The sequence below is a fragment of the Glycine max genome, chromosome 15, assembly GCF_000004515.6.
Source record: "Glycine max cultivar Williams 82 chromosome 15, Glycine_max_v4.0, whole genome shotgun sequence".
NCBI lineage: Eukaryota > Viridiplantae > Streptophyta > Magnoliopsida > Fabales > Fabaceae > Glycine > Glycine max.
In genome coordinates, this window is record NC_038251.2 from 49446151 (window position 1) to 49518239 (window position 72089).

The 72089-nt window shown below is 32.1% G+C and overlaps 3 protein-coding genes and 1 long non-coding RNA gene across 16 annotated transcripts; 1 reads left to right on the forward strand and 3 right to left on the reverse strand.

Annotated features, from left to right (window-relative positions):
- Nucleotides 1–2962: 2962 nt before the first annotated feature.
- Nucleotides 2963–12051, forward strand: LOC100816349 (unknown). The gene is made up of 8 exons (NM_001289360.2): nucleotides 2963–3022; nucleotides 3791–4012; nucleotides 4284–4568; nucleotides 4782–4847; nucleotides 5323–5376; nucleotides 5487–5594; nucleotides 10992–11073; nucleotides 11640–12051. Exons 2-8 carry the CDS (start codon nucleotides 3815–3817, stop codon nucleotides 11825–11827), a joined length of 981 nt encoding a protein of 326 aa, NP_001276289.2. The 5' UTR covers nucleotides 2963–3022; nucleotides 3791–3814; the 3' UTR covers nucleotides 11828–12051.
- Nucleotides 12052–13153: 1102 nt separating this feature from the next.
- On the reverse strand, nucleotides 13154–19145 carry LOC100816870 (interactor of constitutive active ROPs 4). Of its 11 annotated transcripts, none has more exons than XM_003546718.5 (5): nucleotides 18993–19145; nucleotides 18758–18840; nucleotides 16523–16604; nucleotides 15363–15442; nucleotides 13154–14510 (listed from the first exon to the last, which is right to left on the reverse strand). In XM_003546718.5, the coding sequence occupies exons 4-5, from the start codon at nucleotides 15374–15376 to the stop codon at nucleotides 13382–13384; spliced, it is 1143 nt and encodes a 380-aa protein (XP_003546766.1). In that variant the 5' UTR covers nucleotides 15377–15442; nucleotides 16523–16604; nucleotides 18758–18840; nucleotides 18993–19145; the 3' UTR covers nucleotides 13154–13381. The 11 variants fall into 11 exon arrangements, with proteins under 11 accessions (XP_003546766.1, XP_040865444.1, XP_006598165.1 ...); XM_041009510.1 differs by having other exon boundaries at nucleotides 15363–15445; XM_006598102.4 differs by having other exon boundaries at nucleotides 15363–15445; nucleotides 18758–18871; nucleotides 18993–19124.
- Nucleotides 19146–28115: 8970 nt separating this feature from the next.
- Nucleotides 28116–38195, reverse strand: LOC100817758 (E3 ubiquitin-protein ligase DA2L). Of its 3 annotated transcripts, XM_006598105.4 has the most exons (10): nucleotides 37977–38195; nucleotides 37836–37850; nucleotides 36950–37403; nucleotides 36577–36628; nucleotides 36451–36496; nucleotides 36245–36326; nucleotides 36002–36146; nucleotides 35804–35909; nucleotides 29871–29937; nucleotides 28116–29088 (listed from the first exon to the last, which is right to left on the reverse strand). In XM_006598105.4, exons 3-10 carry the CDS (start codon nucleotides 37139–37141, stop codon nucleotides 28492–28494), a joined length of 1287 nt encoding a protein of 428 aa, XP_006598168.1. In that variant the 5' UTR covers nucleotides 37142–37403; nucleotides 37836–37850; nucleotides 37977–38195; the 3' UTR covers nucleotides 28116–28491. The 3 variants fall into 3 exon arrangements, with proteins under 3 accessions (XP_006598168.1, XP_006598167.1, XP_003546768.1); XM_006598104.4 differs by lacking the exon at nucleotides 37836–37850; XM_003546720.4 differs by having other exon boundaries at nucleotides 37836–38195.
- Nucleotides 29990–32685, reverse strand: LOC121173514 (uncharacterized). The gene is made up of 2 exons (XR_005888561.1): nucleotides 30641–32685; nucleotides 29990–30451 (listed from the first exon to the last, which is right to left on the reverse strand). It is a non-coding gene; the product is annotated as an uncharacterized lncRNA (long non-coding RNA).
- Nucleotides 38196–72089: the final 33894 nt, after the last annotated feature.

A 72089-nucleotide genomic window follows, 5' to 3' on the forward strand; every position in this document is an offset into this window, starting at 1 on the left:
TCATAAAACAGACATATAAAAGTCATGAAAAAACTAGAAAAGTCATGATAGCTAGGTTGTGATTGCATATCAATGTCATCATCACCCATATTTTCATCATTATCATTTCTCATACCAATATCATTAGGTTCGGCTCCATATATAAGGTCATGTTGATAAAAGAAACCTTGACTTCCATCATCCTTATTTCCCCATCCAGGTGACATTGTAACCACATCAGATATAAATGTATTCCAATCCATTGACCTACACAATCAATACAAAAAACTGATTATTTTAAAAAAATTATTTGTTGCATGATTTGTAGCTCAATGGAATGTAACAAGTTTTGTTACTCAACAGAATCATGATTCCATTGTGCTACAAGAGCGAATTTACAACACAAAGGAATTGTGATTCCGTTGTGCAAAAAAAAAACCCGCAGCACAATGAAATCTTGATTCCGTTATATTACCAAAAACTTTCAACAAATGAAATCGTGATTTCATTGTGTAACACTACGGAAAATCATGATTTCATTATGTTTATAAACATGAAAAAAAAAACCTTTGACAATAGAGACCTGTGTGAGTGAAGAGAGGGAAAGAGGAAAGGAATAATGAATGAAGAATGGGAAAGAGAAATGGTAAAAGGAATGAAGAACATGAAGGAGAAAAGAGTGATAGGATGGGGAATGGTGGTGTTAAATATTACAAAGGATATTTTAGTCTTTTCTCTTTGCTTGTAGGGACCTAGAACAATTTTGCATGGACAACAATAGTTGACTCTTGTTATTTACATCCCAAGTACACCCTTGTACCGCTTTCTACCTCTCAATTATCTATTGTACCCTTTTTCTTAAGAAGTACACTGCTCTTGTTTTATGGAAATATTTTTCCGAAATTAAATATACCTATTTCGAAAATGTACCTCTAGAATAAGTATATATTTTTTTAATAAAATATCACTTAAGAATTAAGATAGTTGACTAAAAAAAAAATGATAACCACTTATCTTTAACTTTTTCTAACATGAGTATTAGTGTTCTTTAAATCCTATATAAAATTTTATTTTTATCTTATCCTAATTATTTTTTAAACCCTAGTTTTAAACTATCTTCACAATATATTCATTATATAATACTTCATTTTCATCATCATTATACAATATTTTGTGTTTTCCTTCATATGGTATATGTAATTCTGGAAAGACATTTCTAGAAAGTAAAAGGGGTGTACTTCTTTAAGAAAAAGGGTATAATGGGTAATTGAGAGGTAGAAAGTAGGGGTAGAAATGAGCCAAGCCAAGCTTTATTAGGCTTGAGCTCGGCTTGAGTTGAATACGTAAGGCTTGAGCTTGACTCATTACCTGTCATAGGCTTTTTTTTAAGGCTTGGCTTGGCTTAGATAAAAGCCTGGCTTGGGCCACGAGCCTATTTAAAAGTTTGCTTAAAACGTCTTTGATTAATTAATTATTTTAAAATCTTGTGAAATATTAACTAAAAAAAGAAACTTATAAAATTTCGTATAAGTAATGTACAAATCCAAAAATAATTGATAAATAAAATCATATTGAATTCAAGTTGTTAAAGCACAAATTATATCAAAAGAAAATAAAATAAAAACATAATATTAAAAAATGTATGGATTAGAGATGATTTACACTAATATAGTCAAACAAAAATTATTATTAGTTAAATTAACAATTTTTAATCTAATTTTTGAATATATAATTATATTTAATATTTTTTAAAAATATATATCTACAAGAATTTCATCTTAGTCTACTCAAGCCATATCTTATATACCATTGATCAAAACCGTACTCGAATCAAATAAACATTAAAAATGCAGTATCTAGAAAGTGATCCTAGGTCGTCTCCCAACTAGCAATGGTCAACCAAACGTTCATAACAGATAGTAATAGAACAGTAACGAATTGGGGGGTTGTTTGTTTTTGTAAATTAAACAGCAAGCAAATTTGAATTAGAAAATAACAGAATTAAAACATGTTTCCGCTTGATTCACAAGCACGTCTCTTATCCTAGGTTACGAGAATTTATCCTTAATCAGTTCAACCACTTAATCCAACCCTAAATTAAATTACTAAGCGAAAATTAACATAAGGCTGTCATTATGTGATTAAATAACACATAAATCAATTAATCATGAACGAAACTAATCATTAAGCATGAACGTAAATTAAGCGCAGAGACAATTAATCAAGCACTAAGCATGCATGGATTAATAGCAACAAATACAAAGTAATTGGTAAAGAGGAAAAACTAATCAATATAGTAATAACAAAACCTCAAAGAGAGTTGTGCTTGATCCTCGAGAGAAAACAATGCCAGAGACTTAACCTTCCATTAATAAGTAGAAACGAAACTTTAGATTGAAGCCGAAACAAAATTGCAGAAAACGAATTTTATTCTACGTGAACAGTGTGCATGAACAGTAATAAAACCGGAATTCTAAAATCCTAGAATTATTCTCCTCTCCGAAAAAAAATCCCTAAACTAAAACCTTGGTGCTGTTATATAGGTCCTCAGCCCCAAAGCTCACAAATCTATTTTAAGTCCAAACCCATAAACGAAATAAAATAAAATTTGGAAAGGATAAGATAAGATTGGATGAAATAAAATCTGGACGAAATAAAATCTAGATGGAATAAAATCTGGATAAGATAAGATTTGATAAAATAAAGTTATTATTATTATTATTATTAGTTAAACAAACCGGCTTGTCAAGCTTAACAAGCTTTTTTTATACTTTGAGCTTGACCTTTTTATCTAAAAAGACTTTTGAAAAAACTTGAGCTTGACTTTTTATAGTAAACAAGCAGAACCGAGCCAAAGGTCCTCGACAAGCTGCTCGGCTCATTTTCACCCCTACGGGTACGGTGGTGTACATAGTAGAAAAGGGTGTAAGTAGCAAGGGCAATAGTTCCCTATCAAGTTCCGAGTTCCCTCTCCGCTATCTGTGATCCTACACTGCACCCTCTCCGCTCCTGTTCGAACCTTGCCGCCGTCATCGACGAGAAGGTATCTGTCGATTCCTCCCCTTTTCATTCTTTTATTTTTCTTTCCCTCTCACCAATGGATTCCTCTTCTTTGCAATTGCTTCAGAACCTCTTTTAATTCGATCACTCCTTTGGAGTTGGGCTAATTAATCTCATCATTTATATTTTCCTTTTCGAAGTGATTTTTTTAGAATATGTGTTGGACCAACTCGTCTAGTTGTATTGCCTTCGTTCTGTTCAATTTTCAAGCATTGCGTGATGGAATTTTGACTCTTGTTCCTCATTGTTTTTTGGGGGATTCACGCCTGCCCATATGTAGTTCTAGGAGCTAAAATCTTCTTTTCTTGGGGAATTCATGAAAATTTGCTTCATTTTTTTAATAGGGTATGTGCATGTTTGGTTTTAAGTTGTAGAACTGATTCTATAATGAGTTTTGCTCCTAAATTTCATAATAAAAACATCCAAACACAAATCACATCACTTCAAAATTAATTTTAACCAAAATCAATTGTGCAAAATCAATTTCATTGAAAATCAATTTTGCCTATGTACATCCAAACACGCACTAAACTAATTAGAGAGATATGGTTTGTGAGTTTAGGGTTTAAGACTGAAAGAGCATTTTTTCCAACTCAAACTTAGGCTTATGCATCCACATTGTGGTCGTAGTTATTATTGCTGTTGTTGGCTTTCAGTTATCCATAATTGCTTATTTTTTATCATAGATAGAAGAAAACCAGGGGTTGTTCCTGCTGTTGAATTTAATTTACTCGGTTTTTGGTAAATGCAGGAAGAAATTTGAATTTGAAGAAAGATGGGAGAGAGGAAGGTGTTGAACAAGTATTACCCACCGGACTTTGATCCGTCGAAGCTTCCCAGAGCAAGAAGGCCAAAGAACCAGCAGATCAAGGTCCGCATGATGCTTCCAATGAGCATTCGATGCAACACTTGTGGTAATTACATCTACAAAGGAACCAAGTTCAATTCCAGAAAGGAAGATGTTATTGGCGAGGTTTGATTATTATTATAATACAATTTCAATTTCAATTTTTCGATCTTCAGTACCTGCATTTCAGTTTAATTTGTATACTTTTTTAAAGGAAATTCTAATGTTTGTCTCTTTGGAATTTTGTATTGGGTTTTTTCAATTTTATGATTGATTATACGTTTCTGTTTAAAATATTCATAGAAATTGGAGGTTCATAATTTCTTCTTGCTTTATGCGTCATTTGATTCAATTGTGACATTGAGATTGAACTTTTTGTTTGATTTATTTTGGGCAGACATATCTGGGAATTCAAATATTCAGGTTCTACTTTAAATGCACTAAGTGCTCAGCTGAGGTTACCATGAAGACTGATCCGCAGAATTCGGATTACATCGTTGAATCTGGTGCAACCAGAAATTTTGAACCTTGGCGTGCAGAAGATGAAGAAGCTGATAAAACGAAGGAGAAGAGGGATGCTGAAGAGATGGGAGATGCTATGAAATCATTGGAGAATAGAACCCTGGATTCTAAAAGGGAGATGGACATCCTTGCTGCATTGGATGAGATGAAGTCAATGAAGGTACTTACTACTGAGACTGCAATGTATTAAATTTTAAACCCGTGCATAAATGATGTATTAAATTTTAAACCTGGGCATTATAGTTGTAGAATATAGTGCATTTTTGCTGTAAAAGTATGACAAATATTTTGCATGAGTTGTTCTAATAATTGCATGTGTATGAATGTGAAGTCTGTCTATGGTAATTGCTAACACTACTCATTCATTTTCCAGTCTAGGCATGCAACTGTCACTGTTGATGAAATGCTGGAGGCTCTGCAGCGCACAGCAGCTGACAAGGTATGATAAAAGTTAGTATATAATATATTTGCTTTCTTCAAGAAATTTCCGGTTTGAAGCAAGTGTTAGTTATTGATTACAACTGGAACAGGAATATATGCAATATGAAACTTCTAAAAGTCTCTCATACTAGTATTTGTTCAACTCTGATTAATTTCTCTTTAAAACCTGTTTTGATAATCACAAAACTAGCTTTTTTGGTTTGGTGTTTGGTATTTTCTTTCAGTGCTATCTCAGTAGTGCTTTTGGAACCAAAATACTGGTTCTCTTGACAAGAAATTGGGTTGCAAACTTGAATGCACACCCTTTAATTGCTACCCCTGAACTTTTATTATTGTTAAACAACCAGTGTAAAATTTATTATCTATTATTTCTAATTTTGGGGTATGGTATAATTACAGTTTGTAATTTTGAAGCATTCTTTAATTATCAATTTCCCCCTTGATAAATGAGTTAACCTATATAATGCTTTCAGGAGAAAAGGCTGGAACAAGAAGATGAAGCTCTGATAAAATCAGTTGTCTTTCATGCAAGTATTACTATCCTGCACTTCTAGTTTTCCACGTTCTAGACTTCTATCTACTTATATTTTCAGTCTATTTCCTTTTTGAAATTAATCTATATGGTTTGTTTAAACAGAATTCAGACGGTTTTGTCAGAAGAATTCGTGATGAAGATATTGAAACAGAGGAGCAATTGGATCAGTTTTCAAATGGACATGGCGAAACATCCAGTTCTAATACTAAGGTAAGATGATGACAAGTGAATGTGTGTTGTAGTAATAGATTTTTCTTTAATGTCTTGTTGGCCTTAATAGAAACAGAGAGAAAGAGAAGAAGAGAGAGCGAGAGAGAAACTGGAATTTGTGGAATTGTAAACTCTAATTTCATTCTCAAACAGTTTCTGTTACATTGTAGCTTTTATACTATATATTGGAAAATTGCAGAACAAGCTTCTAACTGTTAATTTCCAAGCTGTCACATGACAGCTGGACTACTAACTTCCGCACTCTAACTCACATACCCCCCCGGCCCCAAACTTAAGGTGGGTGAGCTTGAGAGAGCTCCAACACCTTCAGTTTGTCCCTAATAAACTGAAACCTAGTAGGAGAGAGAGGTTTAGTGAGGAGGTCCGCCCACTGGTCCTGAGCTGGTATATGAACCACATAGAGTTTGTTGCTGAGAACTTTCTCCCTTACAAAGAAAAGATCAATCTCCATATGTTTGGTTCTTGAATGAAGAATTGGGTTGTGTGCCTGGGCCACCACTGCACTTTGATTATCACAGAAAATGAGAGGCTTTAGGAACCCCAAGTTCTTGAAGTAAGGTTTGAAGCCACAAAATGTCAACTGAAGTTTGAGCTAAGCTCCTGTACTCTGCTTCTGTACTAGAGTGAGCTACCATTTGCTGCTTTCTGGACCCCCAGGAGACCAGATTTGGTCCCAAGAAGATAGCTGCACCTGACGTGGACCTGTGGTCATCAGGGTCAGCCGCCTAGTCAGCATTGCAGTAAGCATGCAGACTTAAGGGCTGATGAAGAGAGGCTGGAACAAATTTGAGACCAAAGTGCAGAGTACCCTTAAGGTACCGGAGGATACTTTGCTTACAGAAAAACTGATCTCTGGCCTTGTAATAGTGGCATACTGAAGAGTCCTTACTACTGACCTGTACAGAGTGGGATCTTGTAAGAAACCATTACCAGCTTTGGAAAGCTTCAAGTTAATCACCATAGGAGAAGAGATTGGTTTGGCTTCAGCCATGTTATTTATGTGCAGAAGATCTCTTATATATTTGCTGAGTTAGTAAAAGAGAACCAGAAGAAGTGCGATGAACTTTACGAAGAAAGTAATCTAGTTGACCAAGTTGTTTCAGAGCAAAGGTGGAATTTAAATGACCAACAATAGTTTGCACAATAGAACTAGAGCTTCCAGTGATGATAATATCATCAACATATACTAAAAGATAAACAACATCTCTGTCCCTTTTCTAAATGAAGAGAGAGGGGTCACATTTACTGGTGTGAAACCCATATTGCAGTGAAGTACTTTGGAACCTTTCAAACCACTGCCTAGGGGCCTGTTTTAGCCCATAGAGAGCCCTGTTCATTCTGTAGACAAGAGTTTTATCCTGTGAAAAGAAACCAGGAGGTTGTTGCATGTGAATGGTTTCATGAAGAAGGCCATTGAGGAATGCATTGTTGACATCTAGTTGATGTAAACTCCAATGATGACTGAGAGCTAATACGAGAATGAGTCTAATAGTGGTAGGTTTAACCACAAGAGAAAAGGTCTCATTAAAATCAAACCCCTGCACTTGATGAAAGCCTTTTGCCACCAATCTGGCCTTGTACCTGTTAATGAAGCCATCAGGATTCTCCTTGACCTGAAATATCCATTTGCAGCCGATGGCTTGGCGACCAGGAGGGAGAGGAACAAGAGTCGAAGGCTTGTTATTAAGTAAAGCATTACACTCAGCTTGCACAGCAGTCTGCCAGTTAGGATCCTGTAATGCCTGTTTGACAGATTTAGGCTCTGTGTGTGTGAGGAATAATGAGGGATGCAGTCTGGTTTGGACAATACCAGACTTAGCCCTGATCTGCATAGGGTGAGAATTTTAAGGAACAGGAAAATGGAAGGTTGACTCAGAAGAAGAATCTGAACTGGAGACAGATGCAGTGGTAGAGGGAAGTTCTGAGACAGAATCAGTAGCCAACGGTTGAGTGACATGGTCAACTGATTGGGTGACAGGGTCAACTGGTTGAGTGACAGGTTCAGAAACTATATATATAGACTGAGAAGGAGGTGGATTGGGTGCAAAGTCTTGAGGAGGGGAAGAGGGATTAGAAACATTATTTTGTGCAGAAGTTGATGGACACTGAATGGTGGTTGAAGTATGAATGAAGGTTGCTGGATCAGCAAGGGGAATGTTTGCAGAAAATGAAGATGAGGATGATGGGGATAAAGAAGAACTTGGTTTAGAAAATAGAACAGGGTATGGAAATTTGGTCTCATTAAAAACCACATCTTTGGAAATGAAAACTTTTCCATTTGGAGACAAGCACCTATAGTCCTTATGGTTAGAGGAGTATCCTAGGAAAAGGGACTCATGAGATCGAAATTCCAATTTGAGAGTTGCAAGGTCTTAGAAAGGGAAAACAAGCACAACCAAATGCTCTAAAATGTTTATATGAAGGAGGTTGACCAAACAGAACAGTATAAGGGACTGAAAAATTTAAAGAAGCAGTAGGTAGTCTGTTTATGAGGTGGACAGCATTTGTCAGCAGTGACAAATGCCTGATCCCAAAACTCAAGAGGCATAGATGCATGAATAAGAAGAGTGAGACCTAACTCTACAATGTGACGATGTGTCCTCTCAATTACACCATTTTGGTGATGTGTGTGAGGACAAGCAAGCCTGTGAATTATCCCCAAATCTGTGAGAAATTTATTGAGAGGTCTGAGCTCTCTACCCTCCCCCCCCCCCCCCCCCCCCAATCTGTTTGTAATTAAATTGCAGCTCAACCATGTTTTAAAACTGTTTAAAGACAGTGAAAGTATCAGCTTTGGAATTTAGAAGGTATATCTAAGTGAACCATGAATGAGCATTAACAAAGGACAAATAATATCGAAAGCCACTGAAAGAAGGCATAGGGGACGGTCCCCACAAATCACTGAAAACAAGTTCTAAAGGTTTAGAATAAGTAGTAGACAAAGGAGCTTAAAATCTGTGAGATTTGCCTATAGCACAAGCAGAACAAAAGAAAGTAGTCTCTTTATTTGATATGGGTATATTACAATGATTTAATACAAGTTTGAGTGTATGATCATTGGGGTGTCCTAAGCGGACATGCCACATAAACCTATAACTAGGAGAAACAACAGTAGATACATATTTTGTTTGTGAATCAGAATTAAAGACTAAACAATTTGCTGGAAAACACAACTTGGACTGAGGCTGCAAGTGGAGGCTTGGAAACTGGTACAAGCCATCAGAATCCACTGTGCCTTGAAGCAGTATTTCTGTAGTTTCCTGAAATTTCACAAGACAATAGTCACCATGAAACTCAAAGAAAACTAAATTATCTTTATCAAAGCAACTGACACGTATCAGATTTTTGGTGATTGAGGGAACATGAAGCAAATTATGCAACGACAAAGAGACATTAGATTTGACAGGTGACTGAAAATAAGAGGATCCAGAGGAAGAAATGTGCAGACCTTGTCCATTACCAATGAAAATTTGGTCTGGACCTTCAAAAGAGCTGAGTTGGCAGATGTTATTCTGATCTGCAGTGACATGATAAGATGCTCTGGAGTCTGGGAACCAAGTGCTGCTAGTGCACCAGTTCGAACTTCCTCAATTTGCATCAGTTCGAACTTGCTTTCGATAACCGAAATCACCAAGTTGTAATCAGAAGGTAGTCCTTTTAGAATAACATCAACATGTTGCTCCGGTATGATCGGATCTCTGATTGAAGCTAGCGCATCAGCCAAAGCTTTGATGTGCAGAAGAAATTCCGAGACGGATTTGTTATCAAGAGTAGTAGATCGCAACTTTGTGCAAAGTTGATGAGCTTTTGCTCTAGTTAACTTCTGAAAATGATCGTGAATTTTCTCCCACACTTGAAACGCATGAATGGACCCTAGTACACACGATAAAATTGAGCTAGAAAGAGATGATTGAAGCCACGTGAGGAGAATTTAATCTTGTATCTCCCATGCAATGTACGCAGGATTCATGGGGCTTGAATCCTGATCAGCTTCATTTGCATATCTGAGAGGAATGTTTGGATACACTAGATATCTGTGTAATTGATGCGCTTTGATCTCTGGTTCTACGTGTTGCCTCCACAGCAAGAAGTTTGAATCAGTGAGCTTCTTAGTGATTGAGTGCACGAAAGCAAAAGATGAAGAGAAGGAAGGAGGAACAGAAGAAGGAGGATTAGATTCGGCCATTGCAGGATCTTCAAGCTCTGTATACCATAATAGAAACAGAGAGAAAGAGAAGAGAGCGAGAGAGAGAAACTAGAATTTGTGAAACTGTAAACTCTAATTTCATTCCCAAACAGTTTCTGTTGCATTGTAGCTTTTACACTAGATATTGGAAACTTGTAGAGCAAGAATTTGTGAAACTGTAAACTCTAACTTCAACACTCTAAACTCACTTAACTGAGTACAATACTCACAGGCCTAATTAATTATGGCAGCATCATGCAACTCACTCATGATCTTTTTCGTCCCATCTGAACTGCTGAAATCCAAGATCTTTAACCTTTAACCTTACATTACTCTTATATCCCCTATTTTCAGTTACCATTATCTTGAGTCATTTCTTGACTCTTTTTCTAAACCAGCTGTTCTCTGTGAATTTGATTGCACTATCCAGTATTCATTCAGAACATGTGTGGCAGGCTCTTATGAAATTTCTTGTCAACTTGTGTAAAGTTTCTGGTGTTAATATTAGGGTGTACAAAATGACCTAGAGGATTGTAAAAATGAGTAACAAAGTGGTTAGGAAAAAAAACATTTTTGATCATTAAAGAAACAAAAAGGGAGAACTTAATTATGAAGTTCAACAGTGCCCACAGCATGAAAATGGCTGCTTGAATTTTTTTTTGCTTGTCAAGTGTCAAAAAATGAAGTTGCACCTGAAAGACTTGTTAATTACACTTGTTTATTTCTGCAAAAAAACAAAACTTGATAATCTAGAACTGGCATTTCTGACTTTCAACATTCCCCAAAATTCAAATGCATATTTTCTAGCTTGTTTGCAGTGTTTTTCTATTGGTCTGTTTTTAAGGGGTTTCTTAGATCTTCAGAGAGATATTGGCATGCCATGTTGCATGTGTTCTTGATCTTTGCTTTTTGTCTCTTACCATTTAATTTGTATCTTCTTTTTTAATGGATTATTTGCTTACATTTTTTTTAAAGTAAGTTTATATTTTTTTATATGTTTACATTAAAACTTGAAATATGGGAGAAATATGGTATATATGTGAAGATCATCAAATGGTTTGACATATAGTTGAAGTTTTTCTAACTTTGCAAATTTGAGGCTGAGCATTTTTTTAGGTGTCTGATATTTTGAATTTAAGATGACAAAATCATGTACAACTGTTTGAGCTTATGTTTGTATCTGTCTGCAGAGGCAAAAGATTTCAGAAGATTGTCCAAGCAAACCAACTGACACTCTGACAAAAGCCAGTTTGGATGATTCTGGCAAACAAGGTATGTGCACTTTTTAAATGTGTTTATCAACTAGATAGATACATCAAACTTCACCAATGCATCATGTACACTGAATTTTAAGTAATGTTACTGCTCAGTGAAGTCATTTCTATTGAAAGAGGATTAACATGAGAGCAGATCAATTTGATGGACCATCTTCAATTGTGTATTATATCAACTAATCTGCTTTTACCTTACATTTGTGATCTCGCTCTCTCCGGGTGGTATTAGTCAAGGAACACAGCCCCCATGCACCCCCTCCTATTAAAAAGAAAATCTGATTCGATCGCTCTGTAATGATATATTGATTTGAGCTCTGCACTAATCTGATCTTTGTTTGCCTAATATTTGTGTAGCCTTTTTCATAACACTAGTATGATTTGCAGAAAGGGGGTGGGGGTTGATAGCTGCACACCATCCACATTAGCATTATTTCATTTTGATTCATGTGTAGTTGGCTATAGTTTGATTTATTTATGTATCTGATATTTTTCTTCCAAGAGATGTTTAATAATACTATCAACTTGGGAATGTAACACATTATGCCATATGTTGGTTATTTGCAGAAAATTCACGCAGTGGTGGAAAGCTTAATTCTTTAGTGAGGATTTCTGTCATTAAGAAACCAGTGACCTCTGACGTTAAAAGTCCTGCAGAACCAGAACAAAAGAAACAAGAGAAAGATAATGAAACAAATACTGCTAGTGGACTATTATCTTTGTGTCAAAATTACGGAAGTGATGATGAGGACTAGTAGTCATAAATATTGAATGACTTTTTGTTTAACTGTTGCTCATTAGATTGTAATTGTAAGTTGTACTTGCAATGGAATGTGTGTCATATGCATATTTCTTGTATGACTAGAATAGAAATACACAGTTTTCAAGCTCTTACAGAAATCTGCAGAAATGCTGGTTATGTTGTTTAAGGAGAATGGAAGAAAAAAAGCATAAATTAGACTGATTTATTTTATTTGTATATAGAGCATAGATTTGTTATTTGTGCTGCTATCTGCTTTGCTTCTCAATTCCTCCTCTCCATAATTTTGAGTGTTATACATCACGCCACATGCCGGAAGTAGAATTGGATTATTATTGTTTAGTGTTCAAAAGTCTGAGTTATATTGAGTATGAATTAAGCATTTTAAACACGGATTACCGTTTTGGGCTAAAAATTGATTTAAGTCTAAATTTGTGACTATGTTTAGAATTTTTGACAGGCACATGTAGATGCACAACACACTGACCTGTATTTCCTACACATTTTAGGTACTTACAACTGCGTTGTTTATAGTAAATAAAGATGATGATCGTCTTGTGTCAGGATGAGAACTTTTCCAGTTGGCAAAAGGTGTTATTTCGTGAAATCCAAAACAAGAGATATGTACTTCGGGTAAAAAAACAATAGAACTAATTTTGCTAGAGAATTAACCGTTACTGCAAGATTAATCCCCACTCAAGTAGTAAGTCGTCTTTCTAGAATGACGCCACTAGACAATTATCAAACCTGTTTACTCAAAATGAATTTTGCAGGATCATTATTGGTCGTGATTTACTCAAAATGAATTTTACTGCAATCACGTGGGCAGTTAGGCTATCATAAAATTGAATCTTGCACTCACCTTTTTGTATATTATTTTCATCTGATCATTACTAGCTTTGCTTCTCCCACAAAATTGAGTGCTGTTATTAGATACACTAATCTACGAACATGGTATTCAGCAGAGACTCATCTGCCCTCATACTCACCATCAAAATGGTGCAATAGAGCGCAAGCATAGGCATATTATGGAGCTTGGTCTAACTTTACTCAAGCTAAGCTACCTCTTCAATATTTGGATCATGCATTTGTTTCCAGTATCTATCTATCTAATCAACATATTACCTTCCTCAGCCATTGATAATGAGGTTCCACATACGAAGTTGCTCACTGGCAAACAATATAACATTTTAGATATTAACGTTATTTTAGAGTCATACCAAAGTTAACAGAAAATGAAGCATGTTCTTTAAGACATTAACTCCAAGCAGTGCAAAACCGGAGAATATGCCTAAAAACAAGTAAAAGTGCTCATCGCAGCTTCAGGAGAAGTGAAATATATAATCCATCTTTCAAAAAGTTCACTACCTTGCACAGATCATGCAACAGTAACACTACACGCTTAATGGCCTTAATAATACCAGAAATGACTAAAGATACCAGAAAGATGCAAAACAGTAAGCAACTGCTTTTGCAGTTTCTGCTACCATCAAAACATGACCTTAGTTAAAGTACTACTAATTTACTCACTGAATATATAAGCCAGACATCACTTTTGGCTCTTCTTTTTCCATAAATCACCAAACATTCTAATCCCAGAACCCTTCCTCTTTCCACCTCCAAAACTGTCATCCAAGTCATCAGCCATACCGGGAGACCCCACATAGCCATTGTACCTACCAGCAGGTGTCTCAAATGTGCCACCAAAGTGCTTATCCATGGAGCCACACCTTTCAGGAATCCTTGCACTCATATCCACACCCCCAGCAAGCACTGCAGCTGCAGCATCTGCTGCTTTTCTCCATTGCTCAGTTTGCACCCTTAGCTTCTTCATCTCTGACTCCAACCCCTCCTTTTCTGCTTCCACAGATTTCAACTTCTCATCCAACTTGTCTGCATTGGCTTTACTGGTTTCCAACTCTTCTCTCAGTTGGTTCAACTGCAAAGTCATTCCTTCTTCCTTGGTTTGAGCAGCAGACACTTTTGAAACTGCTTCATTCAGTTGGTTCTTCAGATTCTCCTTTTCATTACTCATGGACTCTAACTCCTTACCTTTCTCTTCCAAACTGGTTTTCAACAATGCAATTTCATCATTCTTTAGTGTCAGTTCATGTTCATCCACAGAAAGCTTTTCTGGCTTTGATATTGCTGCTGCATTTGTGTCTTCAAATGGTTGAGTTTCCTTTTCTGATTGATCAGCTGGTTTGCTGAATTCAATTGTCAACTTCTCAATTGGAACTTCAAACACATCAGTCTCTAGTTGGTCGTCATCAGGTATAACATCTTGGGGTTTGATTTCAGTTTTATTAGACTCTGGAGCATTCTTGGAAGTGGATTTCTCTTGGAGCTTCTCTACCACTGGCAATACTGATTGCACAGCTTTCTTCACTAGCTCATCTTGAGCTTCTTTCTTTGCAGCTTCAGCAGAAGCTAGCTGGTCCTTTAAAACTTTCAACTCTACTTGTGCTTGACCGAGCTGAGATTCCAAATCTGCAATACGAGTTCCTAGCTTCTTCTGATTTAATCCCTCAGATTGAGTACCTCTTGGGGAACGCCGGTCTCCTAGCTTTGGACTTCGGTCAGCAATCAGCCGATGATGCAACGGATCAGAATCAGAACTTGATGTCCGATGTTGATGTGGACCTCGTGGAGACTGCCTTTGAGGCAACTCAGACCCCCTGGTTGGAAATGAAGGCTTCATCAAAAACTATTTAAAGAAACTACCAGTTAACTGAAAAATGGATATAGAATTGGCTGCCTTTTCTCATCAAGGGACACAACATAGTAACATGCTCCACATCAAAATTGTGTTTGTAATACTCCAATTTTCAATAAATATATCATAACATGATAAATAGCATAGAGATCAATAATAACATTGTATACTAAAGGCAGAAGCAGACAAAGAAACCACTTGTTTCAGTTTCAACAGTCTTCACAATGGTGATCAGAACCTTCATCCTTACATTGATCACCACGTACTGATATTGCCAAAAAAACTTTCAACTTCAAAACTTGACTTGTTCCGTCAGATTCCAAAGAACAATTTTTATCTAACAAGGCATCAGTACGTTATGCAGAATTTCTCAATGTGTGATGAGAATCGCTCAAAGAGGCTCATAAAAACTCAACAACCAATGTAACCCAAAACTTAGCTTATAAGTACTGGCTCAGAAGTAGTTTTCATCATTAACAGAAATGATACATTTCCATTCATCATTAACAGATATGATACATTTCCATTCATCATACAGATTTTATTCATTAGAGGGAGAGCTAAAGATATATAGTGCGGATTGATCAATAAAATTGGAACCAGGGAAAACAAATACAAATATAACTTTGACAAATGCACCAATGATACATATAAGCAGCACTAAGAGTGACATGCATTGCTTGGTTGATGAACAAGGAAAACAGAAAGAAAACATAAAATTAAGTTTATTAGCAATCAGAGAATATAGATATAGAGATGCTAGTATATGAAAGCAATGGAATATTATTATTACAAATGGATACAATTATCCAACCTTGATCTTGGCATCTGATATGCTTGAAGATAGCAAACAATGGAACACTATGAAGGATTTGTTGGCTAAAATAGTCTCACCTGCTAACAAAAATGCAAGTTCAAATGAATAAACTGTATGAACAAGTAAACTCCGTCCACTTTAGAAACACTAGAAACATGAAGAGCAGTACACATAATTACATTTATAAAAGAAGGGGCATAACCTACTTATATAGATATAAATAATAGAATAAAAGGTACAAGATAAACAATGCACCATTTATAACAAAAGGGGTAGAGGAGTGGGGGCATGGAACCTTTTTAGCAATTTTGCACTTGCCAGCTTTTATTAACAGTAGAGAAATGACAATGAGAAAACATTCTTCAAGATCTCACTATACCTCTATGAAGCACTATATGAAGCAAATGGAGTAGTTTCAAGTTAATGGCAGTTAGGCTTTTATATTCCCTCATCTAGCCTCAACCTTCTCCAAACCATAATTTGGTAAGAGATATAGAGAGACAAAAAAATTCACAATGGCTATGTACATTTATGACCTTGAAAGCCTTAAACCCTCATTATCATAAAGGAGCCAACTCACTACAACCGCGACTATTAAACTAAAAGGCAATTGATTTAAACCCAAGATACCAAAATTTATCTTCCACTAGAAACTAGGAAGGTAGAAGACCCTTTCGGAAAAATCAAGAGATAAAAAAAGAAAAGATGCATAAAGCAGCAGCCCCACATTGCACACTGGTCCTGTGTTCAAACAATGACATGCTATAAAAGTATGCCTTTAATACCACCCCCAAGAGCAAGAAAGCATGCAGAGTCAGAACCTACTTTATTCAGTGCTTTTTGCGTTGTTTACAAGCATGTAAGTGCTGTAAATGTTGCATGTTTTACACAAACGGAGTAAATGCAACCTAATACAAAACAATGGTCCACAGTTTAAAACTCATAGAGATAATACAAAACAACCACCCCAAGAAAGGCAAAAAAGAATTTTTATGTGACCCCATATATATATAAGCAACCTGATACTCCTAGCAAAGAAGTAAGCACTATTTCAATTCACCATTAATTGCACTAGGCCCACCACATATTCAAGTGGTTGTATAATGGAGTTGACAGAGGGTACAACTCAAATAGTAGTCATATCAGTGCTTTTTTACCTTGGCTTCTGAGTTGTAGTCCAAAGTAGTTTGTTGTTCATGGACCTCTTTTTTGAATCAGAAGCTTAGCAATGATGAGAGCCTAAAAGCAAGCATCAAACGTTAGCTCATTAACATCAAAAGAAAAAATGAATAATTGTAACACAAACAAACAAACTTGTTAAGAAAAAAAATCAATAGTTGAGAAGTTACTCAGTCCATGTAACTTGTAGATAGCAGTAGGTAAAACAATTATTGAAGGAAAATCAGTATCAAGATCTTGTGTTATTTTGAAAATTGTGGGGACTGACCATCACAGACCAGAAAAAGAAAAAAGTAATGTTGGAGCCCACAGTTATTTGGTAAATATATTCTTCTGTTTATTATCTCTTTTTTATTTATTTATATGCTGCAAATTACACTTCTCAGAAATGAAAATGATATTCAGATGGTAGAATATCCTTTCTCTTTGCAATTGTCTCTCCCTTTTAGGAAACTGAACCCATCAAGACCCCACATTATAAAAAGGAATGGCAACACTACCCCATAGTGGATACAGATGCATATGAAGAGAGAGAGAGATTAAAATTCAAGTAGTGTAGTAGTGAATTTGTATCACAATTGAAAGTTCTTTTACCTTTGACCTTAAAAATATAATGTGACCACATACAACTCTTTTTGGAACCAATGCAATTAAAAACTATGAATTGTTATGACAATGACAATACTTCCACACTAGATATGTACATAATGTGTGAAAAGTTATGCAACATGTGAATAACATAAATATTTCATAAAAACAATTGTACTTTTAAATGTTGAGTTCTAAGCAAGAGTTTTATTTTTTTCTCTTTTTTAAATTAAAGAAATTCAGATAGCATAAATTTTAACATTTGTTCTTTTTCACGTATTTAGACAAAAGTTACAAAAGATAGCATAAGGTAACTTTTTTTTGTCAAAATCTTATAAATCTTGCATAAGGACAAATAGATAACTGAATAATGTGTATAGTAGAATATGCCCTTTTCACAAACATGCTTTGGAGAGACTAATATTTCCATGGCTCGTATTCAGACAAAGAAAGTAATCACACATCCAAGGGAATAGTACATAAATAAAAGCAATATGTTTGGAAGTTTAGGCTCCTCCAAAGAGCAAGAGGAAGAAGAAGAAGGTCTTCAATGTTCTTAAATACTAATCACATTTTCTTTACTTTTCTTCTCAAATCCCTCCAACACAACACAACATTCCCTACTGCCATGTTTGGCAGATGGATTCAAAGAGAAAAGAAAACCATGCTACCAAACACAGCATAAGACAACTTACATGGATTAATTAATCACGCACTCACGTGCGCGTGAATTGTGAGACTGATGAAAAAAAACAAATTTAGCTCATGCCATACAATATTTAATAAAAAAGAATAGTGAAAAAATTAATCAACCTTTCAAAACAGCAAATGGTATAGAAATATTGTTCAAATATTGAAAAAATCGCATATGAAAAAAATATATATTTTACTCCACTTGCAGACAACTAAAGATCTGAAGAATACAAATGATATTTTCATTCTACTAATAGTATCAATGATTATTAAATTATTGTACCTGTTTCGAAGTTTAATAGGAACCACAGTAGTAATAACTAAAGATTTAAAAGTAACATTTATTAGATATCATTTAATTATTGTATCTGTTTCCGAGATTAATAGACACCATGGTAATAATTAAAGGTTTAAAAGTAACATTTATTAGGAATCATAAAAACTTTCTTTGAAAGATATACATATGAAAGAAATGATTTGACCAATAAAAAAACTAATACTACAAAAAAGATGGCATTCAGAAGACAAGGGTCAATGGCCCCTGCACACTGCAGAGGAAAAACTGAAAGGGATAAGATCTTGATGGCATGGTGAGGACTCTCCGAATGTGTGTTCATTTATGAGTTTGGTAAGCAAAGAAACACTCAAAAACTGAAGAAAAACAATAGAAAGTTAGAAACTTTGAGGATAAAAAAATTAATGGTCATTCCCCTCAATAAAAAAAAAAATCAAAACAAATATCAACCCACCACACGTGTCGTGAAAATTGCTTGTATTTGCAGAAAGCGAAGAAAAATGAGAATGGAAGAAAAAAAATGTACTATAGATTCCATAAGCATTGTGGAAATATTAAACAACACATGTTCTATTGTTCTATGGAAATAATGAACAATACTATTGATGAGAATATACTATAGATTTCAAACACTCACCTTTGATGACAATATTTTGCATAAGAGAACAATGGTGTCAATCAACCAACACTGTTGAAGGATCTGAAAGCATCACACCACAACTGCGAAGGGAGAAATATCTCTCAACAAAGACTAAAACACAAAGTTGAGGAAAACACTTTAAGTGTCTTGCATATATATATATATATATATATATATATGAAACAAAATGAGAGAAAAAAAGAGAGTAAATGATGAAGTGAAAAGGACATACCCCAGAAAGAAACAGAAAACCAGGAAATCCAAGACACTAGAAAGGCACACGAGAAAGAGAGATAAAAAAAATAAAAATGGGGTTTGAAAGTTTGAATTAAAGCTGTTACGAACTGTGACACAACACTAGGTGGTGGCTTATTTATGAGTGTGCAACTTTCAAACTCTTTGGAGGGAGGAAGAGTACAAAACAAAAGGGTCATTTTGGGAAAAATGATTCTTCTTCACAATAATTAATGCCTTCTAATATTATTATTATTATTATGCATTGCCCTTTCTTGGAAATCTAACTTGTGTATCTTACACAAGAGCTCTTGTCTTTTTGTCAGTTTCTCCACAATTCAAAAACCTTCCTCAGTTTTTTAACATTTTCTTCTTGTTTTGAGCTCTGCATTTCAAAACTCACAAGGGTTTGAATAATAATAAATTTAATAACTAATAATAATTTTTTATATTATAGTGTAAGATAGTTAATGAAATGTTGCGTATAAAGAATGGATTTTGCTTTCCGTTTAGGTAATGTATTTGGTCTTGTGTATGAGTGGACGAAATCTCTTAGCCAAATTGTCCACGTGCCTGACATAGAATCATCTAAAAACAGTGTGGATTTATGTATGCTACTAGTGATTAAATTAATAATTAGGTACGAATGTAGCACCATTTTTTTATAATGTGTTTTTATTTTTATATGCTTAAAATTAAGATGTGTGAAAACTAGTGTCACATGAAACTACTATACAAATAAGGCATTAGTCTTTTTTTTAAGCTTTGTGGTTACCGAAATTTTAGAAGAGTTAATTGCAAGGGCCTTGAGTTTTAAATTCTCAAGGTATCATGATAATTTACAATATAATAAAGAGTCTTGCTAACAAGTGTATTTAAAGTATTTTTAAATAACTAGAATGAAAAAATGTTTATTCTGAATGACATAAAAGAGTGTAGAAAAAGTCATAGATAACATAATTTTATGCATTTTAATAAAAAAAAATTATCTTTTTAGTTTCTTAACTAATATTCTTAAAATATTAATTAACATTTATCTATAATAAATTATATTAAATGTAAAATTTATGATTATGATTTGTGAGTTTATTAATTTGCACCATTGTCATGCTATATGTACTAATTTTAGTCTCAATCCCAAGCCACATGTCAAAGAAAATATTAATCAACACACTCAAACAAGATACTCAAACAAGATGATTAAATTACTAGTAGTACTTGGTTAATAATAAATTTTTTATTTTTCTCATTACTCACATTTATTTCATCCATCTTAAAATAAGTGACATCTTAAGTTATTTTACATAGATAAAAAAAATAATAAATAGATGAGAGATAATAATGATTTTACAAAACTATCAGGAGTATTAATTTAGTGGCAAAAATATTAATATTAATATTATATTAAAAAACTAAAGAGACACTTATTAGGGATATTAGTGGAAAAAATAATTAATATTATATTAAAAAATCAAATATAACACTTATCATGGAACAATTAAATATAACACTTATTTTGAGATAGAAGAAATATTAATTTTTCAATTCGAAAAATAATTCAAATCCATCTGTAACAAGTAAAAAAGAGAGTTGATAAATCATAAATCACTCAAATCTTAATAACTTCACTTTTATGATGTAATCAATTAGTTCAAATGTTAACCTCAATATTTTAATTAAATGAAGAAGATGATACTCTCTCCATTTCAAAATAAGTGTCATTTTAGATTGTTTTACACAAATCAAGAAAATCTAATAAATAGACAAGAAAGAATAATAATTTTATAAAACTAAACATAGTTTTAATATTGCATTGAAAAACTTGAGTTCTAACTTTTCTCTTATTGACAAAACTAGAGTAATACTTATTAGGGATATTATTGGAAAAAAAATTAATATTACATTAAAAGTTAAATATAACACTTATTTTGTATAATTTTTTTCAAATATAATATTTATTTTGGAGCGAAGGAAGTAATATGAAATACTAGCATCGATAAAGGAGTATAATAATAAATTAGTAGCAAACAGTGATGCGGGAGAAAGGAGACAATTAAAAATCTAGATACCTACTAAAAATGTTTTGAAATAAAATTTTGTAAATTATATTTAATACAATTATTAATGTGAAAAATTAAGAAAATAACTATAGTAAAACTTAAATACAAAATTAAAATTAATAATAATTTAATAATAAATTTGTAAGACAAAATAAAATATAATAAAAATTATTTTAATAAAACTTATTATTTAAATTAATAATAAATAATATTTATTAAAGGTGTAATTTTTAAAAATTTAAAGTGACATGAAGTACATGTTTAATTAAGCAACATGCATTCAAATTGCATCATCTCATATTTATATAAGGAAAAACTTTTATCGTCTATATGGAAGAAGTGAAAAGGAACAAATAAAGTGAGTGATGAAAAAAAAACAAAATGTTTATTTCCTTTATTTAGAGTGTTATAATAAAGGGAAAAAATGATTGTATTTTGATGGTTTCCACCTAAAATTGGAAGAAGAGAAGGAGAAAGAAGGATTAACAATTTTAAAAGACACAAATATATTATGCATTGTTATTCAAATATTTTTTATAGACAGGTGGTAAAATTAGGGTTTTATTAATAAATATGAATTTAAATTGTAACAACTTACAATTAATTGTTCTATCATATCAATAGTTCAACACACCCCAAGATGGTGGTGACAAAGACAACATTAATTTTGTCCATTAAAAAATTGTGATGTGAAAATAGAAGAACTTTGATAAGGAGGTTCACACATTTATGAATAGATGGAACGTGGAAAAACTGAAGTTGCTTGTTGGCTACCGGATCTCACCCAAAGTGATAATCAATTGTGAGGTGCTTCACATGTGAATGAAATATAGGGTTTGTACAAATATGCAATAAAGCGTAAAAAAATACAATGAAAAAAAGAAATACAATGACTAAATCGATCAAACCCAACATACATAAACTTAACCATTAAGCATAAACCATAATACAAGGCTTCATCACTTAACAAGAGTAAACATGTTTAACCACCAAACATAAACTACCTCAAAGTTTAACCACTTGGCAAAAGTAAACAAATAAATGAGAATGTTTAAGCACCATAAGGCAAAAACAATAAAGCTTTACCATCGAGAGAAGAAGCCAAAACAATGCTTAACCTCTTAAGACAGAAGCACAAACCAACGAAAACGTTTAACCACCAAAGGCTAAAGCAATAAGCTTAATCATCAAGCGTAGAAGTCAAACAATGCTTAACCACTCAAGACAAAAGCACACACAAATCAATGGTTATGCTTAATCACTATAAGGTGAAAGTTATAAAGCTTAATTATCAAGAATAGAAGTCAAACAATGCTTAATCACTCAAGACAAAAGCATGAAATAACATTCAATGCTTAACCACCTATGACAGAAGCTCACATATGCTTAACCACCATGGACTAAAGGTCCTAGCATTTTCAGTGTGAGTGGCTTGGCTTGGATACATATGCACCATCGTAATTGATTTAGAATGGATTGACTTCAAGGAGATGATCAGTCCTTTGCTTGTACCACATATGATAATTGGTGAAAGTTAAATTTAGTCCTTTGCTTGTACCACATATGATAATTGGTGAAAGTTAAATTTAATGAATAGATTGGAAGCAATGGTGAGTGATCATGAGAAAAAAAGAAAAAGAAAATGATATTCAATTTGATTGTTAAAGGTTCTTTGATAGCATGTGACATATAGAGAGATGATAGAATTAAGATTTCATCAATAAATGTGTACAAATCCTAATATATCTATAATCTATGGGATTAGAGAACCTCTGAGATATTTATAACTTGAATTTAAATTATGATTTTATTAATCTATGTTCTTAAGGAACTCTTTAAGACACTAAAAAGAGAAAAAATTTATAGAAATCATAAAAGAACCTATAAAAGATCATAATCAATATAATTTTTTGTCACTCAATAAAAATATTTATACTTTAAAAATACTAATTAGCATTTATCTTCAAATTATAACAATTTACAATTAATTATTTTTCATATCAATAGTCTAACTTGTTTCACACGCCAATAAAGTAAATATTCCTTGTATGAACTCCACCAACACAAAATTCCTTAGTTAATTATCTAACTTGAAAGCACTCTTGAACTCTAACTTTGTATGTGATCTAAAATATGTGAACTTTTATTAGATGCGGAGCAAAGGAGCAACCCATTTGAAGTTTAACAAAGAAAATGCGGAACCAAATTCCTTTCCAGATGCCTTACCAAATTAAAACACCATTTCGACTTCTTTTTCAATAGTACCATGATGGTCATCATAATTGGCTTCATGGTAGCACCACTTGCTTCTTTGATTTTTTTTTTCTTTTTCAGTCTCAATCACTACTTACTACTTATATAGTTCTGGGACACAACTTTGACTTATTTGCAACCAGTCACCTAAATTATAATGTGTTCTTATTTTGTCCTTACATTAACAACCAACGTTTTTTAAATTTAAATAAATTTTAAAAAAAGATAAATATAAGAGATACGAATATCATATTTGTTGAATCATGGTAAGATGCTGAAATTACATCTCTTAAGAAAGGTCTTGCACTCCTTCTAAAAAAATGATAGATGTCAAAGACTCATATAATGAGGATATTTTATTTAAAAATAGGAATAAGTTAAAGAGATAAAACTTTTAAAACTAAGAAGAAAATTATGCAAATAAATTATATAAATCAAGACTCATAATTTATGTCTATTAATTTGATAATTAATGTCAAAATACAAAATTGAAATTCAAGATAGGTTTAACTAAATTTACATATTTAATAAAGGACAAATCAACTAGTTTGTAAAAAAGAAAGATCTTAAAAGTCTTTTTGTTCAAGAGTGAATACTCAAATTTAACGTGTTCGAATGAACATTTAGAAATTTAACTTTAGGCAATGTTGATTTTAGTAAAATTGAAGTGAGTTTATTAATGTTTGATTTTTTTATTTCAAAAGTATATTAATAGTATAATTTTTTTAACCAAAGTTATATGTTTCTTTCTTCAATTCAAACAAGCAAAAAAGAGTAAAATTAATTATACTCTAACTTTGTTTGATTACTTTTAGCAAAGTTCCTTTAGTCATTTAAGGACTTCTAGCACTCATCCATAATCGATATATAAGGAGTTGGTTATGGTCGTATGGGTTTGGATTTTCTCATGTGACATTTATGTCCAGTGAAATCTCAACTCTTAATTTAAAATAAGAGAGAATTTAAATAATAAAAAAAGGGAAGGCATGGGATTTTGATGGTGGATATTTTCACTGGATATTTTGTCAAGTCAGAAAGTAATATAATTATGGGGAAACTACATTACTAACAACTATTTGCAATTTAATAGAAATTGAATAAAATAATTTATTGTGATAATTATATATTATACTTTAGGAATTAATTAAATATAAAAAAAAACTAAGGTGGCTATTTACAAATGGATTATAGTTCAATGGATCTAAATGCGATTTTTTGTTACAATTTAATGGTATGCTACGTACTGCAACTTTTTCATGACAATCTCAACATGGGATGTACTACCATACCCATGTATGTTTCCTAGGGCAGAACCCTACATTGTTAAAACACTGTTCTTATTATAAGGCACAGGACCCAGGATCAGGGCCACATTTGATACTAGTCCAATAATCACTAGTAGAAGAGTGTGGTTTGTGAGATGTTAATATCATTGAAGTTCTGTGTTTCCAATAAATAAATAAAAAAGGTTGAGGAATAGGTAATAGAACAGTTTCATTTTTCATTCCATTTTTTTATTTCCATAGAACATACTGTTAGTTAAAGATCATGCATGTGGGTGGGGAAGGAGGTGGATGAGATTTCTTATGTTTTGAGAATTTGTGACAATGCATGTGAAGCTTAAATGCTTATGATATCTCTTCAACCACTTCATTGGCCCAACCTCATTATTAGTTGACCGAGTGACCATGCTCACACGCAACACTAGATTAATCAAATCGGTGACCAGCTTAGTATTTCTTTGTTGTTTTAATTTCATTTTTTAAGGACAGTGGTATTGGATCAATCTTAGTATGTGTATGAGATTTTTGAAAATTTGGTCGAGCTTTGAAATGAAAGAGCAATAAAATAATATTCCAAAGCATAGGTTTATGGTAAAATATTTTAAGGTGGTGGTAAGCAAAACCATAATGCATATAATTTTGAAATGACGATGGACTTTTCTATATAGAGCTCAAATTAATTATATGTTTGGAACTTTTAAGATGCAGGGTCCACTTTAAATAAAAGGTAAAGCGTACATACGTGAATAATCATCATAGATATAAAGCTAATAGTACGGAGATTTTTGACTGGTAATACAAATGATTCTTTTACAATTTTTATTTTAAGCGTTCTATTGTGTTACTTTTTCTTTTTTATTTTGTTTTTTTCCACTTATTTTTTATATCCTCTCTTCAGAGGAAATCTGTTCAAGACATTTACTATACGTTGTATGAGTATTTTTAAATTACCAATATTTTAAAATAATTTAAAATCATGAGAGACATGAATAATTAATTTACTTATATGAATAAAAAAATTAGATGAATAATCATTAATTCATGTATAATAATAATAATCTGTCAAAGAAATGTATAATAGTATTAATATTAATATTTTCTTTTCACATCACGAACAGATTTTAGAAAAAGACTGTTCATACTCCATACAGTTGGATTGAAAGCTTGCATCATAAAGTCATGCTAAAAGAATAAATTTTATAGTTGGTGCCCATACGCTGAAGCTGAATTCAGCTTTTTTGCCATTTATCAAATTCACGTGATTCATATCTTCCTGAAGCGGTGGTAACCATTCTTCTTAGGAAAATCTGGTTAGTGATTAACCAATTTCAATATAGTCAAAAGCAATTCATTCAAAACGCCGCTAAGTAGGGAAAAGTCCAAGATGCAATTTTGCCCATGCTCAAATTTGGTTCATAGGAGTAGGACAATGGAATACTTTGGCTTGTGTTACCTTCAACTATAAATCTCAAATTAAACAACAAAAAGATAGTTTGGCTTGTGTTACCTTTAACTATAAATCTCGAATCAAACAATAAAAAGATCTAGAACATGTTTGATTAAGAAGAGTTTTCAATTCAACAGTGAATTAATTCAAGAAATCATAAAATATTATTATTTACATATTATTTTATAATATCCTTATACTTTTTGTTTTATACTATACTGTACTAGTTGAACATTCATATTTTCAAAGACTTAAGATTTATTTTAGTAATTTTACTTTCAAAATCAATTATGACTAAAAATATCCAAACATTACTCTCTTTAAAAATCAATTTTCTAATATATGTTACTAAAACAAAAATCACGTTATTTCAAAATCAATTATATAAAATTACGTTAATCTAAAATCACTTTGATTTAAAATCAATTTTATCAAGCGCTCATCCAAACATGCACTTAGTGTCATTTTGAATTTTCGATTCCAACTTCCGTTTAGTACCAACCTTTGTTTCCAGGAAACATCCTCTTCCTTGCTTCTGCGGTGAAAGTGTGTTGAGCTTTGTGCCATTGCATTTCAAACGACAAAGCAAACACGCTCTTACTATGAAACCCTTAGAAGCACATCTTGGCACCTTCAACAAAAGTATTTTGTTGGGTTGGGAGTTTCTCACATTTCAAAGTCAAGCATGTCATATATAAAATTAGTTGGATAGTTAAAAAATGAGAAAAAAATTGTTAACTAACAGATTAATAATTAACATTAACAAATAATACTTGTCGATACAAAAAATCACCAATGAGAATTGAAACCCCCCCCCCCCCCCCCCCCCCCCCAAAAAAAAAAATAAAATAAAATAAATAAAAGAAAATTCTGCTCGATCTCTTTTTTTATCCTGACATTCCGATTTTCTTACTAGTTGGAGGTGCCCATCATCAATTAAAAATATTGGTTGTGGGCCTCGACATGCATGATCAGTAGCTAGCGCAGTGGACAATTATATTATCATACAGAGATCAATTTAGGTATTATTCACATGGCAAAATCACACAGGTTATTGCTCCGATGTTTTGTTTTTTTCTCTCCTTATACAGCTTGATTTTTTTTTTTTTTCGTTTCAGGTGCTAGGAATCTGACAATTTATGTAGAAATGTTGAGTTAGTTAACGATTTCACGAGTCGAAGATAATCCAAAATTGCATTATCAGTACCATTACATCCCACTTGCATTAACCTCATTCTCAAGGCAACACTTAATTAATATGCTACATTTTTTTAAAATGAACTTTCGAAATAATTTGGTGACTAACATCTTCAATTATTAGTCGGCCATACCATATATAATGATGTCTTCTGGTCAAGAAAGCTACCTTTGATTACGAAATTATTGGCCCGTATATGAACATTAAAAAACCCTTCTTAACAAGCGTTTCAATTTCTTGAAAACAAAAAAACAAAATAGAATTCTTAGGTGATCAATCATCTCGATTACTCTGAATCCCTTTCTTATAGAGAGCAAGTTGGCTATGTGGAAGCATAGAGGCTTAGCAGATATATTCTGGTATGGCTTCTAATGATCAATGAAGCGTTAGTCTTCAACTATTAGTTTATAGTAACTAGAAACCGGGTTCTCTATCATCTATTCATTGTGCACGTTAGTCACAATCCAATTCCTTTCATCGAACAAAGGGCATAATTTGGCAAGTGCCCTTGCACAACATACTGTTATCTTAATCAGTTAAGCATGGAAATGTTATGGCTCTGGAATTGATGCCTACTCACTGGCAATGCCAATTGCACGAGTACAGTTGCTTGTCATATCTTTTCAAATGTCACCCACGGACAATATCATGAAGGGAAAAGATACATGGAGTGATAAAGGTAAAATACAGACCACAAGAAAAATAACCACAGATGATGGGGGAAACGTGAGAGAAAGCAAGAAACAGATAAATGAGATTAGAACTACCAAATCCACCCACACATCTACCCATTTATGCAAGTTCTGCAGATATTTTAAGTGCCACGCCTAACAGGCATAACTTCTATATAACTCAGATCTCAATGAATAGAACAGATAAGTTTGCATGACAGAAATTTAATTCCCTTTCATCTTCAGTACGTGTCTAAAATGTGCCATATATTACTGTAAGAATGAAAGTACATCTATCAAAGACTAAAACTATTTACAGAAAACCAATGAGAGGGCAGGAGAGGACATCGGACACAAGTAAAAAAAATGGCATTAAGCAACAACCTTTCACCAACTAGAATCATTAGTTTTCCTTTGACATTAATATATATAAATTCGTGTGAGAAGAGATCACTACCTGATCCTTGAACAAATTGCACACAAGTGAACTTCCCTCAAATTCTCAACCTTGGACTTGGCTTGCCAAATAGCCAAGGCAAGCATCACCAATTTAAGAAAAGATTAAACCAGCACCTCAACCAAAAACTACTGCCAAGAAGCACTCTGTCCACTTGACATGGCTCGAGCTTCAGCCAAAGAGACAGCCATAGCGAGCATCATTTGCTCCTCAAAACTCTCAGGAACAATGGGTTCTGGGGCACTTTGTAGGCTTCCATCAATGTCATCAGACCGTAGCAATGAAGATAGTTCACCACGATCTTCTGCTGTGACAGAGTTTGTATAGCTAGTTGCTGTTTCAGTCAACGGTGTCCCATGGTCCGTGTCCCATTCACCATGACTCCTAGTCATCGCCACAGCTTCATCCAGTGGCTCCTCGTTGAGGTTTTCAGCAGGTGGATAATAAGCCATATCCCTACCAAGTCTGTTATAAAACCTTCTGGAACCAGGTAGTGTGTTGAATGATGGCATATTTTCATCAGTGATGCTCATAGATGATTCTCCAGCCATTTGCTGGCGCTCAGCAAGAGCTGCAATGGCACAAGCGAGACCCCCAGATGGAGACGAGGATGATCCCGTTGGTGGACCCGTGATGGATGAGGCAGATGAAACATAGCGACCATCAGCTACATAGTGTCCAGAAGTAGCATCGGAAAAAGATAAATTTCTCTGCCTGCCATTCTCCTGTAGTTTGAATACATACATTTTGAGTCAATCACAATCATCAAATAAAATGGACAACACAAACCATTGAGCAGCAGTGTCAATATAGACTTATGTTCACTGAACCTTGTATGTGGCACACTGGTACTGTGGCAGTATATCCACCATTGAATTTCATAATATGCACATATTTATAGTTGTATGTATACTTTGAATGGTGGATATGCTACCATGTACAGACTACACAATGAACCCAAATCTATATAAACTTTAAAAAAATTAGGGAAGATCTGGATTGCAGAGTATGGCTACTTTCCCAAGAAATCTATCAGTTACCCAAAATCATTATAATAAAAGATGGGCCTTCGTTTTGGATTTTGGAGTCCTATTGCAAGCTGACAAGATGCAAACTTGCATAAATATTTAGGAACTACATTTACATTTATACACAAGCTCTGGAGCAAGCTCACTTCTGAATATTTGTACACTTATTTCATTCCAGAAAAACTTTTCTGAAGCAGAAAATAAAGAATGAAGTACAACAATGACAAATCAAAACATTGCACTCCTTTGGAAGAATTTAATAATTTTCATCAGTATCACACATCATGAACAAAATAAACTGAAACTTAACGATTTCAAATTCGACAATAAAACAATAGATTTATGGTATGTGGTTGAATGATTTTAAGACATGTAGCGAACCACTATATTGCAGGGAAGTGGTGATCTTCACTGTTAGTAACAAATTGAATCATTAATATCTTACTTACAAATAAGCATATTCAAACAAAAGTCTTTACCTGAATGGAAAGCCAAATTGCTTCCATGACCATAATGTCCTCAAGGTCAACATCAAATTCATCATCTCTGCAGTTTTCAGCATTTGGGAGAACACACAATGTAAGCCCACAACATATAGTTTCCAAAATATATGAAAGAACTCGTGCACTTACATAAACAAACACAAGTATTTAATATTTATTTAATAGGATGTCTTCCTAAACAACCAATAAAATAGAGACAAGGCTCCACCAGTGTCACACAAGTATAGGTGTGGTATCACATACAACACAAAAATACAACTATATCATCTCATAAAGCATGCATACACAAGATACAATCACAAGCCTTCATTCATGTATAGTTGTATGGTCAAGATTAGTCCTCATTTCCCACCTAATATACTCTAGCTACCATAAATTAAAAATAGTAGTTAGGCTAATCAATGATTAGGGAAAAAGTAGAGAGAAATATTTTTCTCTTTCAGCAAGAAGTTTCAAAAATATATGTGAATTAACAATAAGAGCGTCAAATTGAATGTCATCAGCCTCACATTTGTCACTGTAGAGACATAGTTCGTACAATTCTTATGATATCTCACCTACATCAACACGAATAAAACTTCGTACCCCATTGCCCAGAGGCTCTTCGCTATGCGAAGGTATGGGGGAGGGATATTGTACGCAGCCTTACCCTTGCATATGCAAAGAGGCTGTTTCCGGATTCGAACCCATGACCAACAAGTCACCAAGGCACAACTTTACCGCTGCACCAGGGCTCGTCCTCATACCTACATCAACACGAATGTTCAATAATAAATACAGGATGCAACCAGGCAAGCTAGAAGTATCCAATACCAATATGGCAACCATTTAAAGAATTTGGGATTCCTTTACTGCTAGATGATACATATTAATAGGTGTTCAAATGAAATTTGCTCAGCTCATCAAAAACAAATATTTCCTGCAGGCTGATAAATGCTCCAAATTCTTTCATGCTTTAATCAAGCGCAACAGACACAACCGGTTTATTGCTGCCATAAGGCTAGAGGATGGGCATAACACTTCCTCCCAAGATGAAATTGCCCTTGCTTTTGTGAATCACTTTAGGAATTTGTTTAGTGCTCATGAGCTTACCCAAACTCCTTCCATTTCGATCTGCAACAGGGGTCCTAAGGTTCCCACCGATTGCTTTGAGGCCTTACTTTGTCCTACTTCTAAGCAAGAGGTTTGGAACGTTATTTTTGTGATGGATAACAATAAAGCTCCTGGACCAGATGGTTTCAATGTTTTATTCTTCAAGAAGGCTTAGAATATCATTGGTGATGATATCTTTGCAACGGTTAATGAATTCTTTATGACTGGAAAAATTCTAAAGCAGCTCAACCATGCTATTATTGCGCTTATTCCTAAGCAAGATCAGGCCTCCCAGGTTAACCATTTTAGACTCATCTTGCTGTAATTTGTTATACAAGATTGTATCTAAAGTTCTGGCCAACCGCATAGCCCCAGTGCTTGAGACTATTATTGGGGAAACTCAAACTGCTTTCATTAAGAACATAAAGATGATGGACAACATCTTCCTAGTTCAAGAGATTTTGCGCAAATATGCCCAGAAAAGATCCTCTCCGAGATGCCTCCTGAAAATTGACTTGCATAAAACTTATGATTCCATTTCCTGGGAATTCTTGGATTGGACGCTTAAATCCATTGGCTTCCCAGCTCAGTTCTGTACTTGGATCATGGAATGTATTTCTTCCACTTCCTTTAGTGTGGCAGTCAATGGATCCATTTATGGTCACTTCAAAGGGCAGCGGGGTCTTAGACAAGGGGATCCTCTCTCCCCTTATCTATTTGTGCTCTGTTTGGAGTACTTTTCCAGAGATATGAGCAGCCTCAGATGATGCCAATTTTAAATTTCATCCCCACTGTTCAAGTATTCAGCTATCTCATTTGGCTTTTGCAGATGATATTATGCTTCTATCTAGAGGAGATATCCCTTCTGTGTCAACTATGTTTGCCAAGCTTCAGCACTTCTGTAGGGTTTCAGGGCTTTCCATCAGCTCTAATAAATCTGTCATATACTCAGCCGGTATTAGGCCTCATGAGCTTTCTCATATTCAGCAGCTTACTGGATTTAGCTTGGGTGACTTCCCTTTTAGATACTTGGGTGTTCCCCTTTTATCATCTAGATTAAATGTATGTCATTATGCTCCCTTGCTTTCCAAGATTACTGGCCTTGATTCAGGGATGGAACAAGAAGTCTTTATCTTATGCAGGTAAGTTAGAGTTGATCAGAGCAGTTATTCAAGGAATTGTGAATTTCTGGATGGGGATTTTTCCTTTGCCGCAATCTGTTCTGGACCGGATCAACGCTTCATGCCATAATTTTCTGTGGGGCAAAGCGGATATTGGCAAAAACAAGCCCTTGGTTGCTTGGTCAGTAGTTTGTTCTCCGAAAAAAGAAGGGGGTTTAGACCTTTTTAATCTCAAGGACTGGAACCTTGCGCTTCTTTCCCGTATCCTGTGAGACTTTCATTGTAAGAAAGATTCTCTATGGGTTCGGTGGGTTCACCATTACTATTTCAGAGGGAGCGATGTGTGGAATTACAATACTTCTTCATCAAATTCAGTTTTGATAAAGAAAATCATTCAAATAAGGGACTTTATTATCTCCAAAGAGCTATGTACGGAAGAGGCCAAAAAGAGGATTCAATCTTGGAGCACCAATGAACAATTGCTTGTTGGCAAAGTCTATGAATACATTAGAGGTGTCAAACCTACTGTTAGTTGGTGTTCTGTTATATGGAACCCAGCAATCTCCCCTAAGATGTCTTTCATTCTGTGGCTTGCTAAAAGGAATCGGCTGCTTACTCTTGACAAAATTGCCTTTTTGAACAAGGGTTCCCTCTGCCCTTTATGTTCAAATGAGGCTGAGTCAAATGCTCATTTGTTCTTTTCTTGTAGGAAATCTCTCTAAGTTTGGGCTCACATTCGTGATTTGACTCCTTTCCGCAGACGTTTCACTTCTTTACAGCGCATTACTGACTCTTTAATTAGGGGCAGATCCACATCAGGTGTTCAAGGAAAATTATGTTGTCTGGCTATAACAATTACAGTCCACTGCATCTGGCTGTCTAGGAACAAGCTGATTTTTGAAGATTATCAATTTTCTGTAATAGAGGTTATTAACAAAATTAAGTTTCTTATGTATAGACAAGCGCACCTGTTACATTTGTTTTAGCATCTTGATATAGGTCTTCTTGTATTAGGGAGACTTTTGATTTTCTTTAACTGCGGGGTATGCCCCGTTTATTATTGTATCATTTTGGGTTTAATATAATTTACATTTTTCCAAAAAAAAAAAAGACAGCCTGAACAAGAAACCAATAAGTCCAAATGTCCAATACTACCAAACACAAACAAACTGTACATTTACACTCGTCACTTCTACTTACAATCTACCATAAAGATGCATGAATATGGGTGGGGAGGGAGAAAAGAAACTACTTTACCCACAACAGTTCTCTTTCACCCTCATGCATTTTTTTTTACGCAGCCAACCTTCACTAATACAATCTGAGACTTCAAGGAAATTTAGCCACCAAAAGCAATGTATCCCGTCTTTCTTCTTTTCTTTCCTACTGGAAATATGAACTTGCATACCTCATCTGAGCCCAATCAAATTTGAAATTGTGCTCAAGACTTAGATTTCTTGAACTGGCCAGCAATTACTGTGACACTACAAGTGATTTACACTGCTGCAACCATTTTCGCTAAGCATCTAGCATTTCCTTCATCTTAAGAAATGAGGATTGTGATTCTATTGAACCAGAGCAGATGCCTCTTGATGAGAAAATAAGGGATTCTACATTGCAACCATTTGACAATGAGTTGAAGGAGATAAAAATTGGCTCAACATATGAAGGTGGGCTAAAGCTAGATGAAGTCAGTAACAGTGTGGGTGTAGGATTTGACCATTTGGGGGTTTATCAAGCACAAGTGACTCCACTTTGTGACAAATGCAAATGAGATACTCAAAGATCACAGATACAGTGAGGGAGGGAAGGGTAAAATAGTGAACAAAAGGTGAGGGTTGATATAGTTCAGTAATTGTAACTATAAAGGTAGTAGGTACCCCAAGGCTTCTACCTAAACCCATAGTATGGTGATAACATAAAATAAAATTTCTCAGTAAGACATAACATTTAAATATATTAATTTTTTGTACTAACTACATAGAGCATTTATCATGTACTGTTTTTTTTAATACATTAATACTTTGTCCTAAATTTTTTGAAAAAATATCAAAGAATCTCCATATCAATTCAGACTATAAGATATGCAGAGTATATAATACAGGAGTCAGTTTAAAAATGGTTAGCAGATAGTGATAACCTAACTAAAACATAGTAAAAATCCATAAAATATTCTACCCCTTAAATAATTGTCTCCACTTACTTTTTTAATTCAAATGATGCATACATGAGCAGCAATGAATAGAAGAAATTGACAAGTAAAACTTTAAAAAACTATTTAATAACAAACAAGGAAGAGGTTTATCTATCTTTTCCTGTAAAGTTGTATTCTCCTTTGTACTGGGATATTGAAGTTGGAGGAGCTTTTACAATCTCTTACATAAAAAGCAAGGCAAATCCTCTAAACTCACAAAGTGTATTCACAAATAAAAACATCACTCTAAGCAGGTTAAGTACTAATAAAAAATAAATCTTGGATTTTCCACATATTGGTCTGCATTTTGAATCCTCCTTTCAAAAAGCTAGTCACTTGTAACATTTGTCCATTTGTGCGACTCATCCTTTCTTGCACGTCCTAACCATATTCATCCATCGAATCAAAACTTCAAGACTAGCATAGTAGCATTGGCTCAAGATGGGATACTGAATCAAAACCAAGGAATCAAATAATAACTAACTTATTACACCAATTTCCCTCTTCATCTACTTCAGCAGATAAGCAAGTATGAAATTGAACAACCATCAACAAAAAACTATATAAATTCTAGTTGGAGTATAACTAGTTTGAAGCTGCTGAATTTAATTATGATTTATTCTGCAGAGCTCATAGAAGCAGTCAGATTTTCTGATGCTGGATTAGAACTGTTGAACAGTAACAATGAAGAAAACTTGAGAATATTTCCTTTCAATTATGATAAAAAAAAAAAAAATAAACATCTATTTCCTTTCTTAATCAATAAGACTATCACTTAACAATCGCCACAATATAACTCAAGATCGTTCAGTTTCCCTCTTCACATTATGATCAAGTGCTTACCTTATAGGGATTTAAATGAAAACAAAAGCTTAAAATGCTCAATGAATTGCCCAAACTCATCATCTTTTAGGGAGCGGTTAGGAGTTAATTTTAATGCAAGTGATAGTCAAACATGGTACTAACAATACTAATTTGTAGACCCAAGCAACACCTAGTGCTCCATTAGTTTATGGTTTGAATTCAGCTTACATATGGACTTATACCCTTCACATGATTAAATTTAGTCAAGTTATGACTATAGTGAGTCCAGATGAAGAATAGGTATGTCATCATAACCTTATCGGTCATTTGATATAAATCACCAACCAACTATAGGCACAGGATCACAGATTACTGGCTCAATTCAGACAAGACTGAGAAGATTATTCTGTCTCATTCTTAATGAAATCAATATTGGATGAACATAGTATAATCCTACTGGTTCAGTATTCATGGGAAAATATAACACAAAGGAATTATAGTCAGTAGGAAGCAATGTTATATCTCCATATAACTTTTCAGCAATTAGAAATGACAACTCATTTTCTTCCAGTTGTTGATTTCTAAATATTTAATACCCTAAGTCAGTGAGAAAACATTGGATGCAGATATGCTAAGAGACATAAAAAGAAAATTTTAAGAAATTGGGAAGAAAATAAAAGCAATGAAGGCTAGCATACCTATTGGTCCTAGTGGTTGCATTTGGTCTAACCACTGATGTGGCACATGAGTCTTGAGAAGAAACAATTTCATCATTTTCAACAACAGAAACTGAAGATGCAGACACTACAAGATTGAAACAAAAGAATAATTTATACAACTAGGACTAGTCATATACAAATATACAGATGAAATCCAGAACTGCGTTGAAAGATTACCTGCATTTGAACTGTATTCAACATCTGCAACTGCCACATTCACATTCGAGGAGCTCATTTCTAGTCTTTTGTGCATTCTTTCATCTTCATCCTGAAGTTCCTGCTGCCGCATCCTAATTTTTGCCTCTATAACACGTTGCTCTTCCTGAATAATTATGAGAATGCACGTGAACTTGATTCATTGTGAAAATATTTCTGAAAATGCATTCCTAAAAACAATAATCATGTTAGGTAACCACTTACAATCTGTTCCAATCCCTTCTCTTCTTTTGATTTCACACCACGATACTCCACCGCATAATTTGCCATTTTGCAGAAGGGACATCTTAAGTTATTAAGGCAGGCAATTATTCTAAAATTAAAGCAACAAAAGATTGAAGTTGCTAGACTGGCAACTACGAGGTATGTATTCAATATATTGAAGACAAACAACTAGTAATGCAGGATACTGTGTAGGCCGAGTTGAATTTGGAACTTTCATCTGCAAAAAGCACTCTGATAAAAGGAAAATAATCAGGTTGCATACAAATGCTAACGACAAAACATATACCCAGTGAAGGTTACCATAAAATTACCTGTACAAATGCTCTTTGTGCAACATCTTGATCGGTTTAGACTTGGATAATACTAAACTCAGGCAAAAAAACAAAACACAATGGAATGGGATGATTAGAAAAGCCATATGTGAAGTTCACAATTTGAAATAGACTTTAAGAAGTAAAAACAGTCCAGAAAGATTCTCCATCAGTTTGTTTCAATATCAAAGATGTCAATTAATAAATCATTAAATCCAACCAAGATCCAACCAAGGTAGCCAGGAGGTCAAATTTGCAGTTTGAAAGAAGTGTGCACAGTTGAATTGACATATTTATTTATTTTTCTAGAAAGCTAGAGTAACAGGATAAGTAGAGAGAAACAAATATTGAAGGCATGCAATAGAAATCATACCAGAAAGCAAATCGGGCACTCTTCACGATCGTAGGTGGTTTCTTCATCTCCGGGATAGCAAGGTGCTAACTTTGATTCTAGTATTAGCTTCCTCAGCTTCTTGTGATCCACATCTTTGTGATTATACAACCCTTGCGGCCTCGTATATTTCTCATCTACCACTTGTCTCCTCCTCCCAAGTTTATTACCCATCCAACAAAACTTAATTCTTCTCGTCTGCCGACTATGTTCCTACTCTTAAACAAAATAAACTACCACAACAACAACAAAAATAACAAGCCTTCCTCTACAAAAACCACTCTCTCAACCACATCACGAAATCATCTTCACTGAACATAAGATTGTACTCAACAAACAACAATCTAACAGCCAAACCCCCCATCTACAACACAATCAACAGAACCCAAAAATGTCATTCTCCTCAATTCACTGGACGATACACATCCCGAAATCCCTGCAGCAAGTTAATAAAAAATGCAGACACATAAGCAAAAACACCAAAGCAAAACAGCAAAAAAAAATCAAAAAAGAAACTCCACAATTTACAACAGAACAACACAATCTCTCAAACATTTCCAAATTCCACACATTCAAGCAATGCATCCACAACACCCAACCCAACCAAAACACAAAATCCCCAATTCCCAGAACACCCTCGCAATTCAGCACACCAAAAACTCCAATCACAGTTCAGCGAACAATCGGAGGCCACGGAGCACGGGATTCACGAATCCGAATTGTCAATCAGCGAGAGCAGCAGCAACAGCAGGAACCCTAATTGGAACCTTACAGAGCTCCAATTGGCGAAGCACGCGCAATGGGAGAACAAGGAAACGGAAACAATCGCAATGGAAAAGGGGAGAGAGAGAAAGAGAGAGAGTAGTACCAATTGGTTCGAAACCTAAAGCGGCAGAAGTGAAGCAGCAGCGTTATGAAGAAGGAGAAGAAATGATACAAGGGTTTGGTAAGAGAGAAAGAGAGAAAGAGAGAAGAGAAGAAGAGCGAAATTGGGAATCCGAAAACGAACCTTAAATGGTTGTTGTTGTTGCAGGAGAGAGAGAGAGAGAATGATAAGAGAGAAGAGAAGAGAAGAGAAGAGAGGGAAGGGAAGGAAGGAGTAGTAAAGGAGCAAAGAATAACTTTCTTTCACTTCCTTCTTCTTCTTCCTATGTCGTTGCAACTCACTGCTTTCACGCGCTCTCTTGTCGCGTCTTCATTACCCGCACTCTGCTTTTTCTTACAAACTCTGGCTTTGGTTTTGAATGAACGAACCTTGTACCAATTTATAATAAGTCAGAGTTATGCTTAATCACTTGAACTAAATTTGTGTGGTTCAAAGACTAATAACTCATCAGTTATACTTAATCAATTGAATTAAATAAGTGAATTTTTGTAGATAATTTATTAATAAGATTCTTATATCACAGTCGAATCAAATTTTTATTTTTTTGAGATATAAGATTTTTTTTTATCAAGCTGACCATCTTTGTTGATTGGATTGATTTGTTCTTGAACCTGTCTAGAAAAAACTAAAACCATGTTGAAATTTTTTTTATCTCTTATAAAATAATTCTTCTAATTTTTTTTCTTGTTTTTTCCTTAATACCAAAATCTTTTGTATAAGTTTCGGTAATATTTTTGTTTTGTTTTAGTTGCTATAATATTTTGTCCATTTTGAATTAATCATTTAAAAATATTTGATAGAGATTAAAAGTAAATCATCTGCGTATTACAAGATAGAAATGATCAAATAAACATATTACAAGAACTAAAAACTAAAGAATTTTACAAGGATCATTTAAATAAATAATTTTATAAGAACTGAAATAAAAAAGTAGCATAGTGTAGGAATATATATATATATATATATATATATATATATATATATATATATTTAGTTTCATTAATTTGTCACTCGTCAACTTCATTTTTTTAAATGAAAACTAGTACTTTTATTTGTATGATGTATGTCTGGGTCCTTTATATTATAGGTAAATTATAATAATTAATCAAATTAGCATTTATATTTAATAGGCACAAAATATAGTATTGAGTAAGAAAATTCATGTAACCAACAATGAATTATATTAATAATAACAAAATTAAAATATAGTGCTTCATAATTTTTTGCAAAAGAAGAAAAGAAATAGAGATAGTCGGTATATAAGATATATGTTAAAGTTTTTAATTTTTATTGGTTATGAAACTGAAAAAACCAAAAACACAATTGATTAACACATGTTATATAACAAAAAATATACCATAAAGTAGTCAATAAATATTAATACACTATAACATATTTAAACAATAAACTTAAATATATTTATTAGTACTGCAACATTAAAATTTTTTAGTTGTATACATTTAAAATGGTACAATAGTGAGAGCCACACATTTTTTTGAATGATTAAATATAAATTTTTGAATGCTATACAATGATTGAAATTATTTAATATTAAATAGTTTAATGATAAAAAATATTTTGTATTAATTATAATAATTAGGACTTGTCAATAACTCATTAATAATAAAATATAAATTACGAAAAAGTCTCTCATTTGAAAGATGCATTAAATAATTGTTAAAGAAATTATTAATTGGATTTACAATAATGAAAAATTTTCAATGAATAATTAAACAATACTGCCTTGGTATACCAAAAAAAATCATTTCAATCCCTAAAATTTTAAAAAAATATTAATTTAGATAAAAATTAAAATTTTCTTAAATTGATATTTTTTTTTCAAAAATATCTCCTCGAACAAACTGACAATGAATTGTGTTTCTCTCATTGTCATGTTATTCTAAGATTGACTTTAATTGAGAGTATTTCTTGAAAAATAATTCACGCATGTGATATTCTAAATTGGATCTTATAAAAAGGATTAAATCACACTTTAACTTGGACCTTATAATAAGAATTAGATGTAGTAATATTTATAATTCATAGAAATAATGTGGTGGTGTAAGACTCTTATTGAGTCATAAAAAGAATCAGAATTCTCACTAATTTTAACTAGATATAAATAATTATTAAGTTTTAAAGTTACATCTTATATGTCATCAAACAACAACATTGTGTCTATGTCTGATAAATGTCTGATAAGATGTTACATTTTTTTAGAAATATTTAAAATAGAGTTAATGATTTATGGGCCGCACTTGTAGTGGCCATGGGAGGTGATGAGTGTCATGGTCATCATGACGAGGTAGTGCCTGCTTGCGCGAAGAATTGAAAGAATGAAAATATGCATCATACATGACAATGATGGGTGGCACGAGACAAGGGTGAGAAGAGGTCGACCATTAGTGCACAAAGAAATGTTTCAACTAGGGTGGTTACAAATTGATCGCATAGGGTTATTATGATAGTGACATTGGTGGCAATCCATGGTGGTTGACGACAAACTCTTGCTGGTTACGGGAATACAGAGGATAGCTATGGTGATTGATCATTGAGTCGAGTCATAGAGAAGAACCAATGTCCAAATAGGGAAAGAAAGAAAAAGAAAAGGAAAAAAAAATTCTAAATTGTTGATTCAAAAATTAAAATATCCAAAATGAAAAATGAATTTTCCACGATGGGAGACATGCCAAGGTCTCCCACGTCAGCCAGATTCTATGATACATTTTCAATATTCACTATTTTACATTAACATTATTCAATTTTAAGTAATTATTTTAAACAGGAAAACATGTGATTATATATATATATATATATATATATATATATATATATATATATATATATATAAAATATGTGATAGTATGTCTTTTAATTATATAGAGAAAAAAAGTTATGCATTGATAATGTAAATTTTTTTACATAGTTATCTAATCATAATCCACTATGTATGGTAAATTTGTTGACTTTTAAAATAATTATCTTAAAGTAATTCAAACAATAATTTGAGATTAGATAACAATAAAAAACTATTTTACATTGTTAGTAATGTTTCGATAGTTAATAAAATTTATTAAATAAATCATAAATAAAATAATTGAAAATGAAATGTATGAAGTGCTCTTATAGTTTGGAAAGATTATTATTTTCTTTTAATTATTAAAATATTATTTTGTTTTTACTTCTAGGACATGGCATATCAGGTCCAGGAATAGTTACTTATTATAATCATTAAATTAAAAGAAAATGAAAAGTGATGATAAATAACAACTTTTTAATAATTATTATTAGAGTAACTTGATAGATCTTGTTATATGAGAGATTCCATAATATCATACCACATATTAAAGTTATATAGATTCCATAATATGGTATCACATATTTTATTAATTAGTGTAAAAACAAATATCACAAGAAAAGGGATTAAATTGTGGTTTTAGAAACTTTTTAAGTCTTTTTCTTAGAAAACAAAGTTATCGTGTGAAGAAAAACTTTGTAAGCTAGATAATAGAATTTCACATAAACACATTCAAATGATAAAACAGATTTTGCAAAACAGAAAAAGTTTTCCAAAACAAAATTAAATTCAAATCTTTAGTTAGTTTAAATCAAAAGAATAAGACACATAGATTTATATTGGTTCTTCTCTACCACTAAGACCACGTCTAGTTCTTGGCAAACTATTAAGTTCCACTAACTTCAACAAGTTACAAGTATTAGTCATTATTCCTTTTGGCTTTACAACTCAAGCTCTACCCCAAACTTGATACAACCCAATATTTTTTGTCCTACCAAACAATTGTTGGCTCTATACAGATCAGATAAATTTGTTGTTTGATTGCATAATGACTAACTCTCAATTGTCTTATAGAAGGATATACAATCTTAGTATTTGGTCTTTTCTCTCAAGGTATTCAAGGTGTTTTGAGAGTGTTTTAGAACTATACAAAAATATGTAGAAAGCTTTTTACAAAAAAGGATTTGAATGAGAACACATAAGTTCATGCCCATGTCTTCAAAGCTTTTGTTATATATAGGTCTTCTTTAACACGTGTTCATTGTCTTTAAACGAATAGATTCCCTCACTCAAGCCTATGTTTGAAGATTTCTATCATTGGAGCATTTACTCCTTCTTGCTAGAAAATTACTCTTGTGAGCTTTCGTGTTGATTACTTCAGTAGAAAATCACTTTCTTTAAGTAAGAGAAGATCTATCACCATAAGTGTGTGTCTTTTGATGATGCTTAGCAACTTCCAAATCTTGAACTTCATTTATTCTTCATAGGATTTAACAGATCCTGGAAGAATGTCTCTACAAAACAAATCTTAAACATAGAGCAATATATCAATTCTTAAATGTCATCGATTTAATTTTGTATCAGATCATGGCAAGACTCTTATATTGTCTGATAATATAAACACAGATGTATGAGGTATGGTCTGATATCACATAAGACACAACTTTTAGCCTTTGTAGTTATTTACATCTAATCAAAATAATTAAGGATCCTGATTTGTCTTAGGACATAAATGTCTTTTGATTTAACAATCTCCCCCTTTTTGATGATGCAAAACAAATACAAATTTAAAAGCTAAAAGTAGACTTATAAGATATATCAATAAGAGTCAGCCAGTCTTATCAGATGTAAAGTAAAAAATATGACAGATATGGCAATGCATCATAAGACTTTGATATAAACTCTAATCATAAACACTGAAAACATCTCATTTCATTCATAAATAATTTTCGCATCAAGAAGATGTGTTTTGCATAAGAATAAAATGTATCAGGGAAAAATAATGAAGACATATAGGCATAAAACTCCCCCTGAGATGATGTTTTCTTTAGACTTTGGCTCCCCCTCAAATGATGATATTATCTTCAACTTTTAATTTTTCTCCCACTATTGCTTGACAACATTAAACTCCTCATCCAACTTCTTCAAGAACTCATCACCAGAATCATTAGACTCTGATGAAAGATCAATAAGAGAAGGAAAGACATGACTATTTAAAGGGGATGGAAATTCATAACCAGTGGCCTTCTCGTGGAAGAAGTCGGCAATCAAATGCCACTTCATAGTTTCTTTCTCAACATAATCACTATCTTGTGCAAGTGCTTCTCTCATCTTTAGTAGCTTAGCCTCTACTAATCTAACATACACCCTTGAGGGTAGAGGATCATATACTTTGACAGCCATGACATCAAGATCAACTTCAGCTTCAACAATAGACTCCACTTCTTCAATGATAGGTTGCACATGATGAGTAAAAGTGAATCCAAAGGGCAAGAACACCACAAAGGACAAGGTGCGATCAAACATAACAGAGAACTCCATTGTCCAAGGGCAGACCATGTGAAAAAGAGTTTCTTGAGTAAAGCAAGTATAGTTCAAGGTTTGATAATAGTGTCGTATCTCATGATGAACTGCATGTGTAGATGGCTTCTCATTAGGTTCTAGACTAGAGCAATGAGCCTTGAGTTTATAGAACCTCTTCATGGCATACCAATCCAGACTTATAAGCTCATTCTTCTACTACAAAGCTTCAAGCTCATATTTGAAAAGTCTTCTAGGACAAGCCTTGACATATTTGGTTGTTGGAGCATCTTCATCTTCTTTAATTAGCAGCTCCTTGCATTTGTAGTAGTTGTCCTTTTGGTACAAAAATGTTTATCAAACACTATCTAAAATCAGGTCTCTAAAGTAGCTAAACATGAAAATTGTGACCCAAACATGAAAAGAAGATGAGTGTTGAGCCTCTGAATCCTTCTAAATGAAGCTTGTCTTGATATGATTTCCTCCCTATAATCATACAACATCATTTTTAGCTCAATACCATATTTTGATTATTCCCAATCTTGGATGTTTGGAATGTCCTCTGGTGCCTCCAAATTGATGTCCTTTGTCTGAAAAGTATCTCCGACATAGTGTGATCCCAAGGAAGAACAACATTGAGAGCATAGATGGGACCTATCAATTTTTGAAGATCCAAGGAAGTAAAGAAGGGCATCTCAAAGGGTTCAACTTTCCTACTTTTCTAGACAATGGCACTAGGAGGATATACCTTTTGTGCTATTGGCCTACACTCAAATATAAATCTGTTGGGATTGGGAGCAACAATCTGTCTAATGGGGAACTTTTGAAAAACTGGTTCCCTCGTCCTATAACATCCTAAAGCATCAACTTCCTCATCTAGATGTATTTCCCTAGTGTAGCTGTAGGGATAATTGAAAAGATCTATCCCAGGGAAGCCTTCTTTCTATAGGTCTAGTAGACTAAGCTTATCAAGCTCCACCATTTGCATTTTAGGATAAAGAATGTAAGAGTTAACTTCAGCTTTCTCCTTCCAGACTTTGTTGTAAGTCTGTCATTCCAAAATTCTATATCCTCTAAAACTATGATACAATCTGGTATTAAGATTGGGATAAATAGTTATATTTGGTTGTTTCTGAATAGGTGTTCTTGAAGGTAAGATCCACTCTGTTACTTGGTGTTCATATGGCCTCATGAGTCTTTTGTCAAGCCTAGTGAAGAGTTATGTCAAACCGATAGGCTCTTCAATCAACATCATGATCTTTCTTCGCTCTAGAGTCTTAGTTATGACCTCTATGGAGATAGATTCTGGCACTCCATATATCTCCTCTAAGCATCTGAGTTTGTCAGCATCTATTGTATCAGACTAAGCAACATGAATAATCTATTCATCAACATCAGACATTGGCCTTTGTCGAATTGGTGCAATTCCATTATCTATTTCAATAATTTCATCTTTTGCTTTTACAAGAGATACTTCAATAATAGACTGAAGCATGGCCTCCTCAAGAGTTTCATTCTCTACAGGATCCATGTCTTCAGGAACAATGGTGGCTTCCATCTCTACTTGTCTTTGAGCAACATCCAGAGACATGATCCCAGCTACATGTTCTAATGCAGATTGAACTCTTTCAAGTTCGTTCATCTCAACCCTCTTTAGTTCTTTTGTAGATTGTACTTATATTGACTCAATAATAATAGCTTCAAGCACTGGTTCACCATCTATGTCCATTATGGTAACATTTTCAACACTCTACCTTTGGATTTCTTCAACAGAAAATGTTTTCAGAGATTTCAAAATTACTTTGTCTGGAATTTCTTCAGATACCTTGCCTACCAAAGTAGTAATTGTTGCATCTTTAACTAACTTCTTATTGTGCTCTTCAACTTATAGAGCTTTTATAGATGTAAGGATACCTTCTTCCAACTCCAAAGTCTTATTTCTTTCTAGAGTCTCATCCAATTTTTCCTTCTTGCATGCTTCAACCATAAACTTCTTTTTAGCCTTAGAAAAAGTTGTAGCTTCCCTTTTGCTTATGGGAGATAAAGCATGTTTAGGTTGGGTTTGAGGGGTTAGAGAAGGTGGTGCCTGAGGTTTAAGAGCTAGAAAGGGTGAGGGTTAAGGTTTAGGTGTCTCAAGAATCTCAACATCAGATTCTTGGTTCTTTAGGGATGAGGCTAGTTAAGGTTTGGGGGATACAAGAATATGATATACAAATTCTTTCAGTTGGGATAGTGAGGAATGTGTAGGTTGAGATTAGGGATGTTTGATTTTGATGTTTGGTCGTTTAGTTGTAGGTTGAGATTCAAGTTCAAACATAGAGTTTGGAACCTTCCTTTTTTGGGTTGTTCTAAGGCATGAAGGTTTAGGGTTTGAAGGTGGTTGTTTTGTTGGCTTTTTGGCTTGATCTGAAGGTTTGGGTTCAGATGAAAGTAAGGGGTCTTTTATTTTTGTAGGTAGTTAGGTTTAGGTTAGGCTTACTCCCCTTGCGTTTGTTGAGATGCAGATTTAGACTCAAGATCAACATGTTGATCTTGAGTGCCCATCGTCTGACCAACTATAAACTATGGTTCCTCCTTGGGCTTCTTCTTTACCCTCTCTCTAATACGCTTATGAGCATATTCTCATAAGTTATTAGCAAGTCCCATCTTCACAAAGGTTACTTTTTTAAGCTACGAGGCTCCAGCAGACGGTTCCATAGTAGACACATCCACTCCAGTGTTCCTTATGATCTGAGTGAATAACATCCCAAAAGGAATAAGGTTCCTTTTCACTTTGGGGTTGGATTTGTCTTTGAATGATTGCATCTAGTAATAGAAGATGACTTCATGTAGATTCATCTTTTCTCCCACCATAACATTATACACGTAGAATCTATCCCTGTTACAAACATAGTCTTGTGACCTAAGTCTGGGCATCACCATGTTGAATAGGAAGTTAAGAATAAGCCTGCACATATAGGTTAGGTTTGCAGCCCTCAAAAATCTAATCATTGCAGCTCTATCATTTGTTATTGAGTGTGAACCATCATAGAGCATGATATCTATATTTTTCTGAGTTATCTCCTTCTCCCAGTCCTTATCAAGCACCAAGCCTTCTTCTGCACACCTAAATGCAACAACTATGGTGGTAGGAGAATGATAACCTCCTTTCCTTGAATAGTGCCTTCGATGGTGACTTTATTTTGTCGTGCAATTCCCCAGAACAGGGCATAGGGGCCATAATGCCAAGAATATTCCTTAAGGGTCACTTTCATTGCGAAAGAGGAGCACATGCAATTTTTTGTACCTTTATTCCTATCCTCGCCATTCAAAACGCGCCACATGGTTTCACCTCCAACTATGAGATAACAATCATATCATCAAAGCTCAGCACTGATCCCACAATGGATCCTTCACTAAAGTCTATAAAAGGCATTTCATGCTAAAAAATTAGGAGGAATATACATTAAGCGAAAAACAAGCACAAGTTCTTTGAAGCAGTTTGATTAAGTATTCTTTTAAATTTATCTTGACACACTAGCTCACCAAGTGTTTATTTGCGAAACCTTTGTGAAAATCCAATTTTCTTATTACTGGATGATCAAACTTTGTTTTTCATCAAAACATGTTTTTCAAGTCAGTGGACGACACTATTCATATTTATCCTTTTAAACTGGTGATAAAAAGTATTATTTTCAAGAAATTATTATCTTTGATTAGCATACTATTCAATCCCCTTCTAGTGTGATTATTGATATTTCATATTGCTCCCGCTTGTATTCAGTGGGTGATTTAGAACTTTTCCGTAGCGGGAACAAAAAAAATAATTTACAATATTTTCATAGAAAAAAATATTACAAGTTTTTATAAAATACATAATATGCCATGGCAAAAAATCCAAACTACTTATGCTTTTATAAATTATAATTGTTCTCTACACAATTTCATATTTTAAAAATATGGTATGTATTTTTCATTGTCAATACTATAAAAAATGAGAAAGGTAAAGTGATAAAATCAGTACCAATTTATTTTCTCTCTTATCTCTTATCACTTTTTACATTTATTTTAACATAAATTATCTTACCAGAGTAACACTAAATACACATAGCATTGGAATTTAAACATGGTATTTAGAAATAAATATGATACTTTTGAAATGTTTACTTTATAAATTTGTTTTAAGATATGAATGTGTATGAATGCCTCTATAGATGCTTGTAAGCATAGTTTTAAAAATTGAAATGATTATCGACTCAATTGGAGTACTGGATTGATGGATCACCGATCAAATCAATTGGTTAATTGAATTACACAAATTGATGTAATATAAAATATAAATATATGCATTAATTTGTTATAAGCTTAATAATAAATCATGATAATCTCTCTATTTTACTTAATTCATAAATTTTGTTTCTAAATAAATAAATAGAGGATTTTAGTTCTCATAATTTTTAAAATAAATTTTGTTTTTGTTCAACAGTCAATTTTAGGCGTTGAGCATTAATAACGAAAAATCGTCTGTCAATGTATTTATAATGAAGAGGACATGAAATTTTGTAAGTAAGAAGTTAATTAATTCATATCTTGAGAACTAATGTATTTATGTTGCAATTGCCATTTAATTGAAGTGTATTAATTATTTTTGAGTACTAATGTTTATAGAATAATTTTGTATTTCTATGTTCACAATGTGAGTCATAGTCAATAATGTTCTAGCTATGGATGAAATGATTCTCTTATGGGTGAAGTTACTCGTGAAAGTGATGTTGCAAATGTTCATTGTAAAGACGAAATTTCATGATTCTTAGCAATGTGGAGTCAAATTTGTAATTACCTATTTGTATCTATTTACATGGATATACTTGAAAATTCTTAGCCGTATGTGTGATATACACAAGGATTAAATAAAATTTTCAGTTAAGGTACTATAATGTTTGAAATTTTTTCCTCTTTTCATTTACAATGTATTTTTATTTTTATATCTAATTGTCAATCTTATGCATGTGGGGGACCTTATAAAATCTAATGGCATGTTTACGGTTTTTATATATTAAAGTTTGTGTTGTAGTTTGTCAACTGAATTTAGGGACATTGACTTTAAACCTCATGTCCATTGTATAGTTTCACTAACTAATTTAGTGAATTTAATATTGGTTCAAAAAATATTTTATTCATATTATATATATATATAATGATTGAAACAGTGATGGCTATGCTCTATTTGCTTTTTCAAAAATAAAAATTTGTAATTCGGAGACCAAAATAAAAGCAAGTAAATGATAATTTTTTTTCTTAAATATATTTTTAATCCTTAATAAATATTTGATTTTTGTGTTTACTGTTTAATAAGTTTTTGTTTTGCATTAAGTCCCTAATAAAACAATAATTTTATTTTTGGCCCTTGACACTTATCTTTGATCCTTAATAAATTAACAAATTTTTGGGACTAAAACAAAATTCGCTAAATTATCAGGAAACAAATACAAAATTTGTTAATTCATCATGGATTAAAAGAAAATACAAAGACAAACAAATTATTATTTTATTAGAAATTTAACGTAAAACATAATTTATTAGATATCAAACATAAAAATTGAGTATTTATTAAGGATAAAAATCATATTTAAGTTTTTTTTTTAAATATTCAGAACTTAGTGACCGATTTGAGACCCATTTTTTATTTTTTATATTTTAATGTAGCTAACGAGTTGGCAACCACATATTTGGTCGCTATATTGGTTACAAAGAAATGTTTGTACCAATTTGACAGGGTTGCTAAATCAGCAACCGATGATCAATATGGCTACTAACGGTTTAGCGACTTGGGTTCTAACAACCGATTTTATTTGATCCCTTGTTCGGTTGCTAAATTCAATAGAACCGATTTTATTTGATCGCTTGTTCGGTTCTAACAACCGATTTTATTTGATTGCTTTTATTAAATATCTGAATGAAAAACTTTGTCACTCATAATAATTCTATCCAACTTGAACAATATTGTCTCCAATAAAAAAATACTTATGGTGTAAAGAGAAAAAATGGTTGACTTTGACATTATAATATTTGACACTTGCATTTCCATTTATGTTGTTATTAATTATGAATTTTTTCAAAATTTAATATAAATAATCAAAATTAGGTAAAGTTCTCATGTAATAAAAGAACATCAAATTTTACATTAATCTAAATTATCGCCCTATTTGAAGTTAATTAGATGAAAATGGGGTACCCACACGCACAAGATTGAGTGGGTATCTTCTTAGTTTAACTCATTTTCCTAATGCAAGTGGTGGACGGACGACCCAAGATATTGTTCCCTTCTTGTTGTACATTTAGCTATTTTATATATCATATCGTCTGAAAAGTTGACCTAAACTCTGCAAAATGACGACCCGTGTCTTAAACTTTACACACGAAAACAATTCCTATGATTTGTATAATTCCTATTATTATCATTCATCGGGTTTATACTTGATTAAAAACACAATCCAACAACAGTCTACGCACCTATTGATATATAATAATAATAATAATGTTGGGACAGAATTCTTACTTGTATTTATGTTGCACCAATATTTTGGTAGATCATGAACAATATAAAATTTCTCTCTCTCATAATTTATTGGTGCACAATGACTCTTTTTATTTTATTTTATTTATTTGATAGATCATGAACAATGGCTCTTTCTTAAGAATTTTTTTCCCGATCTTGTAAAGGTATTATTCGCACATTTTGAGAATGGGAAAATTTCTACTGTGATTGCTAAATTTATCCTTACCGTAAGTATTTTCCAACGTAATTGAAGATAAAGTGTTGGGCAACATTTACTATTAAGTTAATTGATAAATACAAATAACATAAATGTAACATGAAAATTAGAGTAAAAAAGAATTTTAAGTAAATTAGTGAGGATAAAATAACAGAAAAAACTAATAACTTATAAGTTATATAAGATAGTTAAAGTAGTTTATAAAAATAAGTTAGAAGTTACATTAAAAAAAGTTTAGAAATTACTAAAATAAATTAATGTATCAAATAAATTTATTTTGATCAAACCAGGTTGAGTTACTCAACTAACTTGCACACACTTTAATGAGCTAGTTTATAAGTTTAATTTTAACCGGCTTATAAACTAGTTTTTATTGGAAAAAAAAAAACACATCCCTTTTTTATTGCACACATGATGAGAAAGAATACACCATAAAAAAAAAACCAACACTATAAAGAAAATAGGAAAAAAAATAATAAATTTGTTTAAGGTGATTTGTAATGTCTTTTCTATATTCAAATAAGTTATTTTGTCAATGGAGTTGAGTCCCTCATCTACCTCCACAATCTAGAATTTGTTTAATATTTTGGCCCTCATCACTACATCCACAATCTCACAATAAAATTTTAGATCAAACTTACAAATCTTTCCTCCACGTGACCTCCCTCTCTTTAGGTTAAGCGATTCTTTTCATCTCAAAAATCCTTATTTATACATCTTAATCTTAAATCAAGAAACAAATTTTTAATTTACAAATAATATCTTTAAAATCTAAAAATATCCTAAAGATAAAATAATATCTTATAAATCTAAATAGTATATCATAGTAATTTTAAATTAAATTTTTTAATTCTTTTCCAACAATTTTGACAAAAATAAACCAGTCACGTACGTTATATAAATATTCTCTAATTCAACAAACTATTACAAAATCATATAATTTACTTAAGAATGGTTTTAATTGTCAAATAAATAATTGATTTCTTAAGTACAGTGGAAATTTAGTAATTTATTCTTGTATATAAATAATATTTCACTCTTTTTAAAAAAGTAATAAAAAATTTAGTTTATTGTTCTTCGAAAATAATAAATCATTCTTAACTTTATTCTTTTAACTTTAATTTTGAATACCTTTTATATTTTAAGTTATAAATTTATATTTTACTTCAATTAATTATGCATGGCTCTTATATAATTTTGTTTTTTTTTATATTTCACTTAAACATTGAGATATTCACGAGTTTAGTATTATATATTATCTTTATCTTCACCTGAATCAGTTAGGTTTGAATTTCTTAAAAAAAAGTTTTGGAGAAAGGAAAATTTGTTACTTTTTTCATACGTAGTATAACTGATAAAAGAAAAAGAAAAAAAACTCTTTATATCCTTTCCCCTTAAAAAATTGTAAATAACAGAGGCTAATGAGTTTGACATTTTGTTCAACTAAACTTGGGCATTTGGTCCTGGATGGTGCAACTATTAGTTTGTTTTACATGTATCTTGTTTATTAGTGTCATGATCGTCCTTATCTGATGAAGAACTTTGATGTGTCCATGCTTTCAATTTTTCCAACCTAGTCACTTTTATTTATCTTATTTTAGGACATGGAACGATCAAGTGGTACATACGTTCCCATCACCCTTCTCATTTAGCATACACATGATATTAATTTGCTTTGGGAGAAGCATAACATACATGTAGTTCTAACTAAATTCTAATTTATGTCCAAAGTCTTAGCACCAAAATCGTGCATTGCCTTTTTATACCTATGATTTGATGAGTTTGGTTAAAATTGCCAGTGGTTAGCCCTTTTGCTCAACATATATATATATATATATATATATATATATATATATATATATATATATATATATATATATATATATATATATATATACATATACCAATGATGGCTGGTCATTATCAAAGTTGAATGCATTCACGGATTGAGAAGGACTATATATAATCGTGGTCAACCAACTAGACAACCATCATGCATGCATGGTCACTTCTTAAAATCAAGTAGATGAAACTTTTTTGCAAGTTTGGGAGAATTGAAACCATACCAACTTCTATATGTGAAAGATTCGTTAAATACAATTCTCATAATTTAAAAATGCCGTTCGTACGTTGTCACACTCGTTTGTTTCATTGTTTGATTAATTAGTCTTCCTGTACAACTTATTCTATTAAGTTTGTTAGGTTTTTTTTTTGGCTTATTTTATGCCATGGACGTACGCGCCACAAAAATCGATAAACCCATCAACGATTACTTAAATCTAGATTTTCTACTGACCCAAAAATCTAATTATCTACCAACAAAAGAATCTGTAAAGTTTGTCAAGGTCAAGATATTTGTTGTAGAATTAACTCCTTTAGAATTAAGGAGATTCATTTTAAGGGAATAAAGTTTACTTATATGTAACTATTCATTAAAGTCAGTGATATTTTGTATCAATACTCAATTTTTTTTAATAAATATTTATTTAAGAAAAAAATGAGATAAAATAAACTTTATTTCATATAAAATAACTAGAATCATAACCAAAGTTTTGTTTAAGAAAAAGTGGGAATATCTTTTTTTAATTAGTGGGATGCACGAACAAATTATGTGTGGGTAACATTTTTATTATTTACAAAAAGGATAATTTAAAACTTAAAAAGCATAATAATAAATATATATTTTTATTAAAATTAATTTGACAATACGGCATGTTTATTTTATTCTGTCTAAGTACAGCTACTCACTTATTTTTTCAAATCCACTCTTCAACAAATTTATTTCCTGACAACAACAATTATTTATTTGGAAGAGAAAATTTAAGAATATTTAAAAATATAATTTTATAATGCTAAAGTATAGTTTTGATCTTATTTATATATTTTATCAACTTGTTTTCTTGAGTTATGAAATTTTTACTTTGATCCTATTCGGTGTCTTTTAAAATATCAAATTAGTCATTTTGTCAGTTTTTCACACTAACAACATTAATTTTACTTAGCATGACATCTCTTACCATTTTTCGTGTCTTACCAAGTTAATCAAATTAAAAGTCATAAATAAATAGAATGACATATTTGGTCTAACATAACTTTAACCTCTTTAACCATATCAAAACCAAAAACATACATAAGGAATCAATTTTTTTTAACCTTGTTATATCATTTAACTTGTGAAGTACTTATCAAGTTGGTTAAGAAGAAATGAGAAGAACTAGAATATATTAATGTTTAATAACTTTTATACGTTTTTTAAATAATAAAAAGTAAAAGAGTGAATAAATAAATTTATTATTTAATTATTTTATCATACTAAATTTTATTTTTCCCATTTTCTAATTTTTGGGTAACATGATTTTTTTTATAATTTGTAATAGTTTATAAGTGTATTTAGTGGACAAAAATTGAATTAATTTTTCTTTTATATTTTACTATTATATTTTGAAATTAAATAATGATACAAAAATTAGAAAGAAAATTTATATAGAAATATAGGAAATTTAATATAATTTTTGTTTATGTTTAATAGCTTAAATTAAAATTAAAATAATTAAATATATAATTTTCAAAAGTAACTGTTAATGTTATACTCAAAAGGTTACATGCACATACTTTGATTTTGGTGGGCAGTTTGGGGATAAAAAAATAAAAAGGGGGAGTACACTAGTATAAAATAGAGCGTTAATAGCCTTATTGGAGTTGGGTTTATTTTATGCAGTTTTGCACCATATGTCATGGTATCCCAATATCTCTTTTATGGAAAAATTAATGGAAAAAAAGGTATTATTGTTATTCAAATAATAACAAACTGTTTTTTTTTTATAAGCAGATTCTTATTTCATTTCATTCAAAAGATGAGGATATATAATACAATTAGGAATATGATCAAAGATGTGAGAGCTAGCAAAAGTTATTAATGTTATTCAAATGATAGCCTACTCATTTAGTATCAAAATAACTAATATGAATCAACTTATAGGATCGTGGTGAAGTCAATGAAACGGAATAAAAGGAATTTAATTCTAATTGTGACCTACCAATAGAACCAAAGTTATCAAATAAGTGCGATCCTAACCGCAACTTGTTGATAAAATCAACACTATAAAGTTCTTAACCTAACAACAAAGGGGAATGTCTCACAATGGAGAAACCACTCTTATTATTTAGATTCAAGTTATTCTTATTCTCCATTGCATGACTTCTTATTTATAGGAAAACAGAACAAAAATAATAGAAAATAAATTATAATATTATATGACTAAAGATAAGATAAAATCATAATAGAGGAAACACATCTTAATAAGATATGATCATCATCCTAATAAAGGAAATAATTCAAAGATAGGATAAAATCCTAATAGAGAAAATAAATCTTAAAAGATAAGATCCTCATCATAATAAAGGAAATAATTCAAAGATAGGATAAAATCCTAATAGAGAAAATAAATCTTAAAAGATAAGATCCTCATCATAATAAAGGAAACAAATTTCAAAGAAATATAAGATAAAAATATATCCTAATCATATTAACTCCAAGTCTTAAAATAAATGTTAAATCTAATGATATCTTGAATATCTTCAAATATCTTCTTATATCTTTAATATCTTCTTATATCTTTGAATATCTTCAAACACATTGAATGTCATATGCCTTGTTTTATTCCATGCACGAGTCTTCCATATGCAAATGATACTTTACATACCTGGGCCCTATAATATTTGACTCTTTTACCAACGGGGCATAATTTTTACCATTTTTTTAAATAGGGGTACTTTTTAAAATTATTTTCCGAAAGGGTGTAAATCGTAACAAGTGTTATAACTGTTGAATTAGAAGTCGTAACACCTGTTATAACTTAAATTTTTTTTTAAACTGAAGTCGTAGATAATTTTATGACTTCAATGTAACTTTTTTTTTACGACTTAAAGTCATAATTTTTTTTAATGGATTACAACTTCAAAGTGATAATTCCTTTTTTTTCACGCTATTTTTTTGTTTGTATTTTTTTTGTTTTTAATTTTTTTAAAATTATAAACAATTTTATTTATTTAATTATTAAATAAATATTTTTAATTTTACTTGATATTAGTTTTATTTAATATGTTGTGTATTTTTTATGGTTTTATTTAATATGTTGTATATTTTTAAATATTTTTTAAATATTATTTTATTTAATATATTTTGTATATTTAAAATTTACATAATATTTTAATAAAAATAAATACTAACATTAAAAGGAGATACTAAAATTTTAAAACACTTTAATGTAAAAATAAAGATATTTATATGAAAATTACATGTTTTTTTATAAAAAAAATTAATAATGAGATGATGTTTCACAATAAGTTCTTCTAGATATGCGTCGAGGTCTCTCATCTTGTTGGACTAAATTTGCATGTCTTTGTTGTTCTCTTGTTCTACGACCTATACCTCCTTTCATTCTAAAATGATCATGTGTAATTGTATGTTGTTTTTGAGGAACATGATCACCATCGTTGTTATCATCATCATTGTTATTATTGATATTGTTGTTATTATCATCTTCCTTGGTTCCTCCTCATCTTCATGATCCATGTCATACATTTGAGTAGGTAATGATGGACGATAACAAGAGCTCGATGGTGGTAGGTTATATGCAAATGGTAGAGTATTGAAAGTGGTGCCAAACCTTTGTGAGGATCCATAAAAAACATTTGTGATCGAATAAACTTAAAATGAGTATTGATGCATGTATGATGAGAACCCTAATGGTTGAAAACTTTATTAACATCCTTAAGGAATGTATCCAGAGAAGCCCATTGATTGATATTATGCTTGTGATTGATAATGTTGTGGCATATATCCAGAAACATGCACTAGAGGTACATTGGATTTAACATATGATTGATGTTGGTGATGGTCAAGATAATACTGTGAATTAAGATTTACAAAGTTAGAAATAATAATGAATAATAATATCAATAATTTATTAAAATTGTAAATTCAACTTATAACCTTAGTAGATAGTGTCCCCTCATGCGATAAAATCATCTAGTTTGACGTATATACCATTGGATGTATTCTGAATTTTCATGCAAAAGACCTTGATCTATTTTACCATGAATAATATAATTATTCCAATGATTCCATTTGGCAATTCAGTGACGGTGATGGTGAGGCCAAATAATATATGTTCTTCCTCTCATATCCATGTCATGAAGTTGATCTAGGTTTGGTGGGTCATCTGGAATAATTTGTCACAGTCCAAATTATCTCATGAGTCATAACCCTGTCTATTGGATGTCATTCCACAATTGCAAAACATATGAGAGAGACTTTTGCCAGTACAATCATTGATACCTCAAAATCATTAATGACCTTATTTCTGGTGTTTCATAAGGAGTCCACATGAACTGCAAGACATACATTCATGTGTAGCCTATCAAATATGACGTGCATTAATCTAACTGAATTGGCGTGAATGTTTGTTTCGATCGTTGGATGAGACCACTTTCGTGTAAGAGGAAATCCAAGTCCTTCTTGTACTTCTTCCACTGATAGGTTATCTATCTTCGGGGTAATACATTTAATGCGATCCCATGCCTATGACTATAGCAACAACAAACATTCATCGATTTCTGTTTGGTTAGGCTTTACAGCCTGATCTAAAACTCAGAAAAAGGATGCTAATATTGCTACAACTCAACTTTAATAACCTACCTCAGTCAAATTTGAAAATAAAAGGAGATACATAAAATGAACTTTTGCACTTGATGTATTTGGCATCAAACAACCGCCTATCAGCTTCATGATATGAGCTCTAGCATATTGTGCAATGACAACATCATCAGCATCAACTAGAAGTTGCTGAAAATTTTGCCGCAACCAGTTAGATAAATCATTTTACCCTTTACATACTTATCAGGTGGAGTGTCCACTAGTAATGTATAACAAGCAACACGTACAACACCGATGATGATACCAGTTACCGACAATCCATCAATCTTCAAGCCCAACTGTAAGGCCTCATCTTGTAAAGTTATGGTTGTCTCTCCATGTAGAAATGAAATGTATGAGTCTCGGTTCTCCAATGTTCAACCAACGTACTAACCAAATGCTGGTTAATATAAATTTTTCCAAAATTTATAACATGACCAAATCCAGCTAAAATGATTAGATTTTTTACACGATTATCTAACCGATCAAAGTGTGTAAAAGTCCAAACAAAATTATACCTCAGATGAATGATTCTCTGTTGGCCTTCCCACACTTGATTCAAAATATGGTTGTCTTGTAAGCGCAACAACGAGCCATCAATAAGTCCAGGTTGTGCATGTGCCATTGGTTCACAATGAAGGAAACAAGAAATGGATAAAAGGATGAAAAAAGTGGGATGTAGACAAACAAAAACAAGCTTCGTGAGGGACTTAGTTTTGATGAAAATAAAAATGGAGAAGAATGAAAGTGCAACTGAATAAAGGCACACTATATTTATATAAGTTGCTTTATGAAAATGCATCACACACTTAATGGGTATTGTTTTTTTTTTTACCAAAGTGTAGGCTTCCGATAACTTAGCTTGTATAAAGCCAATACGCATTACGTGGAGTCCAATATACACAACACAATGCTATTTATGGGTTTGATATTTCAACTTGATTGGACCTCACACACTTAATGGTTTCAGTTGTCGTGATGACAACTTATTATTCACCGGCTATAAAACATGCATTTGGTCTTTCACTCAGCTATTTTTTTTGCCAAGATTCCACGAGTATGATACATCCTTTCATGTAAGCTACCTTATGCAATATTCAACAAGTTGATATTTACTAGCATGTGCATGCTTCACGAGTGCATTAAGGTACCCTATGCAATATTCAACAAGTTGATATTTACTGGCATGTGCATCCATTAATTAGACAACACGAGTATGATATTACTACTAGCATTTGCATGCTTCACGAGTGCATTAAGTTGCTGCATTATTTTTGCAGTTTGATTCAACAATTCACTGCATTATTTCAGCATAATTCAAAAGGCCAAAATGGTGCAATTTTTTCTGCATTTTTCTAGCATTTTGGCTAACCTATTGACTGCGTGCAATGGCCAAAATACTACAATAAGTTTCTGCAATTTTCCTACACTGTCATTCAGCATGAAATGGCCAAAATGGTGCTCATTTTCTGCATTTTTCATGCAGTCTGCAACTTGATTCCATGACTAAAAATGGTGCATGGAAGTCAAACCCTTAGACACGACTTCAAAGTCATAAGGAATGCCACGACTTCACTATTCATGGATGGCATGAACGGCTTAGATTAGATTTCATCATAAATGGACGATGGATGGAGGCTAGTGAAGTCGTGAAACATGTCACGACTTCACTATTTGCTTTTTTGCAATTTTAAAATATTATAGGTTATTATATATTAGAATATTATAATTGTTATTATTATTTTAGGGTCTAGTGTTTTAATAAGTTATAAGATTTAAGTAATTATTATTTTAGGGTTTAGTCTTTTAATAAATTATAAGTGTTAAGTTAATATTATTTTAGGGTTTTAGAAATTTAAATAATTTATTACATAATAATATTTTATAGTAGTTACTATTATTTTCATTGATACAAACGTATGTTGCACTAGTCACTATTCACTATTCACAGTTCAATGTTTCCTATTATGTAAGTTATGGTTCACACTTTTATTTCACGAAGTAACAATCTTGCATATTTATCAGAATATAAAAGAGTCTCTCATTTTCACCTTCTTCTTATAGCCTTCCCGGTATATTCTTTTATATAAGTTAGATACATAAAATTAGCGACTTTTACCAGAAGGGTGTATACTTTTTTAGTTTTTCCCGGTATGGAGTTTTTTATTTAACGATAGATACACTAAATTATTTATATTTTCACTAATAAGTTACTTTTTTTATATTTTCACAGATGGTTAGTGAAGAACTCTAATAAGAGACAATGTTAACGACTTCAATGATGACGAGTAACAACACGATGTTCATGAACATGGAGAACCAAACAATCAAAATGAGTCATCTTCATATTTTGAAACTATTAGTAGCAAACTTTCAGAAAATCAAGAGTACTCAAATCCTTATCAGAATAAAGGGAGTACTAGTACAAATGACCTTTACAAAGGCTTGATATTTGAATCAAAACAAGAAGCTGTGAGTGTCATTAAACAATTTCATTTTATGCATTCACTTAATTTTGATGTGGTAGAGAACAAGAGTGACAAGTACGTTGTCATGTGTAATCAATATGATAATGGATGTTATTGGAGGGTGAGAGTATCGTTTAGCAAAATACACAATAGGTGGGAGTTGAAGAAAATAAATGGTATTCACACTTGCACAAATTCTATCATCTCACAATATCATATTAGGTTAGACTTATCTATAATTGCTTATAATATTTTCATTTAGTGAAAACAAATCCAGGTATCGAAATCAAAACCTTGATTGCAGACATACTACAACAATTTGGTTATACTACTTCATACAAAAAAACATGGACAACTAAACAAAAAGCCCTTGAAATGACATTTGAAAGTTGGGAAAATCATATATTTATCTGCCATTATGGTTGACAACTACTCAACACTTTGTACCAGGTACAATAGTAAGATACCAAACTTCATCTTCAATGGAGGATGGTGAGGATAAGTTTCCTAGGGTGATTCTTAGTCGTGTATTTGGGACTTTTAAGTCATGCATTGAAGGCTTTCAATATTGCAAGCCAATTGTGCAAGTAGATAGGGAATTTTTAACTGAAAAATATCGTGGTACTTTGTTGACTGCCATTGGACAAGATGGTAGTAGGAACAATTTTCCACTTGCTTTTGCAATTGTTAAGAGCGAGACTAAAGAATCTTGGATGTGGTTCTTGCATTATTTGAGGAGATATGTTACACCTCAACCAAATTTGTGTATTATATCAGACAAGGGAATCAATTTGCTAGTAGCTTTACAATCAGAACGAGTTGGGTGGAATGAATCGGATGTTTTGTCTGTGTATTGCATTCACCACATTGCATCAAATTTCAACAAACAATTTAAAAATGTTGACTTAAAAAAACAAGTAATCAATATGGGTATGTTTCTAACCATTTCATGCATCAAATTCTTGCTATATTACATCTTCATTATATCTATTACTCATTGTTTTATCTTTTAGCATAGGATATAAGATGAGGAAACCACAATTTGAGGTAAAGTTGCTTGCAATGCAAGCATAATTTGCACAAGCAACAGATTGGTTGAATCAAATTCCCAAGAGTAAATGGACTCAGGCCTACGGTGAAGGAAAGTGGTATGATCGTATGACTACCAACCTTGTCGAATGTATGAATTATGTTTTGAAAGGAGCCTGAGCATTACCTATTACTGCCTTAGTCAATGAAACATTTTATAAAATAAATTATCCATTTGTTACTAATGGCATGAAAATCATGAATATGATAAAGGCAAGACATAGGTACTTTGAAGACTTATATGTCATAATGCAAGAAAATCAACACATTGTTACCTCACATTATGTTCAAATGTATGCTCGAGAAACAAGAGAGTTTGAGGTTCAAGAAATTGCAAATACGTGGCTTGGTCGACGAGCAATGACATGCACGGTCAAATTAAATGAATGGTCGTGTGATTGTGGACAATTTCAAGCACTTCGAATTCCTTACTCACATGCGACTGCAACGTGTGCTTTTTACAATTTAAGTTATGATGACTTTGTTGACCCTATATACAAGTTGAAAAATATTTTCAAAGTTTATCAACATCACTTTCATTCCCTTGGAAGTGAAGACAAATGACCTCAATATTTAGATCCATATTTTATGTCTGATCCTTCGAAACGACCACAAACATCGGGAAGGTCAGTCACTACCCGTATACATAATGAGATGGACGAACCAATTCCAAATAGGCCTAAGAAATGTTCATTGTTCAGAAGTGAAGAACATAATCGTAGATGACTAATATAGTTTCTACTTTTTATGTTTCTCTTTAATTTGTATTGTTCATTTTATATTAATGTATTATGGTGTTTTTAATTTAACAACTACTTTTATTACTATTTATTACATGTTGTTAATAGTAAATTCCTTTACACAAAATAAATAATATTATTTCATAAATTATAACTTAATATTAGTAATTTTTTTTTAATATTTGGTTTCAAATTTTAGTTTTTTAAAATGTAAGTATTTAAAATAAAACAAATATTCAAAAAAATATTAAATGTCATTAAGTTACTTTTATATTTCATTTCAAAAAAATAAAATTCAATAAAATTATTAAAAGATTATCTAAATTTTAAATATACAAAATATATTAAATAAAACAATATTAAAAAATATAATATTTTAAATAAAAATATAAAAGATATACAACATATTAAATAAAACTAATAACAAATAAAATTAAAAATATTTATTTAATAATTAAATAAATAAAATTGTTTACAATTTTTAAAAAAATTGAAAATAAAAGTAGCATGAAAAAAAAGGAATTACGACTTTGAAGTCGTAATCCATTAATATATATCTTACTACTCTAAGTTGTAAAAGCAAAAAAAAAAAATTACAACTTTAAAGTCGTAAAAAGAAGTTACACTCAAGTCATAAAATTATTTACGATTTCAGTTAAAAAAAATATTTAAAATCGTAACAGGTATTATGACTTATGAGTTAGAAGTTGTAACACCTGTTATGACTTATCCTCTCTTAAAAAATGATTTAAAAATTACCTCGATTTGAAAAAAAGCCGAAAAAATTACACCCCCATTGGTAAAAAAAAAGCCAACATATTCATATCGATAGCCCTTAATCATCAAATTTATTTATTTATTTATTTATTATGCAAGACACATATGCTAATAACCTCTCTTAAAAAATAATTTAAAAACTACCTCCATTTGGAAAAAAGTCGAAAAAATTACACCCCCATTGATAAAAAAAGCCAACATATTAATATCGATAGCCCTTAATCATCAAATTTATTTATTTATTTATTATGCAAGACACATATGCTAATAATAAATTTTATTGATCCATCTTCATAAAAAGGCTAATTTATAATATATGCTACTGAAAATACAAGCGTTGTCGCACTTGTGAATCTACATTTCTATATCGTTATTGCGTTTTTATAAATTAAAATTGATATATTTTTATATATTAACGTGTATATTAAACTTATTATTTACTTTACTTTGTCTTCTATTGAAAAAAATTTACAGCAACTTTTAAGCTTGATTCAAATGATAATTTGATTCCACTAACCGCAAGAAAACAATATCATTGTGAGTTAGAAATATCTCTATCTCTATAAAACATTATTTTATATGTTTAGAATTTTAAAAAAGTGAACCAGTGGCACAATAGTGATGAAGATAGTTTAGAAACTGAGTTTTATAATCAGCCAAGATGTACTTGTTAGAATAAAAAGGAGAAAATAGCAAAACTACTTGTTTATTAAATTACTGAACGTTGGCTTATATAGCCTTACATATATAGCCTTACAAGATAAGAATGAAATGGTGCAGCCCACGTCTCAAAACGTGGTAACAGTTACAAGTAAATCAAATCCTATCCTACTTAATGGGTCCTAACAAATAGGAACTAACTGAACACAACTAAGTCAAATAATAAATCCTAATAATTCCTAACAATTCATCCCCTAAACTGATTGCTGTATGCATTCAGTTTAAATTTGGAACCTCACGAACTCCAAGCTGGACTCTTAATTTCAGGAACACATCAAGTTTCACTGGTTTGGTCATAATATCAGCTACTTGATTGCTTGTGCCACAATGAATGAGCTTCACCACTTCCTTTTTTGTTAGATCCCTCAAGAAATGAAACCTTACATCTATATGTTTGCATCTTCCATGCATGACTGGATTTTTGGACAATTTAATTGTTGAGCTGTTGTCACACATAATAACAGAGCACTTGCTTTGTGAGAGCCCAATCCTCTCCAACACCTTTCTCATCCACACACATTGACAAGCACAAACAGCAGCTGCCACATACTCTGCCTCAGTGGTGGACAATGTTACTACCGGTTGCTTCTTTGATGCCCATGAGACTGCTCCACCACTCAGTAAAAATACATATCCGGATGTGCTCCTTCTATCATCAATATCTCCAGCATAATCACTATCAGTGTAAGCCACCAAGTCTTTAACATCTCCTCTCTTATAAAACACACCTAACTCCACAGTTCCCTTTAAATAACGAAGAACCCTCTTTGTTGCCTGCATATGCAATTCAGTGGGGCTGGCCATATACCTACTCAAGAGACATACCACATACATTAAATCAGGCCTTGTTACAGTAATGTACATGAGACTCCCAATTAATTGCTTGTAGGCAGTAGCATCAATCCTAGCACCTTCTCCTTTCTTTGACAACTTAAAACCAGGCACTATAGGATTCTTTACTGAATTGCAATTCTGCAGCCCAAACTTCTCAAGTAATTCACAAGCATATTTCTTCTGACTTAAGTAGATGCCTTCTGAATTTTTCTGAATTTCTACACCAAGGAAATATTTCATCTTCCCTAAATCTGTCATATCAAACTCAATCTTCATGGACTTCTTAAAGCTTTCAAACATGCATGCATCATTCCCAGTGAAAATTAAGTCATCAACATACAAACTCACAATTAAAATTCTTTTACCTCCTCCTGTTTTGACAAAGAGAGTGTGCTTATGATCGCATCGTTCAAATGCCTCCTTCACAAAATAGGCTTCGATTTTGCTATACCAAGCACGTGGTGCTTGCTTTAACCCATATAAAGCTTTCTTAAGCTTGTAGACCTTCTCTTCTTCACCCTTTCGAACATAACCCGGTGGTTGTTCCACATACACGTCCTCTGTCAATTCTCCGTGAAGAAATGCGCTTTTGACATCTAGTTGATACACATTCCATCCCTTTTGTGCTGCTAGAGCTAAAACCATCCGGATTGTGTCCCACCTTGCTACCGGGGCAAACACTTCGTTGTAGTCAATCCCTTGTTGCTGAGCATAGCCTTTAGCTACTAGTCGGGCTTTGAGCTTATCAACTTCACCATTCTCATTTAACTTGGTTCTAAAAACCCATTTCACTCCAATCTTCTTAGCACCTTTGGGCAAAGTTGTAAGCTGCCAGGTTTCATTCTTTTTGATTGCTTCAATCTCCAAATCCATTGCCTTTCTCCATTTCTAATCTCTTTCAGCTTCTTCAAATGAGCTTGGATCTTCATGAGAGGTAAACATTGCAAAATAATCTTCATCTTCAGATAATCCTTCACCAGTTTCATAATCTTGCAAGTAGTTGGGTGCTCTTCGACTCCTTCCTTCAGCTGTAGCATGTACAGATGCATCTTCATTAGATGAATCACTTGATGTAGAGGTTGTTGCTTCTGCATCTTGGTCTGTAACTCCTGCTGTTTCAGTACCTTCCACAACAGCTTCTTCTTCATTTTCAGAGGAGGCATCCTCACTATCATTACTACCTTCCCAAATCAACACGTCATGCTTCACTTCTTCTGCAGTCCTCCCCCAATTCCAGCCCTTATCCTCTTCAAAACTCACATCTCTGCTGACTATAAATTTTCTTGCAACTGGATCGAATAATCTATAAGCTTTAGATTCATCACTTACCCCAAGCAATACACACTGCAGGCTCTTGTCATCCAGCTTTGTTCTTTTCTGATCAGGTACATGGACATGAGTTAGGCACCCAAATACTTTAAAGTAATCTACTTTAGGTTTGATTCCACTCCACATCTCTTCTGGAGTTTTATCTTTCACTGTCAATGTAGGACTCCTGTTGAGAACATGAACTGTCCATTTTGCAGCTTCTGGCCAAAAAGCCTTTGGTACTTGTTTGTCACAAAGCATGCACCGAACCATATTCATAATGGTTCGATTTTTACGCTCCGCTACGCCGTTTTGTTGTGGAGTGTAAGATGTTGTGAGTTGCCTGCTTATGCCATTAATTTTACAAAATTCATTAAACTCATTTGAGGTGAATTCACCCCCCCTATCTGTGCGTAAACAACATATAAAGGCACCTGACTCCTTCTCAACTAAGCTTTTATAATATTTGAAAGTTGTAAATGCTTCAGATTTTTCAACTAGAAAGTATATCCACACCTTTCTACTAAAGTCATCAATAAATGTTATAAAGTACCTTTTGTTGCTATTGGAGTTGGGAGTAATGGGTCCACAAATGTCAGCATGTACAAGCTGTAATTTATGGGAAGCTCTCCATTGACTCTTCTTTGGAATGACATCTCTATGTTGCTTTCCTACAAAGCATCCAGGGCAACTTTTACTTGAATCTTTGAAAAATGGAAGACCTTTCACCATCTGTTTGTGTTGCAAAGTCCTCAAACCTTTGTAACTCAAGTGTCCAAATCTACGGTGCCACAATTGTGAACTATCTTCAGTAGCTAGTTGTAGAAATGTTGAAGTCTCTTCAAGCACTACACTAGCCAGCAGCACAAACATCCGATTTGCTGTCATTTCTGTTTGCATTATCAATCCTCTTCTAGGGTGGTACAACTTGTATTTCCCATCTTGTATAAGTAAAGCTAGTCCTCTTTCTTGAAGTTGGCCTACACTCAGTAAATTATTTTTCAAATCTGGGACATAGTAAACATCAGTGACTACATGAATTGCACCATTGATCTGAAGTCTGATGTTCCCTTTGCCCAGTACTTCCATTTTTGAATCGTTGCCAAGCTTTACCGAGTGTCTGAAAGCCTCATCAATGGTAGAGAACCACTCCCTATTTCCACACATGTGATTGCTACAACCGGAGTCGAGAAACCAAGTCTCTTCTTGTTGCAAGTTGTCAGCTTCGACAAGAGACATGAGCAACATCTCTTCTTCTTCATAAATCTCAGCATAGTTTGCACTCTCCTTCCATCTTGGGCATTCGTATTGGAAGTGTCCTAGTTTGTGGCACTTAAAGCACTCCACTGCGGCTTTGTTTGGAGACTGCCTTCCTCTGCCTCTGCCTCGACCCCGACCAAAGCCTCTACCTCTGCCTCTACCTCCATTCTGTTCTTCATGTGAGACCTTCAATGCTTGCTCATCCCTTGTGTCACCACCATGAGAATTCATTCTTTGTTCATGAACCAAAAGGCTGCTTTGAAGCTCATCTACTGTCAGTGAATCCAAGTTGTTGGACTCCTCTACTGAGCACACAACATAGTCAAATCTTGAGGTCATAGATCTCAAGATCTTTTCTACAATCATAACTTGAGTTATGTTCTCACCATAAATCTTCATCTTGTTCACAATTGTAAGTGTCCGAGCAAAGTACTCTTCCACTTTTTCTCCTCCTTTCATTTGAAGGACTTCAAATTCCTTCCTCAATGCTTGTAGTTGTGCTCTCTTCACTCTGCTGGTCCCCTGATATTTCTGTTTCATTGAGTCCCAAATGCTCTTTGAACTTCCCTTGTCAAGAATAGTCTCCATGATGTTTCTATCTATGGCCTGGAAGAGATAGTTTTTCGCCTTCAGGTCTTTCAGTTTGTGATCTTCAATTGACTTCCTCTGGGCCTCTGTTGATTGAATCCCCTCAGCTACTGTAGGAATGCCTGTTTCCACCAAATGCCAATACTCTTTTGACCGAAGAAAATTTTCCATGAGCATAGCCCAATGGTCATAATGACCATCAAACTTGGGTATTGCTGGCTGCACAAAGTTGCTACTTTCAGCCGGCATTTCTCAGTTTCTCACCGTCTGTTTTCTCTCTTTAGGAAGCTGCAGTTCCTATTCTCACTTTTTCAGGCCCCTTAATAGAGCTCTGATACCAATTTGTTAGAATAAAAAGGAGAAAATAGCAAAACTACTTGTTTATTAAATTACTGAACGTTGGCTTATATAACCTTACATATATAGCCTTACAAGATAAGAATGAAATGGTGCAGCCCACGTCTGAAAACGTGGTAACAGTTACAAGTAAATCAAATCCTATCCTACTTAATGGGTCCTAACAAATAGGAACTAACTGAACACAACTAAGTCAAATAATAAATCCTAATAATTCCTAACAGTACTTGTACTCCCTTTTTTAGTTTAAGATCTTGGTTCGTTCAATTCACTTCCATGAACTCGCAGTTTCCCTAGAAGGAGCATAATTTGCATTTCAACATAGAAGAACACGACTAAAAAACTAACAAAGAGAAAAGTTATAGCTATAACATGAGGACTAAAAAAATGCTATAGACACCACTCATTGCACTGCACACTCTAGTCTAGCCTCATACTATATACTTTATACCACTCCCCTAACGACTTTTGTTTTTCTACTTTTATTTCCATTTGGTGAAAGTGTACACAGTTTGGGATGCAACTTTTTATGAAAAAAACATAAGCTTACATTAGCAAGAGATAGATGTAGACCTATAAGGACAACCAAGCTTTCCTAGAATGATAAATAAGTATTTCTCTGCACATGTCTACTTCTTTCAGTATGTAAATATGAACAAATATTGACACTTGACAGGCATACACACACACTGAATTCAAAGTGAAAAACTAAAAGTACATGACATAAACTGTCCACAAATTATATATATGAGTGAGAGTGAAATTTAAAACAAAACAAAATCATATTCTAAATAAAACAGCATTGTTATCTTGTCCATTTAATTTAAATTACATTTTCTTCATGATAAAGATGTTATTTGATACCCAAAATATCTACTTACACAAAAACAAGTGAATCCACTAGTAGTATGATAAACTCCAAAGTTTGAATCTAATACCAAAAGACCAATTGTATTTTTAAATAATTCAAATTACATAAATTAAATAATTTTGAAATTTTACGCCCAAGAGATAAAAATTAATCCAAATATCTGTTTCTAAGAGAGAAGTGTATGATGAGTTTATTATTGTTGTTATGTGCAGCAACAATTGGGGTTCGATCCTTTTTCTTTCATTCATGCTTTTTACATTTTAGCTTCAGATCTCAGTTATCGTATCATTAATTGTTCGATGTAGTTTAATCCATCGTGATTCTTGTTCTCACCATTGAAGAAAATTGTTCATTGTGTTGTAGGTGTTTGACGAAATAAAGGGAAAAGAAAAAAAAGAAACACTTAATATTGAAGCCACCATTGTGTTAAAAACACCAATTTTAAAAACGTGTATTCAGTGACCCGTAAAAACTGCTAGAATGTGTCAGCGACATTTGGATTTTAACAAAAATATGACAAAAGGTAAAATTTGTAAGATTTTCAAAAGTGGGGAGGAATAAAACGCATCATAATAATTTGTCGAGGACAAAATTTTCCGAAAAAAAAATGAAATATGGATAAAAAGTGCTATTAAACATTGAAAAATAATTTTAATTGGACTAACATCAACACATACGACTGGAGAAGATGTTTGCAAAGCACACTACAATAAAATGTAAAAAAATTACAACCTCATATATAAATCAAGAGTTAAACTACAAATTTCCTATATCAAGTCAAAATTAATGTTCTGTATTTTAGTATTTGATTAAGTTTTTTCTTAATATAAACTTCTTATATTATTATTGTATTTTACATTTTTAGGTATAAAATACACACATATATAACAAGAGACACATAAAATAAATTTTAAGTGAACTTTAATTAACTTATTTCATAATTTCATTTTTTGTATAAAAGTAAATATAAGAAATCTAAAAAAATTTGGAAGTAACTCCACTCCTAATCTTGCTTGTTCTCGTTAATTTGGGTAAGCACTAATTTCCAAAAATTCAAAATATTCAGTTTTTTTTATATTTATAATGATTTTTCAATTCACAAGATTAAGTGTGTGAGTGTGACTGGAAGTGGTATTTTAAAATTGTGAGACTTACAGATTTCATTTTCATCTTTGTGACCCAAAGATTACTGGTCACATTTATCACAACCACAAAACCATCAAATACTTCAAGCCTTTATCATCCTTTCTTTTCCCTTACTTTTCTTCACAACACATCAAATAAAAAAAACTAACGACCAACATCGTGTTACTTTCTAATCAAATGTCACATATTAATTTGGATGTAGAAAAGAAGACATCAAACCAAACAACCATTTTAATTCATTTATGAAAATAACATAAAAAATATGAAAAAAAAAGTTTCCTATACAACTATATAAACCATTTTAATTCATTTATGAAAATAACATAAAAAATATAAAAAAAGTTTCCTATACAACTATATAAGCTTTTTAATTTTTTGGACTCCTTTCAACCCTAGCTAGGTCATCACCAACCAACTCAAATGACTCAACCTAATCCAACTCAATTAGATTGATTGAATTTGTGGATGAATCCTAACTCACTTACATCCCTAATTTTATGTATCAAGTGCGACTAAAAATTAAGATAAGTTGAGTAAATATGGTATAATGGTAGAATTAAGAATGAGACATTTATCTAAATTAAATTGGTCATTTAAGACCAATGAGATTATTTAATTCCATTTTAACTTTGCCCAGGGCTGACCTTGGTGATGGAGGATTTGGCTAATTTACTTAAGATATTAAATTCAAACCTTGTTGTCATTGTAAATAAAGTAGATTTTAGGGAGGGTTTTTATTTAATCGTAATTGATGGATGTCCGTGCTTGGATTTGTTTGGTTGAATCGTTTGAGTTAGGCCATTTATGATTTAGCTCGAAGATAATATATGGGTCATTCATGGTTAATTTGATGCCCTTTTCTTTTTGCACTTCCTTCTTTTTCTTCACACTCCCTTTTTTATCTTTGATTTTCTTGATATTTCAAAAATATTCCCTTTTCCTGCACACCCTCTCTAGTTAGTCATTGCTCCCATCCTTTATCTCTCTTTTTTTATTATTTATTTTTTATTTTATCGTCCTAGGCTTTCCTCATGTTGTCTCTGTCATTGCCTGCCCTGTCAAGCTAGTAACAGGTTGGTTAAAATTAATTTGTTGGAATGCATTGCTTTAAAAAATTAATATATAGGCGCATTATATACATTTTGGATTGAAAAGCATTAATTTCAATTATTAATTGCTTTCTGAAAATTAATTTCAAAATGTATTTAATGCATTTCACGTATTTAATGCTTAACATTAAATACATTCAATGCTCAACAGTATATATATTACAGAAAATTTATTTCAGAAGCATTAATTATCCATATATTGGACTCCCTCCATTTGAGAATATATGACATTTAATATTTTTACACAAGTATTAAGAAATAAAATTAATTTATTAAATTTCAAAGAAAATATTAAATAACTTCTTAATTTATATATTTTTTATTTTTCTAATTAATGATTCATTTATTCGTTGGCCAAACATTAGTACCCAGTACTCCTTACGTTACATTTAACCTGTCTTTTACAGTAAGATTATAACGAAAAATTTTAAGAAATATGATAAAAAAAATTAATTATAAAAAAGTAATTATGGCGTTTCTTATTTTATATATTTTCCTTTCTACTTTACAACAAATATATGTATAAATTAATCAAAAATTACTCATGTGTTTATTATTTTTATATAAAACTACTCATGTGTTTATTATTTTTATGATATTGTTAAAGTTATTATAATTTAAAATACAAATTAATTTCAATTAAGTTAGACATTTAAACAAATATTTTCTCAAAAATAGTAAATATTTTCTCAAAAAAAAATATTACTTATTAAAAGTTAGACATTTAAACAATTACAAGATTTTGTTAACCTCTCTTTAATAAGTTTTTAGATGGATCTTTGATTAGCTTCTTAAAAAATACTAGAAGTTATTTAAAAAATATTTATCAATAGTTGCTTGTATGATAAAACAAGCTTTTTAGTTTATAAAAAAATATAGAAAATAACTTAAATGATATGCTAGACATAGTCAATATTTAATGAAGAACTATGAAGTATATGATATATTTGAAGGAAAGCAAAGTGATAATAAACAAATATTTGAACATTAAATAATTATTGGAACAAGTCATTTAATTTTAGGTTATGTGAATGTACCGAATAAATTCTTTTTATAGTTCATAACGAGAGTATTGAAGTTAGAAATTGTGACCTCATATATTGGGGTTGAAACTCATATTTTAAGATGATATCATATCTCATCCTAATAATTATTGTTAGGTCTATTGTGTTGTTTACTGTTGGGTTATTATTGAATCACTCACAGATTTTTAATCCTATAAACTTCATGTTTGAGATGTCCAATCCTCAATATGAAGGGGTATATTAGAGATTCTACATCGATTAAACATATAATCAATTAGGTGTATATAAATTGGGAGTAACCCTTATCTTACAAACCAATTTTTATAGGATTAAATTAGATCTATAATTCATTTTCTAACATAGTATTAGAGTTTATTCTAGATTCATTATAAGATTCACTCATGTTATTCACACATCAAGTCCAAAAATATTAGACATGAGAGAATGTGTTAAAAAAAAAAATTCAAATATCACATTAGTTAGATATAGTATTAAGATAAAATATATAATTTTTAAATTTGAATTAGACTCAAACTCATATTATATTAATGTATAGTACCTAAATCACCCACTAAATTAACCTTAGTTAGCTTTGAATATACATTTTTATTTTACAATTCATTCTATTAATTATAAAATGATTATAACCATCATACACTTATCTAAATTGATTATACTCTACTATTAATTTTTGTGTATTACATTGTTATATCTTACAATTCATTCTATTAATTATAAAATGATTATAGCCATCATACACTTATCTAACCTTCAATCATCCTCCCTAGGCTTTCCTCATGTTGTCTCTGTCATTGCCTGCCCTGTCAAGCTAGTAACAGGTTAATTGGTTAAAATTAATTTTTTGGAATGCATTGCTTTAAAAAATTAATATCTAGGCGTATTAAAAAAAAATTGGGTTTTAAAAAATTAATTTTTAATTGCTTTCTGAAAATTAATTTCAAAATGTATTTAATACTTAATATTAAATACATTCAATGCTCAACATTAAATATATTACAAAAAATTGTTTCAGAAACATTAATTATCCTTATATTGTACTCCCTCCATTTGAGAATATACACATTTAATATTTTTTCACAATATTAAGAAATAAAATTAATTTATTAAATTTTAAAAAATATTAAATAATTTCTTAATATATTTTTTATTTCTCT

Bases quoted from the DNA above. Each gene is read 5' to 3' on its own strand.
- LOC100816349 (NM_001289360.2), top strand. From the start codon at position 3,815: ATGGGAGAGAGGAAGGTGTTGAACAAGTATTACCCACCGGACTTTGAT. The intron at 4,013-4,283 runs GTTTGATTATTA...TATTTTGGGCAG, and splicing joins AGGAAGATGTTATTGGCGAG to ACATATCTGGGAATTCAAAT. The intron at 5,377-5,486 runs GCAAGTATTACT...TTGTTTAAACAG, and splicing joins TAAAATCAGTTGTCTTTCAT to AATTCAGACGGTTTTGTCAG.
- LOC100817758 (XM_006598104.4), bottom strand. From the start codon at position 37,141: ATGGGTAATAAACTTGGGAGGAGGAGACAAGTGGTAGATGAGAAATAT. The intron at 36,327-36,450 runs GTATCCTGCATT...TAATAACTTAAG, and splicing joins AATTCAACTCGGCCTACACA to ATGTCCCTTCTGCAAAATGG. The intron at 29,089-29,870 runs GTAAAGACTTTT...TTCAAACTACAG, and splicing joins CAATTTGGCTTTCCATTCAG to GAGAATGGCAGGCAGAGAAA.